The following is a 72,089-nucleotide window of genomic DNA, read 5'->3' on the forward strand; positions in this document are numbered from 1 at the left end:
ATGGCTTAGTGAGTAATGTTTAAATATGTAAATATCTGTATCAGTCTCTCACTTTGTGTATCAGTGGCTGCATGGGTTGGTGAGTAGCTACATGGGTGTCTATATAGGTTATTAGTTGGCTTTTTGAGTATCATTCTGAGTGTCTGCATGGTTCGGTGGGGGGTATTACGTAGTGCATAGTTGCATGAATGAGTGACTCACTGTTTGTATGTCTTGAAGACAGCATGTGTGCAGGACTGTATGGGCGGATGAGTGTGTGTATGGGTGTGTTAGTGAGTGAATGACTGTCTCAATAGTGTCTTTATGAGTAACTACATATGTTTTAAACTAGTATATGTGACTATTGGTGTATATAAGTGAGTATATGTGAGAGTGAGAGATTGAAAGAGTTCCTGTATGAATAAGTATGTGTTTCTATAAGTGATTGTTTAAAAGACTAAGTATGTGTAAGTTTCCGTAGAAGTAAGTGAGGTGGTGTGTGTATAACTGTATATGCAAGTAAATGTATGTTTGATTCTTTATTAGCATGAGTGACTATGTGTGTGAGTAACTCTCTGGATGAGTGGCATTGTGTAACAGGATGTATAGGTGTATGAGTACATATGATGAGTGAGTACATGTATGAGTGACTGTATAGGACTGTTGGTGAATGAGTGGATGTGTATGTGGATCTTAGAATTACTGAAGAGGTTGTTTTAACTGGTATTGGTATGTCCATTGTTTTGAAAATTGTAGTCTCTATTTTTGAATGTGTGTATCAAAGGTTATATTAGGGTGAGAGGAGGTCTGCCACTCTATCACAAGGATGATGTCATCAGTGATGTCATCAGTGATGTCATTTGAGATGTCATCAGTGATGTCATGAGTGATGTCACTGACCATGTCATGAGTGATGTAATATGTGACGTCATCAGCAGTGCATTGCGGGCGCGCGAGTTATAGTTAGCTGAACTAACTATAACGGGGGAATTTCAATGGTTTTGTACAAGTGAAAAGTCCAGCTAACTATAACACCCCTGAAACCTATGGTTTTTTCAGTGAATTTCTGAGGTTTTTTAAATGCTAATTCCTAACTATAACGTGCCTGAAACCTATGGTTTTTTCTGTGAATTTCAAAGGTTTTTTAAATGCTAATTTCTAACTATGCCTACAGAGATAGGACATGTGAAGAAAGAAGAAAAAATGCACAGAAAGAAAAAAAAGAAGTGCAGAAAGAAGCAACAGAAGTCGTCAAAGACGAAGAAAAGTGCAGGAAGAAGGATAACGTGCAGAAAGAACAAAAAGAAGAGCAGAAAGAAGCCTTGTTGCAAAATCATCCTGTACCCTCAACTTTTTCAGACGGATACTGGTGGTAACTGAGTCTGACTAACCAGTCCTAGAGCCAGTGCTATGTTAAAAGACACTTAGAATACAGTGAAAAGACCTACATACACTAGGGAACATTATGCGTTGGGGTCCCCCTGTGATTAGCATGACCTCCTCTGTAAGCCCCTAGTATATAATAGGACAGGGGGATTAAAACTACCTCTTAAAACAGGCCACAGAGCGTTTTTGCACACGTTAACTCAGGCCCCGTCCCCTCCCTTCACCACTGTGTAAACACGCCCTGAGTCCGTTTTTAGTTGGGAGATTAAGTTCATTTGAATCCTGAGGGTCCCTAGGGTCCAACTAGCCCACTAGGCACCTCCAGTAAGTGCAACAGAGCTGTGTTGCAGAGAGGTGTAAAAAGTGGCACGGCCTGGACCACCTCTCTGCAATGCAGCTCAGTAGCGCTTACTGGGAGCACTTGGTGGGCTAGTTAGCCCCCAGGGGCCCTCAGTATTGAAGGGAAATTATATCCCCAATTTAAAATGTGCCATAGTGCGTGTTTGCACACGTCACCTCAGGCCCCGTCCCCTCCCTTCAACACTGTGTAAAAGCGCCCTGTGGCTGTTCTAAGTTGAGAGATTAAGTCCCCTTGAATCCTAAGGGTCCCTAGGGTCAAACTAGACCACTAGGTACCTCCAGTAAGCACCACAGAGCTGCGTTGCAGAGAGGTGTAAAAAGGGGCTAGGCCTCAGAGCACCTGTTTGCAGCGCAGCTCCCTGGCGCATACTGGAGATGCCTGTTGGGCTATTTGGCCCTCAGGGACCCTCAGTATTGAAGAGGAATTAATTCCCCAACTTACAACTCGCCAGGGGGCGCGTTTGCAGAGTGCTGCAAGGAGGGGGCGTCGCCTCCGGCACGATGCCAGTCTTTTATTTATTTTAATTTTTTAAGAAGGGGGGCTGTGTGGTTCCCCTTCTTATTCTAATTTATTGGCCCTGATGACCCCATCCCCCAGGGCCTGTCTCCTAATTATATTTTTTTGACCCCAATCCCCAGGGCCGGCCGCTGTTTTTTATTATTTTTTAAAAATATATATTTATAGACACACCTAGGACATGCTGGACAAACCGTACGTACCTATCACCATGACGATATGCGTGATATTCATTAAAGGGCGACTATGCATACAATGAATCCACGTGGAATGTATTTACACCACTAGTGAAGCTCTGACATGTCTGATGCCCTACCGTGCCTAATCCCGGTAGACACCCTTGTTGTTTATTTATACAAACATGGGTAGCTATTGACGGGCACATTTAATACACATGCACACCAAGCCATTCAAAGGGGATTCGACAAAAATTCGACCAAAACTATGCAAGAAACCCCCCTCACGATTAATAAAACACACATCCACTGCCGGATGTGTAATACTTTTTATTTTACTCTCTGGAAAGGGGACGAACATCACTTGAGAGTCACAGCGTGCTCCTGGCAGAGCCCAATGCTGTGTTACACCCACCATTGCCTGCTGAGTGCCACACACCTCTGTGTTGTATTCCACTAGCTAGTGCATATGCTATGACACTCTCTAGCCCATGTGCACTGTAACACCACCCCGTGAATATGTCATGCCACACTTGTCTTCGCACGGGTTATATTGCCCCATCTAACGTGCCTTCCTCGATGCCTATGTTATAACGCACAGTGCTATGCCATACATATTACAATCTGGGATCCATATCTTTGTCACAGTGCATATGCAACGTTACACTCCCCAGCACATATTTTATATTACAACTTTAGAGACTAGTTAGGTTACACAACACTGCCCTGTGCATATTACACTCCAAGGCGCATATCGCATAGCACGCGCTAGTGCCTGTGCTATCTCGCGCTCTCCAATGAATCTGTCATTGCCCACAATGTATTGCATATTATATTTCATGCCCGGTTCATCTTACATCACACTTTTTGGTGCATAGTTTATACCATACACTATATCTAGTTTTCATTTTCAATCGTGCTCTCAGGACCATGTTCTATATAACACTGTGTTCACCTACCCTTTTCACGGGCATTACATTTTGCGATAGGGGGTGGAGGGTCAGGGGGTGTTTCTGCCAAGTGAGCCCGGAGTCACAGTCACAAACATCCTCTTCTTCCTGAATAAAAGTGAGATTATGCTGCATACTTGTTCATATTTTAAGTAGTTCGCACAGACACACGTTTTAAAAACAATAAAGTTCCTAATACCCGCCTTCTCTGAACAGTTAGCTTGCTGCCCCATCCCCCTCCTCCCTATCCTCTGTTGTGTGAATCCATGGACTAGCCTCCTCCCTCCTGCACTGCATGGTCTGATGTGCTGCCACTGCCCTCAATTTAGTATGATGTACCAGTCCACTCCTCCTGCCCTCCATTGCCCAATTCTATGTCCCATCATTGACCTCCTGCTTAAACTCCGTGCTTAGCTTGCTGCCCCTATTCTCCTTCCCCCTGCCCTCTGATGTCTTTGTGCATGCCCCTGCTCCATCCTTTTTGCCCACCATGTTCCATGGACCTGCCACTCCTATCTACTCTGAGTGTTCAGTTGAGCTGCCACTCCCCTACCACCTGCCTAGCATTGTCAGATGACTGTAACCTGTCCCTTCCACCTCCACCCTGCCTGTCCACATGCCATGCCCCTATCCTCTTCCTCCTGTCCACATGGTCCATTGTACTGCCACACCCTTCTGCCCTCCCTGGTCTGTTGTGCTGCAACTGCTCCTCCTGCCTGCCCCGTGCGGTCTGTTGTGAGGCCCCTTCCCCTGAACGTTCTTGTCTGTGCACAGGTCCTGACCCTCCCTTCTATCCTCCATCGTCCTTTGTGCATGCCCCTGCACCCTCCTTCTTGCCCATCATAGCCATTGTGCTGCCACTAACCCTCCCACTTGCCATGCATGGTCTTCTGTGATGCCATGGCCCTCCCACCTTCCCTGTGTGGTCAGTTAGCTGCCCCTGACCCCCTCCCACCTTCCCTCCATGGTCTGTGTGTATGCCATCACAGTCTCACTGTTGCTCTTCATGGTGTGTCTTGCTTCTAGTGCCCATCCTGCCTGACCTCCATGGCTATCTTGCTGCTCCTGCCCTGCCCCCTTGCCCCCAGCCCTCTGTTTACATGTGCAGACCCCTACTCCCTCCCTCCTGGCTTGTCTGTTCCATTGTAATGCCCCTGATCCGTCCCTCCTGCCCTTTATGGTCTGTTATGCTGCAGCTTTCTCTCCTGTCTGTCCATTATGGTCACCTCTTAAAACCTGTTGGCTGTTGGGAACGGGGTCTATTCTTCAGGCTAAGGACCGACACCATGAAATACTTACTGTCTTTTCCAACTGGCTATTCTCTGAACCTTGATCACACCCCCTGTCCATGTACCCACAATCTGAAACAATCAATGTTACATTTCTCATTCTTTTGTTCCTTCTATTTACCGCTCACGAAAAAATTTCTGATTCCGTACTTTAAATCCCGATGCGTAACTGATTATAAAATAGCCTATGAGTTGATGCTTGCAATTGATAATGATGAATTATGTTTCCGAGTTGGATCCTTTTTAAAAATGGCTGTACGTTTTCGTAATTCTATGATTTCGGACTAATTTCTTCTATGTCCAACTGTAAATAATGTTTTTTAACTGCACTTTTATGGATATGTTGTTTTTATCCGAATAAAGTTCATATTGATTGATTGATTGATTATGGTCAGCTAGCTACCATTGCCTCTTGCCCCTCTGTTCTCTGTTGTCCATGTGCATGGTCCTGTCCCCTCCCTCTTGCTTTCTATGGATTGTTGTACTGCACTCCCGTCCCGCATGCCCTGTGTGGTGTATTGTGCTGCTGCAAACCCTGATGCCTGCCCTGCAGGGTCAGTTTGGTGCACCTCTCCATGTCCCTCCTGTCCTCTGTTATCCAAGTCCATGTCCCTACCCCATTTCCTTCCATGATCCAATGTACCACACTTGCGAACATTTTGAACTTGGTAAGAGGGAGATTTTGAAAAAAAACTGGGGTATTGATTTTCCCCTTTGAGTTACATTGAAAAAGAGGAGATTGTAGACAGGAGACAGATCAAATAAAGCCCATTTGAGCTTAAAAACATTGGACGTTTCCTGGCTGAATCGGGTCTGTTGGCATGTATGGTTGTACTACCATTGCCTCTTCCTTCTGCGCACAATGGTCTATTACATTGCCACAGCCTCTCTTGCAAGTCCTGTATTGTTGGTTTGTTGCCCCTGCCCCCCTTTCCACTGCCCTCCACAGTCTGTTGTGCTGCCACGGCCCTTCCTGCCTGCTCAGTGTGGTTAAATTGTTGCCTTTGCACCCTCCTACCTGCCTTCAATTTTCAGAGTCCGTGCCCCTGGCCTCTGCCTCTCAACAGTATCCTAATGAACAACTAGATTGCTAACATTCTATATTTATTACAAAAGTGTGGAACGCCTGACGTCATCTTCATGTAATCAAAACTGTAATACCTAGAGCAGTTCCTTTAGAAATTACATATATGAGAGGGTCTTATTGGCATAAAAATTATGGTTAGTGCTCTAAAAGACTAAAATAAGGACATATTTTCTGAGTTTTCAAATAGCGACAAAGCACTTTTAAATTATTTGTTATCTTTATGTTTTTTTATCCAGTTGACCACTTGATGAAATGTTGCACCTTGACGAGAGGATGTGGTGTTACTTCCAGAACTGCAGACTTTGCAACTGGGGACCAGGTTGGAGTTTCTGCTTCAGCTCGACATTCTGTGATTCTGGTCAAATCACTTAGTCTCCCCATGTCTACAACCAAAATGAATTTGTTCTTGTGTGATGTAACCAATGCTCATGTAAAGCACTCCAATACCTGACAAGTCTGCACTATATAACACTGCAAAAACACAAAATAATAAGTGTTTTGCACACTTCTGTCATTGGGCTATATTTGGGCTACATCTGGGTGATTTTGGGCTACATTTGGGCTCTTTTGTCTCCGGTGGCCATTTTGGGAGATTTATTTGTTATGAAGTTTCCTAATTTCCTCATGTACTGCAGTCTCCTCAGTAGGAAATGCTTTCAGTTTTTTACTTTGATTCCATCATGAAGGTATTCAGATATGTCACACATTTGCCATAAATTCTGAATGTTAGCACTCTAGTTGCTCATTAGATCACTGTAGTAAAACTACTGTTCACCATGGAAGTCTGCTCCTGGTATAAAAAGTGCATGTTTCAGTCTGCATGTCAGAATTTTTTAATGAAATAGAAGAGGATTTGAGAAGTCACTCAAAATGTGCCCTCATTTTCTTTCTTCAGCATTAATCATAATTTCTATGGCAAAATGAACCCCCTCATTGTGTTCCTTTTTAAATTAAATGTTTTAAGTGTTACCAGTTTATTCCAATCAAGATGGCTTCAGGTGTGCCATACTTTTGTCATAATGAAGACAGTAAGCGCTATAGTTGTTTTTAAGAACACTCTGGGACATTCTGTCATTGGGCTATACTTGGGCTACATCTGGGTGATATTTGGGCTACATTTGGGCTCTTTTGTCTCTGGTGGCCATCTTGGGAGACTTATTTGTTATGAAGTTTCCTAATTTCCTCATTTACTGCAGTCTCCTCAGTAGGAAATACTTTCAGTTTTTTACTTTGATTCCATCAAGAAGGCATTCAGATGTGTCACACATTTGCCATAAATTCAAAATGTTAGCACTCTTTTTGCTCATTAGATCACTGTAGTAAAGCTACTGCTCACCAGGGAAAACTGCTGCTGGTAATGAAAGTGCATGTTTCAGTCTGCATGTCAGAATTTTTTAATGAAATAGAAGAGGATTTGAGAAGTCACTCAAAATGTGCCCTAATTTTTCTTTCTGCAGCACTAATCATACTTTTTATGGAAAAATGAACCCCCTCATTTTGTTCCTTTTTAAATTAAATGTTTTAAGAGTTACCTCTTTAATCCAAGCAAGATGGCTTCAGGTGTGCCATACGCTTATCATAAGTAGGACTGTTAGCGCTCTAGTTGTTCTTTGGAACACTCTGGGAAGCTGCAGTAGAACACAAAGGAATCAACTGACAGTCTCTGCCCTTGTTGGATGTACATGTTTTACTGAGAATGTCAGACTTCATTCTCACATGACTGAGAAAGATAATGTGTATTTACAGAAAATATGCTCTCAGTTTAGCTTATAGATCACCTTCCAAACCTCTGTGGGAAAAGCATGAGAAAATATTTTTCGCTCAATCATGATATCCCAGCAGAAGGCTTTTTCACATGGTGAAGTCACCTTAGAACATACCACAATTCCTAAAATGAGTATGGTACCATCAACAAATGATTTATAATGTAACTAAAGTCTTAAAACCTTCTATTAACTGCAATGCTTTTTAATGAGGTGCTATCATGTATATTGGTCCCAAGATGGCTGCCAACACTTCTTGGATGAAGTGCTGACAGCCAATCAGATCTCAGGATGAGATGTGTGGTTAGGCTCCGCCCACATATATATATGATTTTACTTTTGATTTTCGCAGGAACTACTGAACAGATTGACACCAGACCTGCAAAAGGCACTTCCCTGACCTGAGGACTACCTCTCTGCCAAATTTCAAGTAATTCTGTTCAGCCGTTCAGGCTGTACCTTGGACTAAAGGTTCCTATGGAAAAATGCATGGGGAAAACGGGTTTTGGGACCCCCCTTTTTTCTCCGCCCCCGCTTGACGAATCACCCCGAGACTTTCAGGGTAGGAGCGGAGCGCCCCACCTATTTTGAAAATTTTGCGAGGATTCGTCAACCGGCACCAAAGTTATTCCAAATAGAATGTTGCGGATTTCCTATGGAAACACGGTCCTAACTATAACTATCTACTGGCGACCGCCAGTAGATAATATATATATATATATATATATATATATATATATATATATATATATATATATATATATATATATATATATATATATATACACATATATATACATTCTTACTCTCAGGATTATTTTATTTCGGACACCCTGCGCTAGTCCTGCCCAGCATTTTACTTCGTCTGGACAGAATCCCTCATGTCCATCCCTGCGCAGCATCCTTCCCGGTAAGGTGGTTTCTGGGAGTCGCAGTGTATTCACACTGCTTCAGATGTGCGATCATGTGACAGGGGCTGGCTGGTACTCTCACCAATCAGAGAGCGCAGGACTATTCTAAAATGCGGGTGTGGCATCATCCTGATCACTACAGTGGCATCCGAAGAAGGCTTCATTAGCCGAAATGCATCATGCCTTTAAGCTGTGAGAAAATAAACGCTCCTGAATCTTTTCCTCGTGTGGCCTCCTCCTTTTCTTGACTGAAGGGGCTTTGTGCATTTCTCACGCCGTCCAGTGGCGTTTTGGGAGGCTCCGTCCTACAAAGTGGCTGAAGTACTGCTAGAGTCTGCTGTTGCAGTTTGTTCACTTTTCCGAGGATTCGGATTACTTCAGCCCACCTTCAAAGTGAGATTTTTCAAGGCTGCTGTGCACTACAGTTCGTGATTTCACGCAGAGCAGGTCACATTGTTTTCCTGCTCACGGCCTGCTGGATTCCCATTTCATAAGGCTTGGACGTTTGGGGAGAGATAAGGAAGCGTTTTGGGACATTCTTACACTCAGGATTATTTTATTTCGGACACCCTGCGCTAGTCCTGCCCAGCATTTTACTTCGTCTGGACAGAATCCATCATGTCCATCCCTGCGCAGCATCCTTCCCGGTAAGGTGGTTTCTGGGAGTCGCAGTGTATTCACACTGCTTCAGATGTGCGATCATGTGACAGGGGCTGGCTGGTACTCTCACCAATCAGAGAGCGCAGGACTATTCTAAAATGCGGGTGTGGCAGCATCCTGATAACTACAGTGGCATCCGAAGAAGGCTTCATTAGCCGAAATGCATCATGCCTTTAAGCTGTGAGAAAATAAACGCTCCTGAATCTTTTCCTCGTGTGGCCTCCTCCTTTTCCTGACTGAAGGGGCTTTGTGCATATATATATATATATATATATATATTTTGGAAAACGTTGTGCCCATGCACAAGAGAGCACTCGAGACCAGCGCTGATGGTGGCACATCTTTATTCAGGTAGAACCGCTGACATCAAAAGGGTGAGTATGGCAGAGTTTGCAGTGTTAAAATACGACGCGTTTCGGGAATGGCTCCCTTCTTCCAGGTACAACACCACAGCTAGCAGTCCATCACACCTGCATTGATTTGACCTAACACGCCCTCCAATGGGCCAATCATCTGTGAGGTCAGTCCCAACTGAATTCTGGGACTTGCAGTGTGACACAATGTCCATGGCCACAATATTAGTTCTGCGATCCTGCATTCGACCCTGAATGGGCCCCTCTGGATGTAGTGGCTCAAAATCAACCCCCACGCTGCTCCATAAGACTCCGCAAATGTGAAACCTCGTGGCCCCCTTTGCAATCCTCGGGGTGGTGCCGCTCTCCGCGGCTGGGCGGCCGCGCTAAATTTTGGAAAACGTTGTGCCCATGCACAAGAGAGCACTCGAGACCAGCGCTGATGGTGGCACATCTTTATTCAGGTAGAACCGCTGACATCAAAAGGGTGAGTATGGCAGAGTTTGCAGTGTTAAAATACGACGCGTTTCGGGAATGGCTCCCTTCTTCCAGGTACAACACCACAGCTAGCAGTCCATCACACCTGCATTGATTTGACCTAACACGCCCTCCAATGGGCCAATCATCTGTGAGGTCAGTCCCAACTGAATTCTGGGACTTGCAGTGTGACACAATGTCCATGGCCACAATATTAGTTCTGCGATCCTGCATTCGACCCTGAATGGGCCCCTCTGGATGTAGTGGCTCAAAATCAACCCCCACGCTGCTCCATAAGACTCCGCAAATGTGAAACCTCGTGGCCCCCTTTGCAATCCTCGGGGTGGTGCCGCTCTCCGCGGCTGGGCGGCCGCGCTAAATTTTGGAAAACGTTGTGCCCATGCACAAGAGAGCACTCGAGACCAGCGCTGATGGTGGCACATCTTTATTCAGGTAGAACTGCTGACATCAAAAGGGTGAGTATGGCAGAGTTTGCAGTGTTAAAATACGACGCGTTTCGGGAATGGCTCCCTTCTTCCAGGTACAACACCACAGCTAGCAGTCCATCACACCTGCATTGATTTGACCTAACACGCCCTCCAATGGGCCAATCATCTGTGAGGTCAGTCCCAACTGAATTCTGGGACTTGCAGTGTGACACAATGTCCATGGCCACAATATTAGTTCTGCGATCCTGCATTCGACCCTGAATGGGCCCCTCTGGATGTAGTGGCTCAAAATCAACCCCCACGCTGCTCCATAAGACTCCGCAAATGTGAAACCTCGTGGCCCCCTTTGCAATCCTCAGGGTGGTGCCGCTCTCCGCGGCTGGGCGGCCGCGCTAAATTTTGGAAAACGTTGTGCCCATGCACAAGAGAGCACTCGAGACCAGCGCTGATGGTGGCACATCTTTATTCAGGTAGAACCGCTGACATCAAAAGGGTGAGTATGGCAGAGTTTGCAGTGTTAAAATACAACGCGTTTCGGGAATGGCTCCCTTCTTCCAGGTACAACACCACAGCTAGCAGTCCATCACACCTGCATTGATTTGACCTAACACGCCCTCCAATGGGCCAATCATCTGTGAGGTCAGTCCCAACTGAATTCTGGGACTTGCAGTGTGACACAATGTCCATGGCCACAATATTAGTTCTGCGATCCTGCATTCGACCCTGAATGGGCCCCTCTGGATGTAGTGGCTCAAAATCAACCCCCACGCTGCTCCATAAGACTCCGCAAATGTGAAACCTCGTGGCCCCCTTTGCAATCCTCGGGGTGGTGCCGCTCTCCGCGGCTGGGCGGCCGCGCTAAATTTTGGAAAACGTTGTGCCCATGCACAAGAGAGCACTCGAGACCAGCGCTGATGGTGGCACATCTTTATTCAGGTAGAACCGCTGACATCAAAAGGGTGAGTATGGCAGAGTTTGCAGTGTTAAAATAAGACGCGTTTCGGGAATGGCTCCCTTCTTCCAGGTACAACACCACAGCTAGCAGTCCATCACACCTGCATTGATTTGACCTAACACGCCCTCCAATGGGCCAATCATCTGTGAGGTCAGTCCCAACTGAATTCTGGGACTTGCAGTGTGACACAATGTCCATGGCCACAATATCAGTTCTGCGATCCTGCATTCGACCCTGAATGGGCCCCTCTGGATGTAGTGGCTCAAAATCAACCTCCACGCTGCTCCATAAGACTCCGCAAATGTGAAACCTCGTGGCCCCCTTTGCAATCCTCGGGGTGGTGCCGCTCTCCGCGGCTGGGCGGCCGCGCTAAATTTTGGAAAACGTTGTGCCCATGCACAAGAGAGCACTCGAGACCATTCAGGTAGAACCGCTGACATCAAAAGGGTGAGTATGGCAGAGTTTGCAGTGTTAAAATACGACGCGTTTCGGGAATGGCTCCCTTCTTCCAGGTACAACACCACAGCTAGCAGTCCATCACACCTGCATTGATTTGACCTAACACGCCCTCCAATGGGCCAATCATCTGTGAGGTCAGTCCCAACTGAATTCTGGGACTTGCAGTGTGACACAATGTCCATGGCCACAATATTAGTTCTGCGATCCTGCATTCGACCCTGAATGGGCCCCTCTGGATGTAGTGGCTCAAAATCAACCCCCACGCTGCTCCATAAGACTCCGCAAATGTGAAACCTCGTGGCCCCCTTTGCAATCCTCGGGGTGGTGCCGCTCTCCGCGGCTGGGCGGCCGCGCTAAATTTTGGAAAACGTTGTGCCCATGCACAAGAGAGCACTCGAGACCAGCGCTGATGGTGGCACATCTTTATTCAGGTAGAACCGCTGACATCAAAAGGGTGAGTATGGCAGAGTTTGCAGTGTTAAAATACGACGCGTTTCGGGAATGGCTCCCTTCTTCCAGGTACAACACCACAGCTAGCAGTCCATCACACCTGCATTGATTTGACCTAACACGCCCTCCAATGGGCCAATCATCTGTGAGGTCAGTCCCAACTGAATTCTGGGACTTGCAGTGTGACACAATGTCCATGGCCACAATATTAGTTCTGCGATCCTGCATTCGACCCTGAATGGGCCCCTCTGGATGTAGTGGCTCAAAATCAACCCCCACGCTGCTCCATAAGACTCCGCAAATGTGAAACCTCGTGGCCCCCTTTGCAATCCTCAGGGTGGTGCCGCTCTCCGCGGCTGGGCGGCCGCGCTAAATTTTGGAAAACGTTGTGCCCATGCACAAGAGAGCACTCGAGACCAGCGCTGATGGTGGCACATCTTTATTCAGGTAGAACCGCTGACATCAAAAGGGTGAGTATGGCAGAGTTTGCAGTGTTAAAATACGACGCGTTTCGGGAATGGCTCCCTTCTTCCAGGTACAACACCACAGCTAGCAGTCCATCACACCTGCATTGATTTGACCTAACACGCCCTCCAATGGGCCAATCATCTGTGAGGTCAGTCCCAACTGAATTCTGGGACTTGCAGTGTGACACAATGTCCATGGCCACAATATTAGTTCTGCGATCCTGCATTCGACCCTGAATGGGCCCCTCTGGATGTAGTGGCTCAAAATCAACCCCCACGCTGCTCCATAAGACTCCGCAAATGTGAAACCTCGTGGCCCCCTTTGCAATCCTCGGGGTGGTGCCGCTCTCCGCCGCTGGGCGGCCGCGCTAAATTTTGGAAAACGTTGTGCCCATGCACAAGAGAGCACTCGAGACCATTCAGGTAGAACCGCTGACATCAAAAGGGTGAGTATGGCAGAGTTTGCAGTGTTAAAATACGACGCGTTTCGGGAATGGCTCCCTTCTTCCAGGTACAACACCACAGCTGGCAGGATCGCAGAACTAATATTGTGGCCATGGACATTGTGTCACACTGCAAGTCCCAGAATTCAGTTGGGACTGACCTCACAGATGATTGGCCCATTGGAGGGCGTGTTAGGTCAAATCAATGCAGGTGTGATGGACTGCTAGCTGTGGTGTTGTACCTGGAAGAAGGGAGCCATTCCCGAAACGCGTCGTATTTTAACACTGCAAACTCTGCCATACTCACCCTTTTGATGTCAGCGGTTCTACCTGAATAAAGATGTGCCACCATCAGCGCTGGTCTCGAGTGCTCTCTTGTGCATGGGCACAACGTTTTCCAAAATATATATATATATATATATATATATATATATATATATATATATATATATTCACTGAAAAAACCATAGGTTTCACACATGTTATAGTTAGCGGAAATTTTACTGATAAAAAACCAATGAAATTCCCCCGTTATAGTTAGTGCAGGAAACTATAACTCACGCGACCGCAATCCTCTGCTGATGCTAATACTGTATTTAGACACTTATTTGCCCATGTCTTCTTCCATAAATTTTTAGCTATACATATATTACAAATATTTTTTTTTCATAAAGACACATATGTCATCAGCAGAAGATTGCGGTCGCGTGAGTTATAGTTTCCTGCACTAACTATAACGGGGGAATTTCATTGGTTTTTTATCAGTAAAATTTCCGCTAACTATAACATGTGTGAAACCTATGGTTTTTTCAGTGAATTTGCAAGGTTTTTTAAATGCTAATTCCTAATTATAACGTGTGTGAAACCTATGGTTTTTTCAGTGAATTTGTACGGTTTTTTAAATGCTAAGTTACTTTACGCCATTCGTGGCTTGCGCGCCCACTTAACGCAGCTTCGCGCACCGTGCGTGCATAGTGAACACGGGGTGCGCTTCGCGCACCGCGCTCCCACTTTACGCAGTTAGTGCCGTGCACGCACGGTGGGCACGCGGTGCGCTACGCGCACCGCGTGCCCACGTTACGCTAGATGGGCCATGTACGCACGATGCGCTTCGCGCACCGTGCGCACATGGAGGACATATTATGCGCTTCCTTGTGATAGGTAATCTGTTGAAATTTTTTGGGGAAATGCTGTGCTCTTATATGCCATGCACAAATGGTGGCCTTCGGCCACCATTTGCACATGGGGTGGAGAGAGTGTGGATTATTTTTTTAAAACATTTTTTACCGTACGCGTACGGTAAGCGTACGGTAAGCGTAATCGGCGAAATTTTCGAAAAATACAAAATTACCGTTTTTTGCCTTGGGGGATCTTTGAAGACTCAACTAACATGGTTATGTGCATGGGCGCTGTCTAAACAGCCCCTTTATATGTTTTTGGCATTTCTTTATCAGCTCCCCCCTCAGAGTGCGAGAGAGAAAATGGCGGCCGCCGCTTCCTGGTTTCGACCGATTCGAATGTTTACTAAGATCTAAGGGCCAATCAGAATCGCGCTCGCGCACGCCACCGTACGCGTACGGTAAGCGCACCGTAAGCGCACCGTAAGCTGGCTCAGATATATATATTGATTTAAAGGCTATTTTCTCAGAATCTACTGAACAGATTTACACCAAACCTACAAAAGGCACTTCCTTGACCTGAGGACTACCTCTCTGCCAAATTTCAAGTAATTCTGTTCAGCCGTTCGGGCTGTAGCTGTGTCTAAAGGTCCTATGGAAAAATGCATGGGAAAAACGCGTTTTGGGACCCCCCTTTTATCTCAGCCCCCGCTTGACGAATCCCCCCGAGACTTTCAGGGTAGGAGCGGAGCGTAGCGCCCCACCTATTTTGAAAAATTCGCAAGGATTCGTCGACCGGCGCAAAAGTTATTCAAAATAGAATGTTGCGGATTTCCTATGGAAACGTGGTCCTAACTATAACTACCTACTGGCGACCGCCAGTAGGTAATATATGGATAAACAAAGTGCCATGTAGCTTTAGGAATGCACTCGACGGTGTTCAGCCATCCGGCTTGCAAATGCAGCCTTCCTTTTAGCCACGCATTACATTTCTCACTGCCAACGCGTTTCAAGGCATTCAGCCTCTTCTTCCTGGGCACAAACAACACACTGGAAGCTCGCATGTTTAACTTTGCTGGCTTTATTTCTTCCCATGCCCCTCCCCTCTGGACGTGTGCATCGTGCCTTGTCCCTCGGTGCATTATGGGGCATGAGGTCCTTCATGCAAGAATTAATTAGCTTTAAGTAAGTTCGAGCGTGCGTTTGAAATTACATTCAAATGTTTAATCCTATAGAAGGTAGCGGGACTTTGAGAAAGGCTTATTAAGCAATAAGAACACTGTGCCATTCATCCTGAAGAGTTCATGATTACGGCCTCATCCAGCTGGCGAGCGTCGTCCTCCCCCTGCTGGCGATGGTGCACTCCCTCACGGCCAGGCTGCCGTGTGTAAATTTGGATAAACAAAGTGCCATGTTGCTTTAGGAATGCACTCGACGGTGTTCAGCCATCCGGCTTGAAAATGCAGCCTCCCTTTTAGCCCCGCATTACATTTCTCACTGCCAACGCGTTTCAAGGCATTCAGCCTCTTCTTCCTGGGCACAAACAACACACTGGAAGCTCGCATGTTTAACTTTGCTGGCTTTATTTCTTCCCATGCCCCTCCCCTCTGGACGTGTGCATCGTGCCTTGTCCCTCGGTGCATTATGGGGCATGAGGTCCTTCATGCAAGAATTAATTAGCTTTAAGTAAGTTCGAGCATGCGTTTGAAATTACATTCAAATATTTATTCCTATAGTAGGTAGCCGGACTTTGAGAAAGGCTTATTAAGCAATAAGAACACTGTGCCATTCGTCCGGAAGAGTTCATGATTACGGCCTCATCCAGCTGGCGAGCGTCGTCCTCCCCCTGCTGCCGATGGTGCACTCCCTCACGGCCAGGCTGCCGTGTGTAAATTTGGATAAACAAAGTGCCATGTAGCTTTAGGAATACACTCGACGGTGTTCAGCCATCCGGCTTGAAAATGCAGCCTTCCTTTTAGCCCCGCATTACATTTCTCACTGCCAACGCGTTTCAAGGCATTCAGCCTCTTCTTCCTGGGCACAAACAACACACTGGAAGCTCGCATGTTTAACTTTGCTGGCTTTATTTCTTCCCATGCCCCTCCCCTCTGGACGTGTGCATCGTGCCTTGTCCCTCGGTGCATTATGGGGCATGAGGTCCTTCATGCAAGAATTAATTAGCTTTAAGTAAGTTCGAGCGTGCGTTTGAAATTACATTCAAATATTTAATCCTATAGTAGGTAGCGGGACTTTGAGAAAGGCTTATTAAGCAATAAGAACACTGTGCCATTCATCCTGAAGAGTTCATGATTACGGCCTCATCCAGCTGGCGAACGTCGTCCTCCCCCTGCTGGCGATGGTGCACTCCCTCACGGCCAGGCTGCCGTGTGTAAATTTGGATAAACAAAGTGCCATGTAGCTTTAGGAATGCACTCGACGGTGTTCAGCCATCCGGCTTGAAAATGCAGCCTTCCTTTTAGCCCCGCATTACATTTCTCACTGCCAACGCGTTTCAAGGCATTCAGCCTCTTCTTCCTGGGCACAAACAACACACTAGAAGCTCGCATGTTTAACTTTGCTGGCTTTATTTCTTCCCATGCCCCTCCCCTCTGGACGTGTGCATCGTGCCTTGTCCCTCGGCGCATTATGGGGCATGAGGTTCTTCATGCAAGAATTAATTAGCTTTAAGTAAGTTCGAGCGTGGGTTTGAAATTACATTCAAATATTTAATCCTATAGTAGGTAGCGGGACTTTGAGAAAGGCTTATTAAGCAATAAGAACACTGTGCCATTCATCCTGAAGAGTTCATGATTACGGCCTCATCCAGCTGGCGAGCGTCGTCCTCCCCCTGCTGGCGATGGTGCACTCCCTCACGGCCAGGCTGCCGTGTGTAAATTTGGATAAACAAAGTGCCATGTAGCTTTAGGAATGCACTCGACGGTGTTCAGCCATCCGGCTTGAAAATGCAGCCTTCCTTTTAGCCCCGCATTACATTTCTCACTGCCAACGCGTTTCAAGGCATTCAGCCTCTTCTTCCTGGGCACAAACAACACACTGGAAGCTCGCATGTTAAACTTTGCTGGCTTTATTTCTTCCCATGCCCCTCCCCTCTGGACGTGTGCATCGTGCCTTGTCCCTCGGTGCATTATGGGGCATGAGGTCCTTCACGCAAGAATTAATTAGCTTTAAGTAAGTTCGAGCGTGCGTTTGAAATTACATTCAAATATTTAATCCTATAGTAGGTAGCGGGACTTTGAGAAAGGCTTATTAAGCAATAAGAACACTGTGCCATTCATCCTGAAGAGTTCATGATTACGGCCTCATCCAGCTGGCGAGCGTCGTCCTCCCCCTGCTGGCGATGGTGCACTCCCTCACGGCCAGGCTGCCATGTGTATATTTGGATAAACAAAGTGCCATGTAGCTTTAGGAATGCACTCGAAGGTGTTCAGCCATCTGGCTTGAAAATGCAGCCTTCCTTTTAGCCCCGCATTACATTTCTCACTGCCAACGCGTTTCAAGGCATTCAGCCTCTTCTTCCTGGGCACAAACAACACACTGGAAGCTCGCATGTTTAACTTTGCTGGCTTTATTTCTTCCCATGCCCCTCCCCTCTGGACGTGTGCATCGTGCCTTGTCCCTCGGTGCATTATGGGGCATGAGGTCCTTCATGCAAGAATTAATTAGCTTTAAGTAAGTTCGAGCGTGCGTTTGAAATTACATTCAAATATTTAATCCTATAGTAGGTAGCGGGACTTTGAGAAAGGCTTATTAAGCAATAAGAACACTGTGCCATTCATCCTGAAGAGTTCATGATTACGGCCTCATCCAGCTGGCGAGCGTCGTCCTCCCCCTGCTGGCGATGGTGCACTCCCTCACGGCCAGGCTGCCGTGTGTAAATTTGGATAAACAAAGTGCCATGTAGCTTTAGGAATGCACTCAACGGTGTTCAGCCATCCGGCTTGAAAATGCAGCCTTCCTTTTAGCCCCGAATTACATTTCTCACTGCCAATGCGTTTCAAGGCATTCAGCCTCTTCTTCCTGGGCACAAACAACACACTGGAAGCTCGCATGTTTAACTTTGCTGGCTTTATTTCTTCCCATGCCCCTCCCCTCTGGACGTGTGCATCGTGCCTTGTCCCTCGGCGCATTATGGGGCATGAGGTTCTTCATGCAAGAATTAATTAGCTTTAAGTAAGTTCGAGCGTGCGTTTGAAATTACATTCAAATATTTAATCCTATAGTAGGTAGCGGGACTTTGAGAAAGGCTTATTAAGCAATAAGAACACTGTGCCATTCATCCTGAAGAGTTCATGATTACGGCCTCATCCAGCTGGCGAGCGTCGTCCTCCCCCTGCTGGCGATGGTGCACTCCCTCACGGCCAGGCTGCCGTGTGTAAATTTGGATAAACAAAGTGCCATGTAGCTTTAGGAATGCACTCGACGGTGTTCAGCCATCCGGCTTGAAAATGCAGCCTTCCTTTTAGCCCCGCATTACATTTCTCACTGCCAACGCATTTCAAGGCATTCAGCCTCTTCTTCCTGGGCACAAACAACACACTGGAAGCTCGCATGTTTAACTTTGCTGGCTTTATTTCTTCCCATGCCCCTCCCCTCTGGACGTGTGCATCGTGCCTTGTCCCTCGGTGCATTATGGGGCATGAGGTCCTTCATGCAAGAATTAATTAGCTTTAAGTAAGTTCGAGCGTGCGTTTGAAATTACATTCAAATATTTAATCCTATAGTAGGTAGCCGGACTTTGAGAAAGGCTTATTAAGCAATAAGAACACTGTGCCATTCGTCCGGAAGAGTTCATGATTACGGCCTCATCCAGCTGGCGAGCGTCGTCCTCCCCCTGCTGCCGATGGTGCACTCCCTCACGGCCAGGCTGCCGTGTGTAAATTTGGATAAACAAAGTGCCATGTAGCTTTAGGAATACACTCGACGGTGTTCAGCCATCCGGCTTGAAAATGCAGCCTTCCTTTTAGCCCCGCATTACATTTCTCACTGCCAACGCGTTTCAAGGCATTCAGCCTCTTCTTCCTGGGCACAAACAACACACTGGAAGCTCGCATGTTTAACTTTGCTGGCTTTATTTCTTCCCATGCCCCTCCCCTCTGGACGTGTGCATCGTGCCTTGTCCCTCGGTGCATTATGGGGCATGAGGTCCTTCATGCAAGAATTAATTAGCTTTAAGTAAGTTCGAGCGTGCGTTTGAAATTACATTCAAATATTTAATCCTATAGTAGGTAGCGGGACTTTGAGAAAGGCTTATTAAGCAATAAGAACACTGTGCCATTCATCCTGAAGAGTTCATGATTACGGCCTCATCCAGCTGGCGAACGTCGTCCTCCCCCTGCTGGCGATGGTGCACTCCCTCACGGCCAGGCTGCCGTGTGTAAATTTGGATAAACAAAGTGCCATGTAGCTTTAGGAATGCACTCGACGGTGTTCAGCCATCCGGCTTGAAAATGCAGCCTTCCTTTTAGCCCCGCATTACATTTCTCACTGCCAACGCGTTTCAAGGCATTCAGCCTCTTCTTCCTGGGCACAAACAACACACTAGAAGCTCGCATGTTTAACTTTGCTGGCTTTATTTCTTCCCATGCCCCTCCCCTCTGGACGTGTGCATCGTGCCTTGTCCCTCGGCGCATTATGGGGCATGAGGTTCTTCATGCAAGAATTAATTAGCTTTAAGTAAGTTCGAGCGTGGGTTTGAAATTACATTCAAATATTTAATCCTATAGTAGGTAGCGGGACTTTGAGAAAGGCTTATTAAGCAATAAGAACACTGTGCCATTCATCCTGAAGAGTTCATGATTACGGCCTCATCCAGCTGGCGAGCGTCGTCCTCCCCCTGCTGGCGATGGTGCACTCCCTCACGGCCAGGCTGCCGTGTGTAAATTTGGATAAACAAAGTGCCATGTAGCTTTAGGAATGCACTCGACGGTGTTCAGCCATCCGGCTTGAAAATGCAGCCTTCCTTTTAGCCCCGCATTACATTTCTCACTGCCAACGCGTTTCAAGGCATTCAGCCTCTTCTTCCTGGGCACAAACAACACACTGGAAGCTCGCATGTTAAACTTTGCTGGCTTTATTTCTTCCCATGCCCCTCCCCTCTGGACGTGTGCATCGTGCCTTGTCCCTCGGTGCATTATGGGGCATGAGGTCCTTCACGCAAGAATTAATTAGCTTTAAGTAAGTTCGAGCGTGCGTTTGAAATTACATTCAAATATTTAATCCTATAGTAGGTAGCGGGACTTTGAGAAAGGCTTATTAAGCAATAAGAACACTGTGCCATTCATCCTGAAGAGTTCATGATTACGGCCTCATCCAGCTGGCGAGCGTCGTCCTCCCCCTGCTGGCGATGGTGCACTCCCTCACGGCCAGGCTGCCATGTGTATATTTGGATAAACAAAGTGCCATGTAGCTTTAGGAATGCACTCGAAGGTGTTCAGCCATCCGGCTTGAAAATGCAGCCTTCCTTTTAGCCCCGCATTACATTTCTCACTGCCAACGCGTTTCAAGGCATTCAGCCTCTTCTTCCTGGGCACAAACAACACACTGGAAGCTCGCATGTTTAACTTTGCTGGCTTTATTTCTTCCCATGCCCCTCCCCTCTGGACGTGTGCATCGTGCCTTGTCCCTCGTTGCATTATGGGGCATGAGGTCCTTCATGCAAGAATTAATTAGCTTTAAGTAAGTTCGAGCGTGCGTTTGAAATTACATTCAAATATTTAATCCTATAGTAGGTAGCGGGACTTTGAGAAAGGCTTATTAAGCAATAAGAACACTGTGCCATTCATCCTGAAGAGTTCATGATTACGGCCTCATCCAGCTGGCGAGCGTCGTCCTCCCCCTGCTGGCGATGGTGCACTCCCTCACGGCCAGGCTGCCGTGTGTAAATTTGGATAAACAAAGTGCCATGTAGCTTTAGGAATGCACTCGACGGTGTTCAGCCATCCGGCTTGAAAATGCAGCCTTCCTTTTAGCCCCGAATTACATTTCTCACTGCCAATGCGTTTCAAGCCATTCAGCCTCTTCTTCCTGGGCACAAACAACACACTGGAAGCTCGCATGTTTAACTTTGCTGGCTTTATTTCTTCCCATGCCCCTCCCCTCTGGACGTGTGCATCGTGCCTTGTCCCTCGGCGCATTATGGGGCATGAGGTTCTTCATGCAAGAATTAATTAGCTTTAAGTAAGTTCGAGCGTGCGTTTGAAATTACATTCAAATATTTAATCCTATAGTAGGTAGCGGGACTTTGAGAAAGGCTTATTAAGCAATAAGAACACTGTGCCATTCATCCTGAAGAGTTCATGATTACGGCCTCATCCAGCTGGCGAGCGTCGTCCTCCCCCTGCTGGCGATGGTGCACTCCCTCACGGCCAGGCTGCCGTGTGTAAATTTGGATAAACAAAGTGCCATGTAGCTTTAGGAATGCACTCGACGGTGTTCAGCCATCCGGCTTGAAAATGCAGCCTTCCTTTTAGCCCCGCATTACATTTCTCACTGCCAACGCATTTCAAGGCATTCAGCCTCTTCTTCCTGGGCACAAACAACACACTGGAAGCTCGCATGTTTAACTTTGCTGGCTTTATTTCTTCCCATGCCCCTCCCCTCTGGACGTGTGCATCGTGCCTTGTCCCTCGGTGCATTATGGGGCATGAGGTCCTTCATGCAAGAATTAATTAGCTTTAAGTAAGTTCGAGCGTGCGTTTGAAATTACATTCAAATATTTAATCCTATAGTAGGTAGCGGGACTTTGAGAAAGGCTTATTAAGCAATTAGAACACTGTGCCATTCATCCTGAAGAGTTCACGATGCACATGTCCAGAGGGGAGGGGCATGGGAAGAAATAAAGCCAGCAAAGTTAAACATGTGAGCTTCCAGTGTGTTGTTTGTGCCCAGGAAGAAGAGGCTGAATGCCTTGAAACGCGTTGGCAGTGAGAAATGTAATGCGGGGCTAAAAGGAAGGCTGCATTTTCATGCCGGATGGCTGAACACCGTCGAGTGCATTCCTAAAGCTACATGGCACTTTGTTTATCCAAATTTACACACGGCAGCCTGGCCGTGAGGGAGTGCACCATCGCCAGCAGGGGGAGGACGACGCTCGCCAGCTGGATGAGGCCGTAATCATGAACTCTTCAGGATGAATGGCACAGTGTTCTTATGGCTTAATAAGCCTTTCTCAAAGTCTGGCTACCTACTATAGGATTAAATATTTGAATGTAATTTCAAACGCACGCTCGAACTTACTTAAAGCTAATTAATTCTTGCATGAAGGACCTCATGCCCTATTATGCACCGAGGGACAAGGCACGATGCACACGTCCAGAGGGGAGGGGCATGGGAAGAAATAAAGCCAGCAAAGTTAAACATGCGAGCTTCCAGTGTGTTGTTTGTGCCCAGGAAGAAGAGGCTGAATGCCTTGAAACGCGTTGGCAGTGAGAAATGTAATGCGGGGCTAAAAGGAAGGCTGCATTTTCAAGCCGGATGGCTGAACACCGTCGAGTGCATTCCTAAAGCTACATGGCACTTTGTTTATCCAAATTTACACACGGCAGCCTGGCCGTGAGGGAGTGCACCATCGCCAGCAGGGGGAGGACGACGCTCGCCAGCTGGATGAGGCCGTAATCATGAACTCTTCAGGATAAATGGCACAGTGTTCTTATTGCTTAATAAGCCCATCTCAAAGTCCCGCTACCTACTATAGGATTAAATATTTGAATGTAATTTCAAACGCACGCTCGAACTTACTTAAAGCTAATTAATTCTTGCATGAAGGACCTCATGCCCCATAATGCACCGAGGGACAAGGCACGATGCACACGTCCAGAGGGGAGGGGCATGGGAAGAAATAAAGCCAGCAAAGTTAAACATGCGAGCTTCCAGTGTGTTGTTTGTGCCCAGGAAGAAGAGGCTGAATGCCTTGAAACGCGTTGGCAGTGAGAAATGTAATGCGGGGCTAAAAGGAAGGCTGCATTTTCAAGCCAGATGGCTGAACACCGTCGAGTGCATTCCTAAAGCTACATGGCACTTTGTTTATCCAAATTTACACACGGCAGCCTGGCCGTGAGGGAGTGCACCATCGCCAGCAGGGGGAGGACGACGCTCGCCAGCTGGATGAGGCCGTAATCATGAACTCTTCAGGATGAATGGCACAGTGTTCTTATTGCTTAATAAGCCTTTCTCAAAGTCCCGCTACCTACTATAGGATTAAATATTTGAATGTAATTTCAAACGCACGCTCGAACTTACTTAAAGCTAATTAACTCTTGCATGAAGGACCTCATGCCCCATAATGCACCGAGGGACAAGGCACGATGCACACGTCCAGAGGGGAGGGGCATGGGAAGAAATAAAGCCAGCAAAGTTAAACATGCGAGCTTCCAGTGTGTTGTTTGTGCCCAGGAAGAAGAGGCTGAATGCCTTGAAACGCGTTGGCAGTGAGAAATGTAATGCGGGGCTAAAAGGAAGGCTGCATTTTCAAGCCGGATGGCTGAACACCGTCGAGTGCATTCCTAAAGCTACATGGCACTTTGTTTATCCAAATTTACACTCGGCAGCCTGGCCGTGAGGGAGTGCACCATCGCCAGCAGGGGGAGGACGACGCTCGCCAGCTGGATGAGGCCGTAATTATGAACTCTTCAGGATGAATGGCACAGTGTTCTTATTGCTTAATAAGCCTTTCTCAAAGTCCCGCTACCTACTATAGGATTAAATATTTGAATGTAATTTCAAACGCACGCTCGAACTTACTTAAAGCTAATTAATTCTTGCATGAAGGACCTCATGCCCCATAATGCACCGAGGGACAAGGCACGATGCACACGTCCAGAGGGGAGGGGCATGGGAAGAAATAAAGCCAGCAAAGTTAAACATGCGAGCTTCCAGTGTGTTGTTTGTGTCCAGGAAGAAGAGGCTGAATGCCTTGAAACGCGTTGGCAGTGAGAAATGTAATGCGGGGCTAAAAGGAAGGCTGCATTTTCAAGCCGGATGGCTGAACACCGTCGAGTGCATTCCTAAAGCTACATGGCACTTTGTTTATCCATATATATATATATATATATATATATATATATTCAAACCGAATCCTCCCAAAAGAAGAAGCAGGTCGCACTCCAACAGCTTTTCAAGTATTTTCCTTTATTTCAAGCTTCCGTTCTTTTGCGCAAAACCAATGAATAGACCGACGCGTTTCGGTATAATCCAATACCTTGCTCACGGTCGTCGTTTTTACAAATGTTAACCAAATACAATTTAAATAAAGATAAATGAAGGAAGTCCCCTGACAGCAATGTCCTGTTGCCGCCCATTTCGGAGTCCCATAGATTTATGGGTCTTGTAGTTCCAATGCGTTCATTAAGCTCTGTTGCTTTTAGGTTTTTTTTATTTAGAGTTTTGTTTTTATTGACCTTCTGTTCCTGTTGTTATTTTTACCGGTTCACATATGTTATCATGCTACTAGGTTCAATTTTGCCCTTTGTTGGGCTTTAATCTCCATCCAATTGGTTAGTGAAGACCGGTGAATGTTTTACAAACTTTTACGTGCTCGGTTACTTTTTTGTACACGTGCTACATGTTTTGAATAACGCCCTCCAGTGGGCCGACGCCTACTTATCTATCCCTTCATTTGGGAGAATGTTGTTTCATAAGTGTATGTACAGTTCTTCTGATTGATTTAATCCATATGGAGTCATGGAACGCAAATTTAAAATATGACACGATTCTTTCTGACGTAGTGTTTTTTCCCTGTTTCCACCACGAGAGCTCATCGGTACTGCTTCAATGCCATAAAATCTCAAAAGTTTCCAATTGGCATTATGGCATGCTTCCATGTGTTTAGCTATGGCATTGTTCCTGTCTTTGTTTTTGGTCGCTCGTACATGCTCTAAGATGCGTTTTTTTAGTTCGCAAATGGTTGATCCTACATATCTTAGAGGGCATGGACATTCTACCACATATACTATGTATTGACTTTTGCAAGTTATTAAGTTCGTGATTTGCCAATACTTGTTGTTTGCCATTTTCACATCTTTTGTTGGCTTTGCTATTTCGCAGACTTTGCAATTGTAGCATTTAGTAAACCCTGTTGTTTTTAACCAGGATTCCTTATGTTGTATAGCTGTGAAGTGGCTATGTGTTAAGCGATCCTTCAAACTTCTTGCCCTTCTGAATGTTATGACTGGGTGGCCACCCATTTTTTCACCGATCATGTTATCCATTTTGAGGATTTTCCAATTCTTTTTTAGAATGCAAGTGATGTCTTTTGCTTCATGGCTGTAATCTATGATCAATCTTATAGGCTCTTCCTTGTTTTGAGCTTCTTGTTGTTTAGGAATGAGGCATTCTGCCCTTGTCTTTTGATTTGCTCTCTTCCAACTTGTGATTAGACTTTTTTTAGGATATTTTCTCTGGATGAATCTTTGTACCGTGTTGCCACTGTGTTTTAACCACTCTTCCTCTTCACTGCAGATTCTCCGCAGTCGAAGGAATTCTCCATATGGTATGCTGGATATGGTTGTTAGCTGGTGAAAACTGGTTGCTTCCAATGTTGTGTTGGTCGCAGTACTTTTGCGATGTAACGTTGTTTCCAAGTGATTATCTTTGACATAAATTTCCATATCCAGGAAGACAACTCGTTCTTTGCTGAGATTGTGTGTAAATCTCAAATTAGGTGTACTGTTGTTTAGAAGTGTGTAGTACTCTTCAAACTTTTCTTCCTTGCCATTCCACACGATTAAAAGGTCATCTATAAAGCGGACCCATGTGACAATGTGTTTGGTGTATCGATGGTGTTTAGTGTTCCAGGCAATTTCTTGTTCCCACCACCCCATTACCAAACAGGCATAACTGGGGCTGAAGGAAAAACCCATTGCTGCTCTGTTGCGTTGGCGGTACAATTTATCACCAAACGTAAACACATTGTTTTGTAGGCAACAATCCATCAAATCCAATAACATTTTGTTATGTTCTTTGTAATGAATATTCCTATTTTTTAAAAACCATTCACAAGCATTCAATCCTTGGGTGTTGTCAATAGTGGTGTATAAAGCAACCACATCCATGGTGATAAGGTAATAATTGTCAGACCACAATATATTTTGCAGAATTCTCAAACAATCTGAGGTATCTTTGATATATGATTTGAGATTTTGTACGTATGGCATGATAAAGTGATCAATGAAGTTGGCCACTGGTTCCATGAGCGAACCCTTCGCCGACAAGATCGGTCTCCCTGGTGGTTTTTTTGGGTCCTTATGTATTTTGGGAAGAAAATACATGGTTGCAGTGACAGGAAAGTCAACCGTGAGGTATTTATATTCGTCTTCATGAAGACGAATATAAATACCTCACGGTTGACTTTCCTGTCACTGCAACCATGTATTTTCTTCCCAAAATACATAAGGACCCAAAAAAACCACCAGGGAGACCGATCTTGTCGGCGAAGGGTTCGCTCATGGAACCAGTGGCCAACTTCATTGATCACTTTATCATGCCATACGTACAAAATCTCAAATCATATATCAAAGATACCTCAGATTGTTTGAGAATTCTGCAAAATATATTGTGGTCTGACAATTATTACCTTATCACCATGGATGTGGTTGCTTTATACACCACTATTGACAACACCCAAGGATTGAATGCTTGTGAATGTTTTTTAAAAAATAGGAATATTCATTACAAAGAACATAACAAAATGTTATTGGATTTGATGGATTGTTGCCTACAAAACAATGTGTTTACGTTTGGTGATAAGTTGTACCGCCAACGCAACGGAGCAGCAATGGGTTTTTCCTTCAGCCCCAGTTATGCCTGTTTGGTAATGGGGTGGTGGGAACAAGAAATTGCCTGGAACACTAAACACCATCGATACACCAAACACATTGTCACATGGGTCCGCTCTATAGATGACCTTTTAATCGTGTGGAATGGCAAGGAAGAAAAGTTTGAAGAGTACTACACACTTCTAAACAACAGTACACCTAATTTGAGATTTACACACAATCTCAGCAAAGATCGAGTTGTCTTCCTGGATATGGAAATTTATGTCAAAGATAATCACTTGGAAACAACGTTACATCGCAAAAGTACTGCGACCAACACAACATTGGAAGCAACCAGTTTTCACCAGCTAACAACCATATCCAGCATACCATATGGAGAATTCCTTCGACTGCGGAGAATCTGCAGTGAAGAGGAAGAGTGGTTAAAACACAGTGGCAACACGGTACAAAGATTCATCCAGAGAAAATATCCTAAAAAAAGTCTAATCACAAGTTGGAAGAGAGCAAATCAAAAGACAAGGGCAGAATGCCTCATTCCTAAACAACAAGAAGCTCAAAACAAGGAAGAGCCTATAAGATTGATCATAGATTACAGCCATGAAGCAAAAGACATCACTTGCATTCTAAAAAAGAATTGGAAATTCCTCAAAATGGATAACATGATCGGTGAAAAAATGGGTGGCCACCCAGTCATAACATTCAGAAGGGCAAGAAGTTTGAAGGATCGCTTAACACATAGCCACTTCACAGCTGTACAACATAAGGAATCCTGGTTAAAAACAACAGGGTTTACTAAATGCTACAATTGCAAAGTCTGCGAAATAGCAAAGCCAACAAAAGATGTGAAAATGGCAAACAACAAGTATTGGCAAATCACGAACTTAATAACTTGCAAAAGTCAATACATAGTATATGTGGTAGAATGTCCATGCCCTCTAAGATATGTAGGATCAACCATTTGCGAACTAAAAAAACGCATCTTAGAGCATGTACGAGCGACCAAAAACAAAGACAGGAACAATGCCATAGCTAAACACATGGAAGCATGCCATAATGCCAATTGGAAACTTTTGAGATTTTATGGCATTGAAGCAGTACCGATGAGCTCTCGTGGTGGAAACAGGGAAAAAACACTACGTCAGAAAGAATCGTGTCATATTTTAAATTTGCGTTCCATGACTCCATATGGATTAAATCAATCAGAAGAACTGTACATACACTTATGAAACAACATTCTCCCAAATGAAGGGATAGATAAGTAGGCGTCGGCCCACTGGAGGGCGTTATTGAAAACATGTAGCACGTGTACAAAAAAGTAACCGAGCACGTAAAAGTTTGTAAAACATTCACCGGTCTTCACTAACCAATTGGATGGAGATTAAAGCCCAACAAAGGGCAAAATTGAACCTAGTAGCATGATAACATATGTGAACCGGTAAAAATAACAACAGGAACAGAAGGTCAATAAAAACAAAACTCTAAATTAAAAAAACCTAAAAGCAACAGAGCTTAATGAACGCATTGGAACTACAAGACCCATAAATCTATGGGACTCCGAAATGTGTGGCAACAGGACATTGCTGTCAGGGGACTTCCTTCATTTATCTTTATTTAAATTGTATTTGGTTAACATTTGTAAAAACGACGACCGTGAGCAAGGTATTGGATTATACCGAAACGCGTCGGTCTATTCATTGGTTTTGCGCAAAAGAACGGAAGCATGAAATAAAGGAAAATACTTGAAAAGCTGTTGGAGTGCGACCTGCTTCTTCTTTGGGGAGGATTCGGTTTGAATATTGGCGGTTTGGTTCAACCGCGAGGCTACGCACCCGCCGAGTAGCGCCTGGAGCAGAGAAAAACTGAACCACCTGGGACGATATATATATATATATATATATATATATACACACCCTCCCTTATCCTGTTGCACCACTTGGGACACATAACTTCGTCGCTTCGTACCTACAGGCACGGAACTACTGCCAAAGACATTCCCCCCTAGTTCCGGATAACCCTAATAAATGCTGGATTTGGGACAAAGATACCAAAGAAACTATGTAAAGGGGCCTTCCAGTGTGTGTGAACCCATGTCCTTGCGATTACTAACTGTTGCTCTGTTTGAGCTAAAAAACATGCAACTTTATTCATTTAATCATTTAATCCGCAAAGCATGCTGGAGATGAAGGAATATGTGGCCGGCACAAGGATATACAAAATGAGCCACGGCATTGCAGGGTTCCAGGGACATGGCTGGGTGAAGCGGCCTCACGACTTTCGTGACCGTACAGTGCAGGTACGACTGCCCCTCAATTTAATTTAAGTGACAACACAAAGATGAAGCCCCACATGTGTACATATGAAAAGCTGCGTATTGCCAGTGGCGCAGGAGTCTCATGTAGGTATTAGACTGGTTGCTGCGTTCTGCATAAAGGGGGTTGCCCATAAAAGTCTCTCAAAATTATCATCATCATGACTTGAAGTTGTATAAAAACCACTAGCCCTCAAACGACACTGCATAAGGACATAAGAAATGTGGGTTTTTATTCCTATTAAGTGCGTGCCTATGCACGATGATGCCGGGCCGATACCGAAGGCAATTGGCACTGGTGCACCACCATGCAACGCTTGCCTGTATCACAAGAAAACCTTCCCCAACTTGGACATACACACAACCGCCTCAAGTGTCCTGCAATATCAGCTATTCCGAATTTGGCTAACGAAAACTACCATTGGCCAAAAGCTAAAACTAGTAAAAACTAGACCCATTGTGCTTCCCATTGCTTGTCATGATTAAATTGCAACAGCAGAGGTTAGAAATCGGACGCCAGGCACTGTATAATTATGCGCGAGCCCACCACATTTTCTGAATATTCACGGTCGCCCCACAAGGATGAATTGCACAGGAGATGCACATTGGAAATGCTCCGGGACGAAGGAACGCTGTCTGCCTGCAGCCCTAGCTAGCCATATGTTTCTCAAAACGCTTACCATAAACCGTAATGAGTACAGACTCATCAGAGATCACCCTGGCCCCCCAAACCTTCACAGGGAACTGGAGAGAAATGAACTCATTTGCGCAGGGCAAGAAATACCAAAAGTTAATACTGACCAAGTTGAACATTGTATCTCACACAAAAAATTCGCCGAGCCAATCAATCATATGCATGTGAATCAGTGTATAGGAAATGTTACCTGAGCCAAAGGACTCAAAGTGAAGGAGACTCATGTCCTCCCTACTGGCAGGCAGTATAGTTTAAGGTTGCTTGGTGCGGAGAAGCACAAGCTCAGTCGCTTTCTAGCCAAAATAACCCTCTTTGTAACATTAATCAATGTTCTAACAATGTATGTTTTGCGGGTGTATGCAGCTCTAGGATGAGCGTTTGTAGCTCACTGTTGACTCTTAGGGCTTTAAGATATACATTGCAGGTAACAAAAGGATGCCTCTTTTGAACACAGTAACCTGCTGACCTATTTACATCATACGCACTCTGCAATCTACTTGGCACACGTTCTTTGCAGCGGGCATATTAACCCTCTGCACTAACTACACCGAAGTCAAAAACTCCACTATACACAATCCTGATCTCTCTCCATGAAGATAACGAATCACACGAGTTGTCTTGACATTTATGTGAGGCCTGGAATTGCCGCGGACAGAAACGCCGCATCCGGTGCTTCTAAGCATGATAAACTTCCAAACCCGGCAGGGAACCGCGACAGAGGACAAGACAACCGCGTCGTCCAGCATAACCTTCACTTGTGTAACCTTCGCGACCTGTAGGCCCGAACCTAATATCCCCCAACCGCGTCCCGCTCGCAGGATGATCCGCCCGCAATTCTAACCCCGCTCCGCTCATCCCCCCCCACGACAACGCACACGCTGGCCGTGAGCACGCAGCCCAATGCACTCCCATCCTTGTAGTGCTGGCGGGGGGTTGGTGGGGGGAAGCCCAGGCCCACGCACGAGCCTAACGGCTCTCATCGCACAATCGCTGCGATAGCTCCGTGGCGAACCTCACCAGTAGGTATGTCCTGATGCTAGACATTACACATGAGTAGTCCCTTTATATAATCAAATGAGTTTACACTCATGAAGAGTTGTTCTATGTAGTGTGACAACTCAGAATCTCAATCTAATACGTATAGGCTTCTATATAGTTTACACTATTGTTATCATCAGGCTGTCGCCTAACATAATTACAAGTTAATTTTTTGACACTAATATAGACAATTGCTAGCCCAGCAGTCTATTGCGTGGCACAGGGACCCAATCGGGGCAGAATCTGTTTTGTGGGCACGGGGAGATAGGGTGCTTTACCCGGAGACAAAAGATGGCGGGATGCCCGGGCTCAAAACTCCCAAATCAACCGCACCGACCCGTATGCTTCCAACAAAGTGCTCCGACCGCCCGTACACATGTACCCATCCCCTCATTTCGGACGGCCCCATTGTGTACGCTGTCAGGCATAGGGGACCACGTGACCTACCACGGAAGAGGGTGTTGCGAACACCACGACGGGGGACCCTTGCTCATCAGCCTTAAAGGCAGCAACTCAAGGATCCCCATGCCAATTGCCCAAAACTCGAATGTAGAACCGTACGTTCTCGCGTGGCAGTCATTATACAAACAAAAGTGTGGCGTTAAAGCCAATTAGCGGACTTAAACACCCCCTCTTCTGGCAAAGGGACACTTCCCGAACCGAGGAGAGCACACAGAACCGTCCAGAACGCGGCGCGAAGGCTGGCTCGCTCATCATCAACTAACAAACAGGTAGCACGAGCCTCCCCAGGTCACAGATGGCACAGGAGCGGACACAGGAAGCAGAGGGCGATCTGCGGGGGCAGAAGGCTTAAAAAGGGCCTAGCCCCGCCCAGCCCCAGCAGCCCGCCTCCCCCAATATCTACCTATTGGAGCCTCCCCTCCCCAAGGCGCGGTCTCTCGCGAGATGGAACAGGGGGGGAGGAGGAGGCTACAACGGGTGGCCACTAGAGGGCTGCCCTGCTGATGTCCCCCTGCGTGGGACGCGGGCAGCGGCATTCCTGGAGCACAGGGCGCGTGGCTGCCCCTTGAAGCTGCGCGTGCACAGGTTCACCGGCCGTAGTTAAGGCGGAAGAGGAAGTGGCTTGCTTCCTGGCCCACAAATGCTCATTTCCTATTATCTTTTGCTGTGTTAGCTTTTGCTAAAAACATCCTTTTGTTGTTTGTTAAGCTACAAAACGGGCAAACAATACTGATTCGAAGCCATGCGAGGAGGCAGAACACATTCTGATTACACCAACACAGCCCGTGCTTCCATTGTGCAGCCGCCCTTCCATTACTTACCTTCAGCCGAGCCTGGATATATGTCTGTTAGTTGTTGACTGTGTTACGCAATTAAGGAAACAAAGAAAAGATGCATAAAGCGCATAGTACATAGATTTGAGATATTTTATTGTAACAAGTCATATACGGCCTTTTTTCACGCCTGTTCCAGAAAGGAGTGAACTGTATTTACCCTCTAAAACAGGCAGCTGTCCGACTAGAGGTCTTCATTGTTTCTACTATTTCTGGGAATTTCTTGGCTAGTTCATAGTAGCACGTTTAACGTTTTTCCCGGATTTCTATTGGCTCCAATTTATGAAACTGTGGTGGAGATGCGATTTTGCTGTAGAGCGGTCAAGGGGTTCAGTCTTCTCTTTTGTTGACGTGCTTGCATGGTACTCACCAGTAGCATAATAATCTTCCAACAACAGTACCCATTAAGATAGTTATTTAGTTTACTTGTTCCCTTTATGTAGCGATTATGTTCCAAGGTGGTTGCTTTGCAGCACTCTCGCAAGGGAAGGAAGTGGAGGGTGGAGCAGGAATGGGTGATTGTCCACCAGATATGTTAACTCTTCACTAGCTGGAACGTCTTTGGCGTCGTCATCACTCCCTTGCAGCCAAACCTAAATGGCAAATGTTTAATCCTAACTATAAATGCACAACTACATCTGCCAAATCAATTTGTTTTGCTCAGAAAATCTTCTCGGCCCCTAATATCTGCTACAAGAGCGGCCCCTCAAGGCTTGGCAGAACCTTGTGTCGCAAGTTTGAATTATTCAGTGGATAGATCTCCATTGAAAATATCTCACAACAGCTAAAAAATGTAAAGGAGGTCAAATCACATGCCCGCTGTGCCCTGGATGCAAAAGCCAGACAGGTGACCTCATCATGCCCAAAATTTGGGACTGTTGTAAATTTGAGCCCTTTAGGGAGGCGATCTTTTTTGGACTCTGAAAATTTATCATTACACACCAATCTCCCAACTACAGCATTTGCTAAGCTAACAGAGCAAGTTATGTTCAATCTGCTCTACAGCTTTGTAGAAAACAGCAAACACTTGTATGCCATGCAGGATGGGTTTGGTGCCGGTTGCAGTACCAAGTCAGTGGTGCTTGCTGCTTTAGATGAGTTGCACCTTTGTGCTAATGAAGATGTGTCTGCTGGTTTGATCTTCCCAGATCTTTCTGCTGCCTTTGACACCATAGCTGCAACAGCAATACCTCACAAAAATATGTGTCCTGCCCAACACGGCGACTCACTGGAGGAATATTATTGCACTTCAAAGACCAGCGGGCCACGGGGGTGGCCACGCCCGCTTGGGTGGGTGAAAATGTTTAAAACAGAGTGCAATCAAACTGCTGTGATCTCTTCTTCGCAGAAAGCCCACTGCCCCTGAGGAAGTGTTTATCACAAAACACGTTGGGCAGGACACTTATTTTTGTGAGGCACTGCTGTTGCGGCTTGAATACTGTTTTCCTGCAATAAATTATAACGGAATCTCAACGTACCTGTGTCGGGCCTTCTGTCAGCAGGCAACTTGTTGTTTTGATGTGTTGTGGCCCCGCCTGAGCAACAAGAGGTGCCCCGCTGTACCTGGTGCAGTCCCTTCGCAGTGCCAATCGACGTTGTGGTTTAAAGGACAGGTATGCCATTGGAGGAATGTATGGGCATGACAAGCGCCGGCATTGCACCACAACACACTTGGGATTAATAGCATTAAAATGAAGAAAGCACACGGCGACTCACTGGAGGAATACTATTGCACTTCAAAGACCAGCGGGCCACGGGGGTGGCCATGCCCTCTTGGGCTGGTGAAAATGTTTAAAACAGAGTGCAATCAAACTGCTGTGATCTCTTCTTCACAGAAAGCCCACTGCCCCTGAGGAAGTGTTTATCACGAAACGCATTGGGCAGGACACTTATTTTTGTGAGGCACTGCTGTTGCGGCTTGAATACTGTTTTCCTGCAATAAATTATGGCGGAATCTCAACTTACCTGTGTCGGGCCTTCTCTCAGCAGGCAACTTGTTGTTAGGCACGTTATAGTTAGAAATTAGCATTTTAAAAACCTTAGAAATTCACTGAAAAAAACATAGGTTTCAGGGACTTTGTAGTTAGTTGGACATTTCACTCATACAAAACCATAGAAATTCCCCCGTTATAGTTAGTTCAGCTAACTATAACTCGCACCCCCGCAATGCGCTGCTGATGACGTCACATATTGCATCATTCATGACATGGTCAGTGACATCACTGATGACATCTCAAATGACATCACTGATGACATCACTGATGACATCATCCAGTGACTGTGTGTTTCTGTAAAGTTTAAATATGTTTTATGTATATGCCAAGGTGTATTGAAAAATAAGTGGGTGTATAAGTGTCTACATGAAGGGTTTAGTAGGTGCGTGACTGACTGTATAAGTGAGTGATTAAATGTGTCTTACTAAATGCATGGGTTAGTGACGAAACTGTCTGAAAGTCTGTATCAGTATGTCTGTTGTTGTGTAAGCTGCTGCATGTGTTGGTCAGGAGCTACATGAGTGTCTATATGGGTTATTGATTGGTTGCCTGAGTATTTGTATGGGAGACTGAGTAGTGTGTGTGGGTGGGAGGTTGTGACTCTGTGCATAGAGTGGTTGATTCACTGGGTGTATGGTTTTAAGAGTGCATGTGGAAACAGCTGTATGGGTTGGTGAGTGTGTGTATGGGTGTGTTGGTGAGAGATTGGATGCCTCAGTGGCACAAATCCAAGTAACTACAGTATGTGTATGTGAGAGTTGGAGTATATAAATGACTATATGTGAGAGTCAGTGATTGTGAGAGTGGCTGTATGGATGAGTGTGCACTTGCATCAGTGATTGTATAAGACAGTAAATATGTATTAGTATATGTTTGAATAAGTGAGGTCGTGTGTGTATAACTGTATGGGTGAGGAAATGGGAGTGTGATTGATTCTTTGCATGACTAACTAGGTGTGTGAGTAACTCCATGGATGAGTGGTGGTGTGTGAGTGTCTGTATGAGTGTTTGTATGAGTGCATATGATAGTGTTGTATTGATGAGTGACTGTATGTATGAGTGATTGTATGGGTGAATGAGTGGATGTGTGTGTAGACCTAGGAATCAGTGAGTACGTATGTAGTAACTGCTATTGGTGTGTCGATGGTTTCGAAAATGGTAGTCTGTATTTTACAGTGGGTGTATCAAGGGTTATATTAGACTGTGAAGAGGTGCATCAGATTTTCACGTGGATGATGTAATCAGTGTTGTCATCAGTTATGTCATTTGTGATGTCATCATTGATGTCATCAGTGATGTCACTGACCATGTCATGAATTATTTAATATGTGACGTCATCAGCAGTGGATTGCGGGGGCGCGAGTTATAGTTAGCTGAACGGGGGAATTTCTATGGTTTTGTAAATGCTAATTTCTAACTATGCCTAGAAAGGTAGGACATGTGAAGAAAGAGGAATGAAAGCGCAGAAAGAAGCAAGACAAATGCAGAAAGAGGCAACAGAAGTCCAGAAAGACGAAGAAAAGTGCAGGAAGAAGCAAGAGATGTGCAGAAAGAACCAACAGAGGAGCAGAAAGTCCTCCTGTGCCCCCAACATTTTACTGATGGGTACTGGTGGTAACTGACTGACTAACCAGGACCGGAGCTAGTGCTATGCTAAAAGACACTTAGAATGCAGTGAAAACACCTACATACACTAGGGAACACTATGCGTTGGGGTACCCCTGTGATTAGCATGACCTCCTCTGTATTTGCAATGAGTTAGTGCCTGGGTCATTGCATGAGTACATAGGTACTGACTGGAAGATTAGAGTACTGCAAGTAGAGTGCATGGTGAATTTATAAGTGCTTGGGTTTTGGCGGAGTGATTGGATAAGTACATGGTGCTGTCTGGGTGATTGGAGGAGTGCATGGGTAGTGACAAGGAGATGGCTGGACTGCATCAGTAGTGCTTCGGGGATTGTAGCAGTGCATGTGTTAGTGCTTCGGTCATTGCATGAGTACATGGGTAGTGACTGGATGATTAGAGTGCTGCAAGGACAGTGCATGGTGAATTTATAAGTGCTTGGGTTTTGGCAGAGTGATTGGATAAGTACATGGTGCTGGATGGGTGATTTGAGCAGTGGATGGGTAGTGACAGGGATTTCTGGAGTACATGGGTACAACCTGGGTAATTGGAGGAGTGAATCAGTACTGTGTAAGTGGTTAGAGATCTGCATGGGTAGGGCACAGGGGGTTGTAGAAGTGCATGTGTTAGTGCCTGGGTCATTCCATGAGTGCATGGGTACTGACTGGATGATTAGAGTACAGCAAGTAGAGTGCATGGTGAATTTGTATGTGCTTGGGGTTTGGTGGAGTGATTTGATAAGTACTTGGCACTGGCTGGGTCATTGAAAGAGTGCATGGGTACTGACAGGGCGAGGGCTGGACTGCATGGGCAGTGTTCAAAGGATGGTAGCAGTGCATGTGTTAGTGCCTGGGTCATTGCATAAGTACATGGGTACTGATTGTATGATTAAAGTACTGCAAGGACCGTGCATGGTGAATTTATAAGTACCTGGGTTTTGGCGGAGTGATTGGATAAGTACATGGTGCGCGCTGGGTGATTGGAGGAGTGCATGGGTAGTGACAGGGTGATGGCTGGACTGCATGGGTACTTCTCAGGTTTTTGTAGCAGTGCATGAGTTAGTGCCTGGGTCATTTCATGAGTGCATTTCATGGGACCTTATGATTGCTCTTGCGGTAGTTTTTCCCTAGCCACTCCCATTGGGGTACGATCTGCTGAAGGGACTGCCCGTAGCATTCACACGGATTGCACCGAGCAGAAACTCAACATATGGAGCTTGAATGTTAGATCTTTGGTCAAGCACTATCAGTCATTACGGGACATGATAGATATGGACCTTCCTGACATCATCTTACTTACCGAAACTTGGTTACAGGACGCTGACACTGCCATTATAAATCTGGCTTTCCCCTCTACCTACACGGTGTTTACTTTGAACCGCTCGACTAGGGGAGGTGGTATAGCTATGGCGACTAAATCCTGCTTCCCAGCTGAGTGGAAGGCTTTGGATCTTCCAATGTGTGAGAGCGCCTTGTTTAAGGTAAGGATCAGTCATCAATTTACCTTCAGTGGTGTGCTTATCTATCGTCCACCTGGGAACGACACTGTTTTTAAGGCCGCCCTTGCGGATGTGGTTGGCTCGCTGGCTCCTAGGTGTGCTAACTTTAGCATAGTAGGTGACTTAAATATACATCTTGATCAGACGTCATCTCCATCCATCAGCTCCTTGTTAGCGGACCTGGAAGCGATGCAATTTAACCAACTAGTCACCTCCCCCACCCATATAGGAGGTCATATACTTGACCCCTTTTTTACCACCTTAGTTCGGGCTAGATCATCTGACCCGATGGTGGTGGGTTGGACTGACCATCTGCTGGTTAAGGTGTCATGTCCCCTAGAAAATCCGCAATTTAAACCTGTGGATAAACAGATCTTAAAGCGCAACTGGCGTAAACTCAAGTTGGAGGAGTTTGTCAGGATATTGGAGGCACAACCTCTGGGCAAACTGCAGAATGTGGAACAGGGATATGAACAGTATTGTAACTGGGTCCTTACTGCCCTCGACTCTCTTATACCTCTGCGCTGGGCTAAATGTCACGTTAAAAATCGCAGCCCTTGGTATAATGAGACTCTTGCCGAACTCAAGAGAACTTGCAGGCAAGCTGAGAGGGCCTGGCGAAAATTTTTTGATCCCACGTTAAAATCACTGTACTTTGCCCAGCTTAAGACCTATCACAGAGCTATCTGTCAAACCCGGGCTGCCTATTATGCAGCTGAGTTTTCCAACAGCCCTAACCCTTCTAAGTTAATCTTCAAGGTACTCAAAGACCTGATGGGGAAACGGGCCACCTCGCAAGAAATCTGCACGGACTCTCACTGTGAAAGTCTGGCATCCTTTTTCGTGGGGAAGGTGCAGACAATCTATCGAGGATTTATACCTTCTGTTTCCGGGGATGCTCTTAGTGATATGAAGGTCTCGGTGTCCGAAACTCTGTCCATCCTGCCGGCCATGTCTAACGTGGCATTTGACACTCTGAGCCTTAAAATTAAATCTGGCTCCCCCTTAGACCCACTGAAGCCGGAGTTCCTTATCCGTCTCCCGCCTCTCTGTCGTGAACCCATTCTGGACGTGATTAATCTTTCTCTCAGTGAGGGCGTGGTCCCGCCATCCTGGAAGCAAGCTGTGGTCAGCCCCATTCTGAAGAAACCCAACGCTGACCCCTTGCTCCCGGAGAATTACCGGCCCATCTCCCTCCTGCCTTGGACCGCCAAGTTCACTGAGGCACACGTGAATTCTATCCTGTCTGCCCATCTCTCTCGTAATAACATTCTTGACGAGAGCCAAAATGGTTTCCGCGCCCAACACAGCACCGAAACTGCTTTGCTCTTCATGACCGAGCATTTGCGGTCAGTGCTGGATGCGGGGCAGACTGCGGCGCTCCTACTATTAGACCTGAGCGCCGCGTTTGACAAGGTGTCACATGACATTTTGATGCGGCGTTTGGAGGAAGTGGGTATTGAGGGGAAGGCTCTTCAGTGGTTCCGCTCCTTCCTCTCGGACCGGTTTTTCAAAGTGGCCATTCCACCTGGCCAGTCCTCTTTCCAGTCTTTGGAACTGGGAGTCCCTCAGGGCTCTGCTTTAAGCCCCACATTGTTCAACTTGTATGTGAAACCGTTGGCCGCTGTCGTCAGGCAATGTGGCCTTACTATGACATCGTATGCCGACGACACGCAGCTGGCGGTGACACTCAGTGGGGACCCTGAGGTGACTGCGCCCAGGTTCCGTGCAGGACTTATAGCTGTGGCTAGTTGGATGCGTAGCAACTGCCTACAGCTTAATGCTAAGAAAACCGAGGTCCTGGTTGTGGGGAAGCAGGCGGAACTTTGGGGAGACCAGTGGTGGCCTTCTGATCTGGGGGTGTCCCCCATCCCAGCGGCCGAAGTTAAAAATCTGGGGGTTTGGCTGGATTCCAATCTTTCTTATACCAGCCATACAAAGAAGATAGCAGCTACCTGTTTTGGTATTCTGCGAGGGCTGAGGCCAGTCCTCAAATACTTTGACCCCCCCACTCGGCAACTGGTGGTTCAGGCCTCTATTCTTTCCCGGCTGGATTACGGGAGTGCCTTGCTACTTGGAGTCAACCAGGCTGAGGCGACTAGGCTTCAGAGGGTGCAGAACGCTGCTGCACGGGCCATTGTTGGCCTTCCAAGTCGAGGCTCTGTCTCTGCTGTTCTGACCTCCCTGCACTGGCTTCCGGTCAGACAGAGAATCAAATTTAAGGCTCTCTGTCTGACATTCAAGATCCTGAAGCTTTCCTCTCCCCCTGCTTTGGCGGGCCTTATTTCTACATACGTCCCCACGCGGTCTCTCAGGTCTGAATCTTACCATCTGGCGACCAAGCCTAGGTTCAGGCTGAGTAGGATGGGAGGTCGCTCTTTTCGTGTCCTGGCGGCTGATCTATGGAATTCCCTTCCTTTACACATTCGCGCCCTAAATAGCTTGACTCTTTTTAGACGCGCCATTAAAACACATCTGTTTGCCTCTGCTATTTGATCTTTCTCTTTCTTAGCCTTGACCTGTTGTGTTGTGTACCTGATCAGGCGCCAGGACGCCCCTTTGCTGGGGCAGCTGTGCGCCTAATAAAAGTTATTAACATAACATAACATAACATAGGTACTGACCGGATGATTAGAGTACAGCAAGTAGAGTGCATGGTAGATTTATAAGTGCTTGGGTTTTGGTGGAGTGATTGGATAAGTACATCGTGCTGGCTGGGTGATTGAAAGAGTGCATGGATGCTAACAGGGTGATGGCTGGACTGCATGGGTAGTGCTCAAAGGATTGTAGCAGTGCATGTGTTAGTGCCTGGGTCATTGCATAAGTATGGGTACTGATTAGATGATTAGAGTACTGCAAGGACCGTGCATGGTGAATTTATAAGTGTATGGGTTTTGGAGGAGTGATTGATTAAGTAACTGGTGCACACTGGATGATTGGAGGAGTGCATGGGTAGTGACAGTGTGATGCCTATACTGCATGGGTACTTCTCAGGGTATTGTAGCAGTGCATGAGTTAGTGCATGGGTCATTGCATGAGTGCATGGGTAGTGACTGAATGATTAGAGTGCTGCAAGGAGAGTGCATGGTGAATTTATAAGTGCTTGGGTTTTGGCGGAGTGATTGCGTAAGTACACACATGTCACATCAGGCCCCGCCCCTTCCGTTCACCACTGTGCAATCGCGCCCCCTGGCGGGTTTTAAGTTGGGGGATTAATTCCCCTTGAATCCTTTGGGTCACTGGGGCCAACTAGCCCACCAGGTACCTCCAGTAAGCGCCACAGAGCTGCGTTGCAGACAGGTGGTCTGAGGCCACGCCTCTTTCACACCTCTCTGCAACGCAACTCTGTGGCGCTTACTGGACGTACCTGGTGGGCTAGTTGGCCCCCAGGGACCCTCAGGATTCAAGGGGACTTAATTCCCCAACTTTAAACGTGCCACAGGTCGCGTTTGAACACTTGTCACATCAGGCCACGCCCCCCTCCCAGCACCACTGTGCAAATTTGTCGAGTGGAGAGTTGTAAATTGGGGCATTAATTCCCCTTGAGCCATGAAGGTCCCCGGGGGCCAACTAGCCCACCAGCTACCTCCAGTAATCACCACAAAGCTGCGTTGCAGAGAGGTGTAAAAAGGGGTGTGGCCTCTGAACACCTCTCTGCAACACAGCTCCCTGATGCATACTGGAGGTACCTGGTGGGCTAGTTCGCCCCCAGGCACCCTCAATATTGAAGGGGATTTAATCCCCCAATTTACAATGTGCCAGGGGGTGCCTTTGCATGTGCTTTGTCAAGCTCCGCCCCCTCCCTGCACCACTGTGCAAACGCGCCCCCTGGCACGTTGTAAATTGGTGTATTAATTCCGATTGACTCCTGAGGGCCAACTAGCCCACCAGCTACCTCCAGTAAGCACCACAGAGCTGCATTGCAGAGTGGTGTAAAAAGGGGTGTGGCCTCTGAAAACCTCTCTGCAACACAGCTCCATGGTGCATACTGGAGGTACCTGGTGGGCTAGTTTGCTCCCAGGGACCCTCAGGATTGAAGGGGACGTAATCCCCCAATTTACAATGTGCCAGGGGTTGCGTTTGCACACTTGCTATGTCAGGCCCCGCCCCCTCCCTGCACCACTATGCAAGCGCGCCCCCTGGCACGTTGTAAATTGGGGGATTAATTCCCATTGAATCCTGAGGGTCCCTGAGGGCCAGCTAGCCCATCTGGTACCTCCAGTAAGCTCCACAGAGCTGCGTTGCAGAGAGGTGTCAAAAGGGGCGTGGCCTCTAAACACCTCTCTGCAACGCAGCTCCCTGGCGCATACTGGAGGTACCTGGTGGGCTAGTTGGCCCCCAGGGACCCGCAGGACTCAATGGGAATACTGAGTCACAAGATGGCTGCCAACACTTCCTGGTTTGGATTGTTGACAGCCGATTAGAAGAATAAAGCTTGTGGTCGGGAGGGTCCACGGATCCACCGCACCTCTAAATATCGAAACTTTTATTTTTTGATTTTCTCAGCAACTACTGAACGGATTTACACCATTTAAAAAAAGGGCACTCTCTGAACCAAGCACAACCCTTTTGCCAAATTTGGCGTAAATCCATTCAGCAGTTCGAGCTGTAGCCGTGTCTAAAGTTTCCTATGGGAAATTCATTTTCCGACCTCTTTTTTTTTTAAATTCTCTGGAACTACTGAACGGATTTACAGCATTTAACAAAAAGAGTTCTTTCTGAAACAAGGGCTACCTTTTTGCCAAATTTGGTGTAATTCCGTTCAGCAGTTCGGGCTGCAGCCGTGTCTAAAGTTTCCTAAGGCAAATAACATCGGGAAACATGTTTTGGGACCCCCCTTTTTTTTCGGCCCCTGCTTACCGAATCACCCCAAAACTTTCAGGATAGGAGCTGACCGGAACGCCCCACTAGTTTTGAAAATTTCGCGAAGATTCGTCAACCGGCGCCATTTTTTATAAAGTGCAAGTGCGTTACTATTTAAAAGCACAAATCCAGATACACATATACATGAATCATTTAAAACTTCTAGCCTACTTTTGATCTTATTATGCCAACATTGAACAGGTACCTACTAACACTAAAAACAATTTTTTGGGAAGTGTTAGTTTCCAATATTCTTTTTGCCTCCAAGCAAGACCTAATGCTCATATTTCTACAAATGGGTTTAATCAATTTCTTCCTAGGGTTGGCATAAACAGGGCAAAATAATATATATGTAGGTCGTCTTCTGAAGTATCAGTTTGGCATAATATACAGTGCTCACTATTGTTCTCCCCTTGTTTACTGACCCATTTCGATGTGTTCGAGTTGGTTTGTAGAACACCATATCGGAATTTCATGTATAGTGATTTTGCTAACTGTGGCTGCACTTCCTCCAAAAATAGCTCAAAGCTTGCTATTGGCTTCATTAGTAGAAATTGAGATGTTAGTGTGCCAGTGGCAGAATTGTGGGACACATTATTTTGGATATACGACCAAAAGGTGGACTTTAATAGTTTCTTAGAAGCCAGTGTCACATGTGATGGTTCTTCCCAGAAGTGCTTCAGACCTAATTTGTCAAACCAATGAAAAACATGCTTAATCCACTCAAGGCTCATACTGTGATCGAACTTTAAAATTTCTTTTAGGCCATCTTTGCAGTGGGCAAGATCTATTGTGGACCACAGTCACACCCAAAGTAATAGCGGTCTCAATATGGTTTGATGGTCTATACGTTCGATATTTAGATCCATAACAATAGGGATTAACTGGAAGGCATAATAACTTTCTAAAAAACGTGTTTTCCCCTACCGCAAAGGTGTTCTTACTTGAGGGTCCCCATAATTCTGCCCCGTATAAGGTTGCTGATTGTACCCTATACTTGTAAACCTCAAGGGCAGGGGACACAGCTTTCGAAGTACTACTCCCATGTTTTCTTACTATCAGTAGGGAGTTTTGGAGCAAGACAGTTTTACTTTTCTCCAATTGCGGTTTCCAGGTCATTTTAGTATCTAAAGTTATGCCTAAATAATTAAAATTATGCACATATTCTAACTTTTGGTTTTTGACCATTAAATTACTTTTAAAAGATCTATGAGGATTGATTGCCATATATTTGGTTTTGCTGGAATTTATTTCTAGGCCCTTAATGTCACAGTATGCACAAAAGCTGTCTAATAAACATTGTAAACCTTTAGGAGTTTGAGATATTAAAATGGTATCATCTGCGAATAAGAGTGACTGGTACTGGTCCCCCTCCCCCCCCTAATTAGGGCGAGTCATGTGCACAACCCATTAAATACTCTGGAATTTCATTAACATACAATGAAAATAGGGTGGGAGCAAGCACACATTCTTGCCTTACACCTCTTTTTACTGGGATTGCCTCAGTAAGTTTGTCCCTCGGACCCCATCTAACTTTTGCATAGTTGTCCTTGTGCAACCTTATTATTTGCGCGAGGAGTTCACCTGGTACCCCTTGGTTTTTCAGTGATTTCCATATTAAGTTTCGGGGATAAGGTCAAATGCGGCCTTTAGGTCGACAAAGGCAATATACAGGTGGCCTTTTTTTTAAATTATATATTTCCAGCTCATTCAAAGAAATCTAAAAACCTGGTTGATTGTACTGGTTCTTGCTCTAAATCCAGCCTGAAATTTTGAGACAATGCAGTTATCCTCAATCCAGTCATTTAATTTTGTTAAAATTTGCCTTGCAATTTTTTTTTGTAAATGTCAATTAGACTGATCGGTTGATAATTTGAAGGGTCATGACGAATGCCTTTTTTAAAATAGTAGTGATTTCTGCCCCTTTCCATGATTCAGGGATCGATGCACCCACTGCTATTGTATTACAAAGAAAGTTAATGTAAGGGCCCCAGACAGTTTTATTATGCCTCAGTAAATTTCCTGGTATCTTGTTGGGGCCTGACGCTTTCCCCAGTTTTACTGCATCAATTGCTGCCAATGTATCTTCCAAACTAAAGTGCAGCTGAGCAGCACTAGGGACCGATACACAGTCTTGCTGGTTTCAATTGTAGATGTAGAGTAGAGACGGGAAAAGTGATTGACCCATGTATTAGCATCTAAAAAAGGTCTTACTGTTTTGTTACCTTTTGCTATCAATCGCCAAAAGCCAGCGTGATCTCTAATTTTTGCTGCACTCATTAATTCCAGATGTTATCATCCAAGTTTTTCTTAGTTTGTACCAGTAGTCTCTTGTATTTAGTCCTTTTCTCCCTTAGGGCCGTAACATTGTTATTTTTTGTTGCCAATATAAGCTCTTTTTTTACCTCACGGCACTCCTTGTTGTACCAGGGATTTACTAAGCTACATGTTTCGGTTTTCCCTCCGCTCGCTTTGGGGATTCTGCTCAAAATAGGTTTTAGTGCTTCTACCAATTCTTGGTGTACAATAAATATTGGGAACTCTGCATTAGGCAAATCAATGTGTGCAGGAATGACGCCTGTAAAAGTGTCATAAATTTGCGTCATAGCCTCATTATTCCCCACTTTATGTGGCCATTTTAAGGCTCTACGGTTATTGCTCACTGGCGGTTCATTCAGGATAATATTTATATCTTCCTTGCTCCCCGGAGTTATTTTAAATAAATATGCTGCTAGTGTCAGGTGTAGAGGATAATGGTCACTTTCAATTCTGGCATCAACTACTAAATCTTGTATATTTGACAAAAAACCCATTGGATGTCAAAATGTAGTCAATGCTACTCTTACAATTAGCCCTATTAAATGTGGTGACATTTGGACTATCTGAGGGTACTCGACCATTACAAGCTCTAAGTCCATATCCTGACACCAGTCTCATAATTTGGGCAACTGCAACTGAACAGGGTACTGTCGGATCGCTTTCAAAGGGGGGGATATTATTTGCCATGTCTTCATCTTCGAATATTTTTTCGAGACCCACCCCTGGCTCAAATTTACAATTTAGACCATCCCCCACAATTACCATTGCCCTCGAGTCAATCGAGCCTAAAAATTGATCAAGCTGATCTATCACCGAGGATTCCTTGCTAGATGGGCTTGGTCTATTATAGATATGTATTAAATATATTTCAGTTTTATCCCATGTACCAATCTTCACACCAATTATGTCCTGTGATGAGAAGTCCAACTGGGTTATATCAATGCCAAGGGTGATTTTTACCCATATAACAAGGCCACCCGAGGACCTACCTCTAACTGAGGGGGTAGCATTAACACTATATGTTCTATACCCAACCTTGTGGGGGGGTTTCCAGAGCCCAGGTCTCTTGAAATAAGCATATACCACTTTGTTTTATATACTCCTGCTATTCTACATCCCTCAGGTTCCTTTTCAGCCCCGCAATATTCCATGACGTAAGTCGTATTTCCAGTTGCTCTTTTTCCCTTATTCCCAAATTCACTACAGTATCCATCTCAGTTTGGGTCTCATGAACTACATGGGGTTCAATGACCAAATCGGAGGAAACTCTTGCATTTTTATGTAAAACCGGATATAATTCAGATGCTACCACTTGTTCGCTGAGCCCGGGCACAAACAGTATATTTGAGCTCTCTTTAGGCCTGGCTATGCCCTGTAAACGTTCTGAGCTCTCACTCAAAATACTGGGGTCTGTGCCTGCCTTAGTTTTAAATAGGACTAACCGGTCTTCTGGTATAATGATAGCGGAGAGGGGTATGGGAACCCGAAAGTTAGTTAGGATCGCTTTTCCATACGAAAAGCATTTTTTGTGTTGCTAGTAACTTTGGTACATTTGAGAAATATCAACGAAACTTTCCATAAAGGAGCTACCTTTTGACTAGTTTGCGGACGCAAAGTTTCGGGGTGATCCATCAAGCAGGAGTGAGTAATAAGGTGGTCCCAAAACACAAAATATGCTAAATCTCTATGCATTTTTCCGGCTAGGTCTCCTGTGTTTTCATGGGAGTCAATCAATAGTCTTACAGGAAGGTGTAGATGGCTCTTGCTCCACCAGTTCGTTCAGCCCTGGGAACCACACTTTACTTCTCAACCAGCTTTGATCTTTACCATATTTTGGTGCGACTGGCCAGCTAATTGTGGAGCTTGTCGAGTCTGGCTTTAGGGTAGCACGAGCTTCGTTCCTATCATGAGGCACGCTTCTACTGTTAGGGTGAGCTCATGTCTTACTTGGTGTAGGGTTCGCAGTGTTTACTGTGCTTTGTTAGTTCTGTGCTCCACATGCATCGTCAAACCTTTACAGTCACTGGATCCCACTCCAGAGATAGCTAACTGTAGACAGTCCTAATTTTTGGTGGCCAGAAAGATATTGTCTAGTGATAGAGGGAGCGGTCTAGCACTACAACCAGGCACATGTATTCCTCTGTGTCTCATACGATTTCTTCTTCTTTGGTTTCCGTCCTTGCATGCCTTGAGAGATAGTCTGCGGGGTTTTTGGATCCTGGATTGTATTCTATGGTGATTTGATATTCTTTAAGTTGCAGGATCCATTTCTCAATCTGTGGCGGTTGTTTGAAAACAGAGCCACAGAATAGCTGAATGAGTGGTGTGTGGTCCACACACAGTGGCTGTACAGATGCACGTGGATGTATGAACAACCCTAGTGAACTACGATGGCCTTCTTTTCTATATGAGAATACCTCTGCTCTGTGGGTATGAGTGCCCAGTTGGCGTATGCCATGAGAGCCCATTCTCCACAGTCTTGTTTTGGTGACAGCATAGCTCCCAGGAATAATGGACTGGCAGTCATTGAAAGTTCTGATTTCCTCCTGGGGTTAACATTGGTCAGAGTGGTCTCCTCAGATAACACTTTCTTGGTCTTTTCTTGTTCAAGGCACCAGGTCCACGTGGTAGATGTTTTCATGAGGTCAAGTCCTGTATTAGTCTCCCACAATAGGAGACTATCCCTAAGAAGTTCCAGACTTCAGAGACAGTCATTGAGGCTGGTGCGGACTGGATGCCTTTCTCCTTGGCAGGATCGGAGGTGGCTCCTTGTGCAGAGAATTAGTATCTGAAGAAACTGACATCTTGCTTAAGCAATTTGCTTTTTTCTTTCTCGAGAGTCAGAACACTGTCTTGTAGCCTGATGAGTACTGCTCTGAGACAGCTCAGGTTGTCTTCAGGTGTTCTTTCAAGTTTGAGGAGTGTGCCAATATGTCATCGCTAACATTTAGGGCATCAGGTAGGCTCAACAAGACTTCCTTGATGATGTTTTGTACGCCTTCAGTGGTGCTGGAGATGCCGAAGTTAAGCCTTATGTAATGGCATTGACCCATGTGAGTTGAGACAGTTGTGATCTGTTGGGAAGCTGGATCAAGTAGGATCTGGTGGTACCCTGACCTCAAGTCCATCTTTTAAAACCATTGAGACCCTGCTTTCACAATATCATCTCTTTTAATGGCCAGGTTTAGAATGTGCATGTCGACACACAGCCACACCTATCCTGGCTGCTTTGGCTTCTTCGCAACCACTATTGGTGACACCCAGGGGATGGGTTCTTCGACCTCTTTGATGTTATCAGCTTGCTCTGAGTTTCTCAGTTCTTGTTCTACTTTGGCTCAAAGGTAAAATTTGACTCTTCAGTGGTGGAGAGCAATGGGCTTAATCGAGTTGGCCTCCGATGTCTTGAAAGAATGACCAAAACTAATTTACGAGCTCTTCCATCCTTGTCGTGTGGATCTGACTAGTTGTTGCTCTTCTGCCTTGTGACAGCTCAGGAGGAAACCTGACTCTTACATTGTCACATAGATCTTAGCTTTTGCCACTTAGTTCTGATGCTGAATGTCCATTGTGAAAGCACCTACCAATGAAAAGTGCAACTGTTTGCTGAATGCATAAACATAAAGTGGTTTACAGCTTCAGAGGGCCCGGCAGGGATAAGTATAGCTTATGTGACATGAGGTTGATTGAAGCCTCTGGGTCTGTGCACCAGGACTCAGCACTTAACAGGAGCGCCATACTGCCATTCATTTCTTCTGTTTCACGGTGTGTATGACGTGGACGAATTCTTACTATTCATTGTGATCCATTTTGTGTTCTTACTGGGTCATTTGGGGGATGTCCACTGTGTTAACATTTTTGTTTGGAGGCTTCTTTGGGGTTGGGGTTGGGGTGGAGCAGCATACCTTTGTGAAGTGGCTGGATTTGCAGTACACCAAGCACTTTTCCCCCACATGGGGCATTCCCCTGTGGGAGGAGCCTGTCCTCTGCACCATCTGCAGGGGCCGTGAGTTGTGGGCACTTATTTGTCATCTTATTTGGCAGTTTGGGGGCCCTTGAACACAAGGTTGACCTGTTTAGCCTTGACGGTGTGTTGCAAGACTTCCTTCATACGAGACCTCATTGCCTTTGAGAGTTCTTTTGATCATCTAAGAGTCAAAATGTTCTGCATCGACAGTCCGGGGGTCTGTCAGATCTGCTCCCGTAGCTTTGCGGATATGCATTCCCTGATGAATTTCACCTTAATTTCGTCTTCTGCATCTGAGTATGTATGTGCTGGCCAACTGTCAGAGGCATGCGTAGAATGCATCTACGGATGCTTCTAGAGCTTGGCATGCTTGCCATAGCTGGAGCCTCCCGTAGTCGGGGTTGGCGAGGTGTTCAAAGTGGGCCATGAGAGCAGCATTCAGAATGTCGTAGGTGTATGGCGGGCCTGCTTCAGTGATGGATTTTGACTGTTGGACAATACATCACTTCGCCTGCGAAATGGAGGAGCAGCGGGTATTTCTCATCATAACCAATCTCCATCGTAATGAAGTAGGTTAAAAGGTGCTCCACTCAAAATTTCCATCAAAGACACTGATTGTGGGGTCCTCTGGAGGGACAAAAGTGTTCAATAGGAGGGATTGAGACCATCATGTGGGTGGAGGTGCCAACGACTGGTCACAGGCAGCGGCGAGCTGGCAGCATGCAGGCAGAAAGGCAAGCCTGAATAGTTGGACAGTGTCGTAAAATGCACCAAGGGATGGCCTCCAGGGCAGTTTGCAGAGTGGAAGGGCCACAGGATATGATGCTGTCGCGTGCCAGTAGCCCGTGCCCATTCAGCATGCAAGCTGGGGCAACAAGAAGAAATCAGACCAGTCTGGGGTGGCGTTCAGGTGCTCAAAGGATGGCCACCATGAGGCCAGGAGTACCTGTTGTCATGGGGCATGCATGTGAGGAAGGGCGCATTCTGAGTGCCGTCGGCTTCAGGCCTGAACAGCAGCAGGCAGAGAGTCTTGCGTGCCAAGCATTAGTGACCTGGCCACAGGTGGCTGCTTCATCGCGAAGTACAGGTGCATGTCAGCCCAACTGAAGCTTCACCCACGGGACCCGGGTCAGACTAAAGCTGGAGCAGCATCCGGGGCACCGCTACTACTCAGGGCACAGCAGGGGCAATGTGCGCTTGCATTGCACAAGGGCAGGGTCCGAGTGACACACCCGCCTCATCATCATTGTAGTGTCTTGATGCGAGGCTAGGGGGCAAAAAGACACTGGATGCTTTTCTGGCTTTATGGCTGAGGCTAACTTCAACCTTGAAGCCTTTATTTCCCTCACCCACGTGATGCGGGCCATACCATCTGGCCTCACTGTTGAGGTGAGCTCCTCAGAACCACCTGAGCCAGCGGACTCACAACATTAGAGAATGAGGGGGATATTAACAATGATCTATATCCGATTTAACTGCACTTTAGCGCAGCCAAAGTTGTGATAAACTTACTTCCCCATTCACAAGCCCGTGCAAACAGCCCACATCACCAGTTTACCCGTGATAGTGGCCGCAAAAAACATTGCCACTGATGACTCCTGCAACTATCGCTAATGAGATGCAGAGTAGGCGTTACCGTGCTAAAAGCCATGACAACAACATTCACAATGACCAGACAGAACTGCAATAAGAACACAAAACAGTCGCTAAGGTGCATTAGCAGCAGGAAAATAACACCTGCTCTGACCTGGTGCAAAGTCGGACCACAGCCTGCACCACAAAAGGGAGCACAGCCCACAGCCACATCAGAAGGGCAACAGATGCACCCGGGCAACTGAACATGCAGCCTGGAGGCCCGAAAGGGCAACAACACCCGCGACCACCACCCCCAGGACTCCCCCTCCCCAGCACCCCCCGATAAAAGACATGCCACATCAGCTACACCTAAACACGTCCAAAATAATCTGCTTGATGCCGCACAATCACAACTGGTGACACATATGTGTCATCACAAAAATGAGCATCACACATTCACTTTCGAAGCAACAAATGACATTTTATTAACATGAACACTGGAATGAAATGAAGACACATGACGGCTCCGTAGGTCACGCCTGCAAGACAAAAATCATGATGAGAAGGTGTGTCCTGTGCACATCAAAGGTTAGAGAGAGAGTGAAGGAGAGAGAATGGAAGAGAAGGAGAGAGCGAGATAAGAAGAGAGGGGGAGAGAGAGGGAGAGAGAAGAAGAGAGGGGGAGAGAGAGAGAGGGGGAGTAGAGGGGAGAGAGAGAGAGGAGAAGAGAGGGGGAGAGAGAGAGAGAGAGAGAGAGAGAGAGAGAGAGAGAAAGAAGAAGAGGGGTTGAGAGAGAGAAGAAGAGAGGGGGAGAGAGAGAGAGAAGAAGAAGGGGAGAGAGAGAGAAGAAGAAAGGGCGAGAGAAGCAGAGGGGGAGAGAGAGAGAAGAAGAGAGGGGGAGAGAGAGAGAGAGAGAGAGAGATAGAAGAAGAGGGGGAGAGAGAGAGAAGAAGAGGGGGAATGAGAGAGAAGAAGAAAGGGGGAGAGAGAGAGAGAGAAGAAGAGGTGCAAAGAGAGAGAAGAAGAAAGGGAGAGAGAGAGAGAGGAGCAGAGGGGGAGAAAGAGAGAAGAAGAGAGGGAATGAGAGAGAAGAAGAAAGGGGGAGAGAGAGAGAGAGAAGCAGAGGGGGAGAGAGAGAGAAGAAGAGAGGGGGAGAGAGAGAGAAGAGGGGGAGAGAGAGAAGAAGAGAGGGGGCGAGAGAGAGAGAAGAAGAGGGAGAGAGAGAGAAGAAGAGAGGGAGAGAGAGAGATAGAGATGAAGAGGGGGAGAGAGAGAGAAGAAGAGAGGGGGAGAGAGAGAGAGAGAGAGAGAGAGAGAGAGAAGAAGAGGGGGAGAGAGAGAGAGAGAGTGCCGCCCCTGCGCACCCAGGCCACACTGCTCACCTGTTGCCACCGGTGTGTCTCCAACCACTTGCCGGTATGTATAGCAGTACACCAGGTCACACATCTGAGACAGACCTATCATCTAAAACAGAGTCCAGATACACGATTGGCACAGTACACACAATTGCACAAGACAAAATCGCCTGCCTGCCGATACACACCCAGGCAGAGGCACCCCAGCCCCTCCCGCCGCCTATCGGAGCATGCCCTCCCATGCACACCCAGGCCTCACTGCTCACTTTCCACCACCGGCGTGTAGACAGGAGGTCCCACCATGTGCTGCTGCAAGCCACGAGCCCGGGGCCCGCGGACATGGCACCCTCAACACCATGCAGCCCCGCTCTGCAGGCCACCAGGGATGATGCACCCGGCATCATCGCAGGCTGCACACCCGCTCAGCAGCTTAAGGTGCCACTGACTCAGTGCACCCAAAGTCACTGTCCCGTGGCGGGGTGCCTGTGCCGACCGCAATGCTCCAGGTGCCAATAACCCTGTGCAACACCAGTCAGCGCCACGTGGTGGTAGGCCCATGCCGGCAGCAAGGCCTTGGTGCCACTAACCCTGTGCAACGCCAGTCAGCGCCACGTGATGGTAGGCTCATGCCGGCCGCAAGGCCTCCAGTGCCACTAACCCTGTGCGCAACAGCTCATGTGGCCTTTGTGATTGAGAACCGTGGAGAGTCTGTCATCCAGTCAACACTGGCAGAGGGGAATGTGACGTCGTCGGCCCCTTATGTTGGCGGAGTCACATGGCCTGTGAGGCCTGTGCCGGATGGGTGTGGTGTGCGTGCAAACCTGCCCTCAGGGAGTGGCTGTGACATGCGGACAAGTAGACCAGTGACCTGCACACCACCAGCGTGTACACCTGCGACAAGTTGCAATGAGGGCCCCCCCTCAGAGCGTAAGTGGAATGGTCTGGCCTGCCGTATGCCGGACCAGTGCAGGGCCTGCAAAAATGACTCGGGGCTCTGGGCGTGGTTCAGTCCATGTCCGGACATGGAAGTGACTGATGCGTGCGTCCCCATTGTTGTGTTCACGGGTCCCGGTACACAATATGCAATGTGGCAACCTCTGACTGGCATTCCACAGGATGAGCATCATTGACGCAAGGGAAATCACTGTCCCTACATTCATCCACACATTCATACGTGAATGATGAAAGACATGACACAGCAGTGCGTCACTGGATGTTTATTGCACATCCAGTGCAGTTTTGCAGCTGGAGCGGTACATGGCAATGCCGAGCAAACTACACAATAGGGCCCGTGGAGGGCCAGCCAGAGTCCATCCAGGGATGACAAGTACTGCGGAAGAGGGAGGGCACAGTCCGTTGTCTGGTCGCCGTGTCATTGGTCATCAAACAGGATATGGCAGTCCATGTCGCTGTCCAAGGTGAGTGCATCGGAGTGTATCGGGGGTCAGTGGACGGTCATGAGGCCATGTGCGGCACCAAGCAGAAACAAGCCAGGTGGCGTAAATGAATGCTAGTGCCTCCTGATCACAAACCCATCAACGTCCTTGTCCCCGGATGTGTGCTCTGCCCCACCTGTGGGTGTTGCAGAACCGGCTGAGGCACTGTGAGCCACTGACGCATCAGGTGCCGGACTGTATAGGTCTGCTGCACTGTGAGGCAATGGCACACCAGGGGGCGGAGATGTGGATGGTGTGGGGGCAGCAGCATTCATCTGCGCCACGCCTTGTGGCAGCAATGCCATGATGATGATCTGCAGGGCACGGTAGATCCCAGCTATATTTTGCTGATGTACAGCGGTGGCTGCCATCCTTTCCTCCTCCATCCGCACCATGTCCTCCATGAGCCTCCGCATGTGTGCCAGCTCACGGCTGGTATCACTGGTGCCCCTCTGAGTGGACAGGTGTTCTTCTCTCCGTGTCAGGACTCCAGAGATGTCAGTGTGGGCTCGTTGGAGACCATGGAGCGGGCCTGGACACCCATGGATGGCGTCCAGTTTGGTGGCCATGAGGTCGAACCCCACCCGCACCTGCTCAGCCGTCTCCCTCTTGGCCTCCAGCACCGGGTGTTGGAAGGCCGTGTGTTGTTCCTGGGGGTCTTGGGAGACTGCATGGACCGTGGGTGCCTCCTTCTGGGTGGTTTGGGTAGTGGGTGGGGTCTCCTCGATTCAGCTGGTCAGCCCTGATCCTGGAGGTGAGTCGCGGATTATGTCAATGATGTCTAGGAGGGCTTGTGCGTCGATGCTGGGGCTGTCTTTCTCGTCATCAGTGAAGAGTGGCTGGGACTGCTCTGCAGGGGGTATTGACGGTGGCCCTGCAATGTGAAGGGGAGATGGTGTATTGCAATGTGTCCGCATGTATGTAGCCGCATGGTGCATGTTGACATTCAGACAGCATGGCATTGTACATTGTGACAGTCTATAGATCTGGACGATGACCCAGAGTCATTGAGGGTGTGCACTGTGCTGTGCTTGATTGGGTATGTGTGCAATCATGGCCATCTCCACCTGTCTCCCCAGTACCTGGTGGTCACTCACCCTGTTGCGGTTGTGTTGTGTCCTGTCGAGCAGTGTCCGGTCGCCAAACTCCGGCCACAGTATCCACACTGATGACTGTCGACACCAGCTCCTCCATGTCATCCAGCACAAGCTGTGACGCTGGGCCTCAACCTCCAGTCTGCATTGCTGTCTTCTGGTTGGCTGCGAGTTTCTCCTTGGTCTTTCTCTTGATATCAATCCATCGCCTCTTGCCCTCGTCCATTGTCCTCTTGTGCTCTCAGACGGCATTCACCTTGTCCACGATGTCCCACCATATTCCAGTTTTGGTGCCCAATGACACGTTGGAGGTGACGAACAGTTGTTGATGGTGTTCCATCACATCCGTGACTATAATCCTGTTCTCCTGCAGACTGAACTTCGTCTTCCTCTTCTTCTTGTCCTTGCCCTTCCCTGTCCCCGAGGTCCCGGGCTTGTCGTCCGGGGTGCTTGTGGTGTTGCGCTCGTCCTCTGTGCCTGCTCCTGCTGCCTCCATGGTGCTTGGGTGTTGGTCAGTTTGTGTTTGGGTGCTTTTTCTACTTTTATGGTGAATTTTCCCGCCTGCCAGGTGTGTGTTGCAGGCCTGGTGCTGCTTATCGCTGATTTCCTCATCACGCTTTGGCCCATCGCAGGTTTTTTGGCTTTGGGGTTTGTGTTTTTATCTCCGTCGAGGTGGTTGTATCGCGGGCATTGGCCGCGGTTTCGGAAAACTATCTCATGGGGCTGCCTTGTTGTGAATTATACGTTGACACGGGGTTGTTTTCCTGCAATAGGCTGTGATGTTGAGAGTTGCGTTACACTACTCTTGCGGTAGTTATCACACGTTCTTGTGAATATCCCCCTGAATGTACAGTTCTACAGCACATCTTTGCCTGAAGGCATCCTTGACTTGATGAGAAAGGCCAAGGAAGCAAAGGTACCTGGGAGACCAGGGTTAATCAGCAGAACAAATGAGTTTTGAAGAATTTTAAGAACACGGCATGAGGGATATTCGAAGTAAAAAGCAGGAACTGTTTCTTGATTGAACTTTATATAAATGAAATTATTTTTGTGTATCGAAATCAGAACCTCCAAGTAAAAGTGCCTTTATATCCTTAATCTCCCCTATACAATTATTAAACCAAGAAACAAAACCGTCTTTAACCCCTTCGATGCGCATGACGGAGCGGTTCCGTCATGCGGATCGGTTGCGCTGTGCGGATGACGGAACCGCTCCGTCATGGCCCCGCCCGCGCACGAACCCTTCAGCACAGCGCGGTAATCCGCGCCGCGCTGAAGGGGTTAAACCAAGTGTCCTGAAGCAAAGTTATTTTACTGAAACATCCAGTCCCAGCAGAAATCTGCCTGTGGGAATCAGGAGGGCAAAAGGATGTCCTGCGCGTTCATCAAATCCTGTTCTTTTCTCTTTTGTGGTGCGGGAAGATAATCATGTGCTGTGTCATTGTACAGATAGCAGGCCGCCTCTACGGGGTCATTAATATCTGTCTTGGAATGTGCCCTCACCCTTGCATTTGTTTCCTAATTTCTGCTTATGATATTTCCGCCGGTGTGTTCATGGGGATTGTCCCACAGACAGAGAACTGTGGAACACTTAACAAAACAGGAACACAGAGTACCGTTGTTGTTCATGAGTGCTTAAGCTGTTCAGCATCGCCATTACAAAGCACATAAAGGTAGCATGAAGTTGAAATAAAACAATTACAGCTATTGATATTTCAGTGGTTATTTATAAATAAAACAGACTTTACAACCACTTCAAGGTACCATTTTATTAGGACGTTTTCTCTAGAATAACATATAAATCAGCATTTCCGCAAAAAGCACCAGTACTGAACTTCAACTTGGTGATCCAAGGCTGGTGAACACGACATTTTTGTAGTACCAATATGAGCAAACCTTTCCTGCAAAACAAATTGGCAGGGGTAGGGCTAGTAGGATAGAGGTTGTAGGGCAAAAATAGGGGAACTGTGTTATAGGCAGGGACAGAGGTAGGTTTTGGAGGGTAGATGTAGGGCACTGGTAGAGGTACTGTGTTATAGGTGTGGTGGTGCAACACGTGCGTGCTTAAGTGAGGGGCCAGACGCAGAGATTGAGGAGGGCACACTCCGGTCCGTTAGTGCGCCATCTCGTCCGACTCCTTAATAAAACCCCTGGCACAGCTCCCAGTGTCAGGATGACAACATGAGTGCATGTGTGTGTGTGTCACATGACACACTACCTCCTCTTCAAGTTTCCTTTGCTCCTAACCGAAAAATATGATACAAACAAGTAACTGTCCCATTTGAGCCATACATAGGCCTTCACAAGTAAAGTCTTGCAGCCTTCTGAGCTGTTTGATGTGCGGCCTCAGGCGGCATGGGAAGCCCCTGGTCTTGATAAGCTATCCGGGATGCATTCCATCAGCCTGGCAGGGCCAAGGGATTCCTCGGCTCTTGGTGGGCCTTGTTCCTGACCAGTGGCTGTCCGTGGCACCCTTACAGGGGAGGTTGACTATTATTCTTGCCATAGCTCCCCCTATCCACACAATTTGGACTTTCAAGCCTACCTGAACAGTCACCATGACACTTCTTGAAAGGGGACATATTATGAGCAACCTGGTGATTCCCTTTTCGTGCCATGACCATAGTTCCTTGTCTTTGTATAACATGGAATAGAGTCTTCTCAACCAGAAGGCCGAATTTGCCTCCACATGCATTAGCACCTAGTCACCCACAGATATGTCAGGCTCTTTGGAGTTCCTGGCATTGGTGGCTTGGGTGTTACTATGTCTCCGTCTCTGCAGGCTGGCTTGATCATCTAATAGTAAAGGTACCCACGATGGAGCATGGGGAAATTACATAGAACACCGCCCTACCAACCATGAAATTGAGTGGGGAGCAGTGTGTGTTACTGCGAGACGTCTGTCAATATATTCCAAGTAAGTTGGTGACTCCTTCTCGATATCCTCTTGCTGTTCAACCCAATTCTGATGGCTTTGTTTGGGGTTCTCACGAGTCTCTCATATTCTCCATTTGCCTGAGGCCATCTGCGTGTGAATTTCCTGTGAGTAATGTTGAGTCCTGACAGGTAGCTCCTGAAGTCGATTCCTTGAAAAGGAGGGCCATTATCATATTTTAGTGTCTTTTGTATTCCAAACATTGCAAATGTGGTCTCTAACTTGTTTTTAGTTTAGTCAAAGTTAGTGATCTTGAGTGACTCCACTATCAGGAACTTTAAGAGTCTAGCAAGTGGTGTCCATCTGGGAGCAAGCCAAAGTCTACACTGATGTCTTGCCACAGCTGAATACTCGGTTCTTCCATTATGAGAGGAGCACGCCTGCCTGGCAGGCTATTGGCTTGTCAACATGGGCACCTACTTGCTACACTTCTCTACACTTTTGTTCGTTGCAGGAAAGCACACTTCACTTCTGAGCCTGGCTTTTGTCTTTTTTGCCCCCTGAAGTCCACAATGCAGAAAAAGTAGAGTTCTCTGTCAGAGGGTTTGGGGAATGACAATTCAATGCCCTCATTCATTACACTCTTTTTATCTTGCATCTGCCAGATGGCTCTGAGTTTATTGATGCTGATGCTGATGCCGTCGCAGTTGCTCACACCCCAGAAAGGGCCGGGCCCATTAATTCTAGACTTTTTCTAGAGGCACACTCCAATGGTTCTTTTTCGCAGCATGAAAGTATAAAGGGGAGAAAAGTAATTAACCAGCAAATAATTTGTGAACAATTCTGCTTTGTTACATAATAACCCAAGGAAATATATTTAAGGTTAGATAGTTTATTACAAAGCCAAAAATAACTGGACATGAGACACCTCAATACAGGGGTATAGAAATACAAAGGAATTAGCATGAAGCCAAATCTGCGCATCCAATTTAGATGGAGTAGTATAAACAAAGCTATTAATTCAAGAAGTAGGATACAGAAAATCAGAAAGCATGAATCCAAATGTCCCTCCATCAAGGATTGATGAGTGAAAAGCATTACATCTATCCCTACTCTAAACTAAGATGAAATCCCTACGTTATTAGGTAAGCAATGTAAGTCAAGAGGAAAGTAAGGTGTCAGTCGTGGAGTCTTCCTAAGAAGTCACTCCTCTGTCAGGATGGGACAGGCAGCATAACACAACCATCGCAAAGAAAGAGTGTGTTCTATTATGCTATTTGATGTACATTGACTGGTCTCAAGAACACGTTTCCCATTTTCACAATTTGGGAACTGTTGGTTAGGAAAGACGAGACACAATTGAGGACTGTTACTCCACAGCCCATGCGTTGTTCAGGAGTGAGAAGTGGGTCGAGGTGGTTGACAGTGTCCAATGCAGCCGATAAGTGCTGGCTGACCAAGAGGCAGGAGTTCCCGGAGTCGAAGATTCTAAGGGAGTAATCGACTATCTGTAGAATCGCAGTTTCTGTACGGTGTCCCTGGCATAAACCAGATTGGAGAAAGCCTAGGAGGTTGTTTGTTCGAATGTGTGAAGTGAGCTTGGAAGCAACACAACTTTTAATAATTTTGCCTAAAAATAGAAGTGTGGAGACTGGGCAGTAGTTGTTCATGTTCTCTGGGTCGAGAGATTGTTTTTTCAAGAGAGGAGAAACTTGATCCACTTTCACTCATTCTGGAAATGGTCCCTGTTCAAGAGAGTAGTTGACCATGTTGGTCTACAGGGGAAGTAGGTGTGTGGCAATATATTTGCTGATAGCCCTGGAATAGCATCCTGAAGGTGGTTCAAGGGTTTAACTTTGTTGATTGTTTGCTGTAAGTCTTATTCAGAAATGGGGGAGAAAGAGGACCACGAATGAAGTGCCTTGCACCGCAGAATCTCAGTTTCCGTTGGTTCTTTGGTGTGTAACGAGGTATGGATGTCTCTGAGTTTTCTGTCAAAGAAATCTATAATGTTGTTGCAGCGGGCCACTGATGGCCCAAGAACTGAAGTGGTGGAGGGATTTGTAGCTTGCGCTAGATCCTTGAACTAGACCTTTGGTCTGTTCTTTGGAGAATTCACAAGTGCTCTGAAGTGAGAGGATTTGGCTCTAAAGATGTAGTCTTTGTACTTTTTTTGCACTATGCGAAACTTATTCAAACTCAGGTGAGAGGACGCTAATCTTCATTCGTTGTATCTCTTTCTCATAAGCTTTCTCTCTCCGTAAAGTTATTTTGAGAACCAGAGGTTGGAGGAATTTGGTCTAGATAATTTTCACTTCAGGGGTGCAAATTTGTTGATAAGGGATTCCATGCAGGAGTTGTATTTGTTGGTGGCCTCGTTAATATCAAGGTGGGGGGGTGTAATCAAGACTAGGGAAGGAAGGGCCATGGTGACAATGGCTTCTGTGTCAATGGTGGATGTGTCCCTGAACCATATTTTCTCTTTCTTGGGCTGCCCGGAAGGTTTGGTGTAAGAGCCAGTGAGGGAGAATGGGATCTGCATGTGGTCAGACAAGTCGACTGGAATGGGGTTGTATGACTGTAGATTGTGGGAAATGGAGATTATCAGGTCAAGGAGAGTGCCTTTGTGGTGCGTGGATTTAAGGCAGTGTTGTTGGAGATCGTTGTGTTTGAGAAAGGCTTTAAGGGTATCCACCGGCCATGTTGCCCCGATTTCCCAGTGGATGTTGATGTCTCCAAGGAAGATCATGTAATCTGAGCTGATCAGTTGAGAGGTGAAGAGATCCATACATTCCTCGATGAAGGAATTGTTTTTATCTGGTGAATGGTAAATCACATTCAGTCTGATGTTAGATGTAGTGGATGTAGGCATTTCCACCAACATGCATTCGAAAGACTGAAACTGAGGCCAATGAGTGCAAGACTATCTTCCCAGTCTCTACATAAGATGGAGTAATTGGAAGGAAGTAGAAGCTCTAGAGTGTGGTTAGACTAGTTGTTGAGCCATGTTTCGGTGAGGATCAGGATATCAAGATTATGGTCCAGGATCAAGGCAGAAGTCTCTAGACAGTGTTTGACTGCAAACCGACAACTGTGTAGCATGCAGTTCAGGGAGAAGCTGTTAACTTGCTGGCTAGGCCGGTTAGGGAGGGAGGTTGGGATTTGTATCAAGTTAAGAGGGGGTGAACATACATCGGGATGGGGTGTGTTATATTGCCTGTGGTGTGAAATAATGGTGTGGATCGGGTTGCCCACTGTGGGAACAGAGGGTGGGAGGTGGAACTGGAATCTGAATAACTTTCTAGGAGATAGAATAGATGGGAGATTGTTTCCTTTTGGATCTGGGCAGACAGCTGACTCTTGGTATGGCTTCCCCAAGAACTCTGCATCCTGATTGGTTTGTGGCAGAAGAAGCCTGCTACAATGTCTTTTGACATGTTTCCTTGAATTTTATATTAGTGTGTGTTCCTAGGTGGGAGCACAGATTATTTTCCCAGACCCAGACCCTTGAAGGGTGTGGCTACTGCTGCTACTGTTTCCCTTCTTTTTTTTTAAAATTCTTTTTTATTTGCAAATCACAAACAAACAGTATGGTCATCGTTAGGCATCTACATCACTGTGGCCCCGGTACCCCCACGGACAGTAAAAGCAATGAACCAGATACAGCACCCTGAAGGCAGAGAACTCTTAGTCCATAATCGCCATGTCAGATCGGCGGGCCTGCGGGGGCTCACATACCTCCCCTCTGTATTCAACTGCTTCCCTTCTTTGTCTTACTTTGCTATTTGATTTGACAGTTTGCTACTTCAACTCTATGCTTATCTATTTGGATTTATAGAGACTTGGCTGAGTCTATGAACTACTCTTTATCGGGAGTTCTGCTACTTTAATTCGACTTTGAAGTTTGATGCTCCTTTGATTTTGCTCTATTCTATTGAATTCGAACTCCTCATGGATTTTTAAAAACTAAAGCACTGACCCTGATTTATAGAATAGGGAACTTATTCCTTTATGAAACGTGCTGAATGCAATTTTATCATTTGATGCTTTGTTCAAACCATTCTTGTTGATGAAATTTCTTAAACTTATTTGATTGATGGACTAATTAACATTTCATTATTGATCATTAATAGCTCTGCTGTGCTGTTTCTGGATATGATTGACTGTCATTTCTACTTTTTAACTGTTTTTTCTGTTTAATTTTATCTAATTTGTGTGAGCTATTGTGGTTTTTATTCTAAGTATTGCTTTATTTATACTTTTCTGGCATGATCTCTGAAATAAAGTTATATGAACTGAACTAACTAAATAAAGATCAAAAATAAAGAAAATAACTTTACTAATCTCTTAATGAGAAATAAAGTTAGAAACAACAATACAACTCTCTTCATTGAATGAACTCAAACTGCTAATGAAATGTAAGTCTGAGATGCTTCATCTCCTCCTTGACTCCTAATCCACATTCCAAGGTCAATCACTGAGAAGAAGGAGTTAGCATGAAAGAGAGGGCTCAACCCTGACTGATCTCAAAATAATTGTTTGTTTCATTTTTATATTTTTTTTAGCACAGTCCGCGCTATCAAAGTACATCGGATTTATACTTGCGTATTTCAAAAACATCTTGGAAAAAACAAAGCTACGATCTTAGGTCTCCAAATGCTCATCGGTCTCTAGATATCAATAGCACGCTACCGCTCAAAATTATTGCAATGGGAGTTCAATTTATGCAGTTAAATATACTGACCTCTTGTGTTGCAGCAAGAAGTCAAATCTTCAAAAGGTTCTGTTGTGTTCAGCTATCGTATTGCCAAAGGTAGCACTCAGCCTAAAGTAGTACCCACCAAAATAAAGCAAACATATACAGGAAATGTGTTTTAAAAAGATTTAATCTGGCAACATGTTCTTTGTTTTCCATAGTCTGAAGTCTTATCTGGTGATTGGTAGCTCAGAATTAAAATATTTTGTTGCATGTGACCATCTTTGTCATATTGTCGTTACCCACTGAAAAAACCTACCTGAATCACACATTACCCAGTCGTATTCAGGCCAATACATCAGAATGTTGTGTCTGCACTCAGTCACGTCAGCCACAGAGACTTCACACTGCGCCATTATCAGGAGCAGAAGCTGCATTTCCTGCATCTTTTGCAGTTGTGCATGACGTTTCTTTGGCCAGACACCACTTCTCTGTAGACCAGTGGTCTTCAAACTTCTTAATGCTGCGCCTCCCATCCCCCCCGTAAAAACAAAACCCTCGGGTCACTGTCAAATTTTTCACAATTATTATGCCAAATTGGCAAATGTTCAAATATGTCTAACATATTTAAACATTGCAGTTAAGCTCTGTTGCCACTTTTTATACATACTCCCACTCAGGATATAAATGACAATAGTTGTTAGCGATGGCCCATTATAGGGTGACTTACTGCCGCTCTATGTATTCAGCACTTAAAACAAAGCATGATGCTTCTTCTCTTGACCAGAGACTGGCACCTCCCCCCGCCCCCCCCCCCGAATCACTTAAGGCCACCCAGGGGGCACTCCCCCCCAGTTTGAAGACCTCTGATGTACACTATTGCCATTGCAGTCCCCCACCTGAGGCCCTAGCATATCGCCAGGCAAGCTCACTGCAGGGACATGCAGAGCCTTAAGTAGCTAACTGTGAATATCACTTTGGCCGTATGAAATGGCTAAATGTAGAAGTATTGCATTTTGATCTACTGATCGCCCCATTGGCGTGCTAGCATGACCCCGCCACTAGAACAAAACATGAAAGTCTGCTGTCACACCAAGCCTGCTAGGCATACCCCATGAGATGAGAAGCAGAGCATATCTTTGTTTTAATCACAAAATTCCAAATAGTTACCATCATCCCAATTTGCTGCCATCTTAGTTGCAAGGTGTGCCATTCAAGCGTGAAAGGCCCACAGCTAAAGCCCCTCTAATATTGATACTAACTCCATCAAAGTACTTTATGTGCTTAGAAACTTTAAAAGTTACAAAGGGAATGATCAAGCCAAAGCAGTTTATGACTAAATCATATGCTTCATATAGAAAAAAAACAAATTGATTACAAGACTGATTGGTGTGTACTTCAACACACTTCTAAATTAGCTCACACCTTTAATGAACAGAATGGAGCGCATGGGTAGTCGCAAACATTTGTGGTCATTGATGTGACCAAGGGCCGCATTGATGCCAGCGGGGCGTGGCGGGAAGGTGGGTGTAGGCGAAGCAAAGCATATACATCTAGTTGCTTAATTGCACAATGTGAAACCAGAACACCTGGGATGAATTCCTGCTTGCCCACTTTAATTGTGTGAGACTTGCAGTTGCCAGTGGGTCCTGGACCAGTCTACTCACCCCTTCCTGTTTACAAATGTGTTAGGTTACCATCTTAACTCGATAGTTGATAACTTTTCAATATTTTGCAAATGGATTTCAGTTGCAAAACATTGATGCTTAATAAAATGAATCACTAGAAGTTGCGCTCTAAACATGTCCCTGCCAGATAATGATTCATTATGCTTTTCTAAACCCATTTCTCATAAATGGGGTTTAGTACATAGTAAACAGCCATATAACGGCTGCAAGCCCTGTGATTTAGCGAATCACCGTCTTTGCAATTGCTAAATGGCTTCGTAATTCCTGCCCAAATGGCTTAACGAACCTTGAGGGGGCCTCCCTGCATGGCACCTGGGGGGGTGGTGGGGGCCTCCGGGCTCAATCAGGAACCCTGCAGCCAGAGTGCTGTGCTGAGAGGGCCCCCTGGAGCTTGGGGGCCACCCTCACTGCAGGGGCTGAGGGGGCCTGTGTTACGCCCTGTATTCTGATGCAGAGCACACAAAGGGCCATATGTAGGTAGCCTAACATTTACCACTTCATAAATACCGAATTTTACCGATTCGGCATTTATGAAGTGGTAAATGATATGTAGGTAATCAATCGGTAATATTTACCGAATTGGAATGGGTCGGTAATTTAGAATCGGTATTTACCGATTCGGTAATGGTAACAGGCTTCCCATTGATTCCTATGGGCCAGGAGGCCCATAGGAATCAATGGGAAGCCAGTTACCATTACCGAATCGGTAAATACCGATTCGGTTATGGGGGGAGCACAATCAAGGGTGGCAGGGTGTCACAGTGACACCCTGTTGCACCCCTGATTCCTGCATGTGTGCACATGTGGCACACATACATGCCCTAAGGACATGTATGTCTGCCACATTGCACACTTCAAAGTGCAAATAAATGCTTTTTTACAGCTATTCGTCATTTACCACCAACTTTTAGTTGGTGGTAAATAACGAATCCCCACAACAATCACACACTCCCCCTACATATCATTTCAGGATTCGGTATTTACCGAATCGGTAAAATTACCGAATCGGTAATTTTACCGATTCGGTAAATTACCGAATCCTGAAATGTGCCCCCTACATACCAAAAGCCTGAATACCGGTCGGTAACGGGATATTTACCGAAAATCGGCCGTTACCGACCGGTATTGGGCTTCCTACATATGGCCCAAAGTCTTTCAGAACTTACTAGTCAAGGGGTTCTAGCATGCAGAGCTAGGAATATGCAGTCCTACTTCCTCCTTGTCCTTCTGAGAGCCAACACACATTCATTCACTCACAAAGCACCGCCTGACTCTAACTTGCATTGGTGATGAGGTGATGGAGACTGGGAATTGTAGTTGGACCAAGCACAAAGGAATACAGAGGATGTCCAGGGGTTAAGAATATCCCTCATCCTCGAGCATGCTTTGTTCCCAGCATCCATATTAGGCCTCCGTATTTGAGAGTTCCCTTCTTGTGCCTGAGGTTAAATATGTGGTGAACAGGCACAAAGAAAGTTACCGCATGAGGAAACAGAGAGAGACTCCTGCAGTGGACAGTAGGATCACCCCAGTGGAGTCTATAGTAATAAAAAAACAAGCTTTGGCATAGCCAATAGGTCACGCCTTTGGGACCTTATAAGTGTTTAGCCATGCAACAGTTGATGTTGTTGCACCAAGAATATTGTGCTGCATAACTAAATACTAATAAGGTCCCAAAAGGGAGACCTATTGGCTATCCAATGCTTGTTAACACTTGCGGCAACGGGTCTCAGGCGACTACCCTATCCTTCCTATTGTTACTTGGTCCTCATTTTATTGTACCCCATGCCCACAGTTTGATTAAGTAACGCACCATGACTAATATGGCTAAGATGTATTATACCACAATGCCTAACATGGTATTGCCTCAGTCATTGCAAGGACATTCTTCCAGGAACTATTACCAATAATTTGTTCGCTAGCTAACCTGTTAATAACACAGTTTGTATGCTGAACTGCATAACTTTGTCATTGCCACACAAGGTGCCGATGCACTGTTTATGTTGTATGAAAATATGAAAATGTCAATAAAAAGATTTAAACTAAAAAAAAAAGGAGTCGGCTAGGAGATAGATGTGATGCTTAGAGAGCTCTAGATTTGGGAAGCCCATTAGTATTGATGCCTAAAAGCCAAGCTAATAAATGCTTGTGGTGGGATTGCCGTACTGAACCTATGAATTAGACACTATGGTGTAAATGGCTTGAATGGGAGGAGTTGTTGGTGTGAATGAACCTGCAAATGACTACGCAATGATAACGTAGAAATACAGTACAGACGTACTTGTAGTGTAGCGGGCCGCTGTGCAAAGAGTAAGGAGAACAAGAAAGGAGTACAATGGACAAATGCCATCGACAGAAGTAGGTAGATAGGTGGCCAAGTACCTCTTGGATAAGGTCATAGTGCAACGCAGGCTTTATCACCTAACGATTTACCATGTAAATTGCTAAATGGGGGTGAAGGACCATGAGAGTATGGAGTTCTGGATTAGAAACTCTTAATGTGGTAAACCGTATGCTCTGTATAGATTGAGCGTGAAGGGTTCTAAATCCGAAGAGTGAGTATCCCTGAACGTAGAGCATTCTAAGAATATCATAAAAGTATCCCATCTCCATTTAATCTTACCAGCAGAAAAAGTGGTGCTGAGACACCGTCACCCCAGCCGCTGCAGCCGCCTCCGTCATGTTCTCCCTCCTGCGAGCCGACCACCTAAGGTTGGTGTCCCTGCGTGACATCACAACTCGGAAGGAAACCCTACCGGGCTCGGACAGACTGCGGCTCTGCCTGACTGTGTGACGTCAGAACTTCGAAACTATAGAGGGAAGGGAGGGGATGGAACAGAACTGTCTCAGTTCTCTATGGCTGTATTCGAGGAAGCGCCACACAGAAATATTTCCTAGTCTACGATGCGCATGGGCAAAGCACTGTCCCAGCGCTGGCCATATTAAGATCAGGCTAAAGATCACGCCTCCATGATGTACTCCATAATAACAGCTGTCCTGAATTGCTTTTCCGCTGCCTTTCAGTTTCTGCACAATAAGCATGACAAAGCCCTGTCAACAATGGAATTTATAGACTCTTGCTACTCCAAAACTGATCCGAACTATTAGTTATTTAAACGATAGCAACATCGAATAATATGCATACACGGGATTAAATGTAGATTTCATTACCTTAATATGTTTACTTCTATAATAAAATGTGTTTCCGAGTAACAATTGCTTTTGTTAATCTTGAAAGATAATTTTATGTTGTAATGTACTATATAGTTATTGCATTTAAGAACGGGATTTAGGAACTTTAAAGATGGACGCTCTATTTGCCGCCTACCAAACATCACAGCCATATTTGAAGGTTGGTGTGTTTCTAACGGTGGTTTAACTCTGCGTTCCAAGTCTCAGCAAGGCAAGAGAGTGAACGCAGAGTTGCACAATATCTTTCCTCGTTTGTTCTTCAAAAGAGCGAATTTTCTTCACCTGGTGAGAAGACCTCCTTCCCGAGTTTTCTGGAGTGGTATTCTGGTGGTAAACCGGGAGGAAGTGTAAGTGTGAGTGCATGGGAACAAGTGAAATACTGCAATCGATGGTTCTTTACCAACTCATTTTAATGTGTGCTTCTAGACAGGAAGGTTTTATTAGAAATCTATCATCCTGTTTACAACAAGCGCGCGCTTGCGCTGTAAGTTAAAAAAAAACGAGACGCGGCTGGGGAGGAGCGGAGGAGCGTTCAGAGAGCAAGCGAGAGGAAAAACAGATGGTGCCTGATCGGGCGCTGAAAGCTGGTGGTTGCGCATGTGCACGCTCGCATGAACGCAAGCGCTAGGCCAGCCAAAGCGTGGGGTAGCACTTTGAAAACCCACCTACTAAATGTCTCGCAGTGCAGCGCATGTGCTGGATCAGGCGAGACCTAAACATAGAGGGTACATCATAACGTACCCATTATATGAGGGAAGGATAATACTGATTGTGGTATTACATTTACCACCAAGTATTCCTGCCTTCTACCAACTAATTAACAGTTTGAATCCTGGAATAGAAAATAACATGCTGGTCCAGGAATTACTAGGCCGTTTACATCATATTTTTCCAGAATTGTGAGTGCTTTCTGCTCACTTTTGTAAGCTGGAATATGTGAGCAGACATGCAGGTGTTATTATTGGGTGCCGTTCTGCACATGTTAAAACTTAAAATCTTATGGAATCTTATTTTTATTCGAAATCTACCTGCTAGCACAACTTGCAATCTGCCCAATAAAGGTGATTTATTAGGTTGGAAACAATGCATTTCGTAAACCTTGACAAAATACAGTTGAACATGTAGTAAAACACATTGAAGAAATGTGGTAGAACAACTTGGGATGGGATACAAGGAGGGAATGAATGTTATTAAACAAGCATTGGCAAAGCCAATAAGTCTGTGTGGTCTGCCAGCCTTTCGGCTTTGCCAATGCTTATTTTGTTTGGTCATTGCTTTTGGAAAACTTTACTGTCGAGGGAGATGGTGGGCCCTCAGCAATATGTATATATATAATGCTTGCTTTGTCATGTTTTTTAACAACTTTATTGTTGGGGGAGCTGCTGAGGCTTTGTTAAAATAAATATTAATAGCAAAAATCAAAAATATTTTTGTCTCAAAATGCACACATTGACTAGCATACCCTGGCAAATAAGTTAACTCCTTTATGTGAGGATGCGGTCGCTAGGAAACCGCAGAAAGCTGTTACTCAATGTGAAGATATAATACAGTAGACGTTGGCAGTTCTACTACCCTATGCTGTAGTATGTTAAAGAAAAATTCAGACCTGCCAACTAAATAAAACATTTCACTGTGTAAGGAGGGGTCGTGGCTTTGAAAGGAGCGGAGCCTTGTGTTGAGAACTGCTTCTCTAAGAGGCACTTCTGCCCCCTCTACACTTGATTGCCCCCTGCTCTAAAAACAAACAAACAGAAAAAGAACTAAGGCTTGCCAAGGCTGCTGCCACTGATGTCCTGGGTTGTTTTCCCCATCCTTAATTGACATCAGCTGCTCAGAGCCTCCTAAACAGCTCAATGCAGTATGCAGTGATTTCCAGCTGTTTTCCCTCCTACCATGTTATATCGGCTCCTCACCGGAACACCGTGTCAGGGATGCTGATATTGTGTGACACACAGTGGCACCGCGTGACTTGGCAGTTCTCTAAATGTGAACGGCACAACAACAGACCACAGGATCAAGAGGACGTGAAGGACAGACCAAAAGCCCCTGTAAGATATAGAAAAAAAATAACTCTGTGTTTCCTGGGGTCTATAGAATATGACTCCAAGAAAATTTACTAGCCATTTTTAGGCATTCTCAGAGCTGGGGATGTTGTCCCTTTAGCTTAAGAATTCAGGGATCCATTGGGTTTGGTTTTATGCCCGCATATGTGGCCTGAGGAGTGCCAAAAAAAAGACTGATATGTTTAATGTTGTTTTGACTATAAATTCTTTATTGAAATGTTTAGTGATGAAATCAGTAGGTTTACCTTTATATATTGAGTGAAACATACTTTAAAAAATCTAGAAATTCACTGAAAAAGCAAAGGTTAAAGAGAGTTATAGTTAGGCGAAAATGTGAGTGAAACATACCATTTTAAACTAAAAAAACACTGAAATTCACCGGTTATAGTTATCTCAAGTAACTATAACTTGTGACAATAAAGTAATTGAGTAAGTAATTGTTTTTATTATGTTTATTAAGAACCATCTAAAATACAGAAAACATATTTTGTAACTGACATTTTCACTTAACCACAACCCTGCTTTAACCTTTGCTTTTTTCAGTGAATATATATATCACCTACCAGCATTCACCAGTAGGTAGTTATAGTTAGGGCCTCGTTTCCATAGGGGGAGCGTTTTTTGATTTTCTAATAACTTTACGGCCGTTTGACGAATTTTCACAACATTTTTAAAAATTAAATTGACAGTCACTTTAGCTGCTGTTTGAAAAGTTTTAGGTTGATCCATCAAGCGGGGATCGCGAAAAAGGGGGGTCCCAAAGCGTGTTTTGCCCATGCAATTTCCCAAAGGGATTCTAGACAGAACTACAACCCGAACCGCTGAATGGAATCACACCAAATTTGGCAGAAAGCAAGATCTTGTTCCCCAAAAAAGTTTTTTTAGTAATTTGGTTTAAATCTGTTCAGTAGTTTTGGAGTTATTAAAGTAAAAAGATGTATGTATATCTAGAGCCGTGGATCCACCACAGCAGATTCACAGAGCAACACACCAACAGCAATGCTGAGATTAGCTGGCCGCAACCTGGGAGGAAAGCTGTGGCTGCCATTTTGTGTATCAAAACTCGTTTCGCTGGTGGGAAAATAAAATGTAAAAGTGACAGAAGTAGTCAGGATAGTGGTATGCTGACCACATAGGACTCATGAAGGTGTCTGTTATGGTCCCCTCATGGGTCCAAAATGTGTTTTTTAGCTCGCTATGGTCCGTGGACACACCATGGCGCTCAGCGCGACCCCCTGTGTGCTCCATGGTGGAAATGCGGCTCCAGGCACCAAGTACAAAAAACACTTACACCCACTCACAAACCCACCCACCTACTCACACACTTACTGACAAACCCACTCACACACCCACATTACCACTCACACACCCACTCACAAACCCACAAAACCACTCACACACCTTTTCACAGACCGACAAAACTATTCACACACCCACTCAGACCCACACAGCCACTCACACACCCAGTCAGACAATTACAAAACCATTCAGACACCCACTAATAGACCCACACAGCTACTCATACATGCACTCACAAAGCCACTCGCACTACCACTCACATAGCCTCTCACAGATGCCCTCACTGACTCACACAGCCACTCACACAACCACTCACACAGCCACTCACACAACCACTCACACAACACCTCACAGACCCACAAAACCACTCATGCATCCACTCAGAGACCCACTCAGCCACTCTCACACTTACACACCCACACCACCCCTCACACACCCACTCACACACTCACTCACAGACCAATAAAACCACTCACACACCCACTAACAGACCCAAACAGCCACTCATACATGCACACACACACTCACACAGCAACTCACAGATCCACTCACAGACCCACAAAACCACTCACAGACCCACGCAGCCACTCATACATGCACTTATACAACAACTCACACACCCACATACCCATGCAGCCTCATGCACACCCACTCACAGACCCACAAAACCATGCACACACCCACTTACACACCCACTCACACTGCCTCTCACACACCCCACAGGCACTCAGACACCCACTCACATGCCCACAAACCTGATCACACACCCATTCACAGTCCCACACAGCCACTTACACACCCACTCACAGACCCATAAAACCACTCAGACACCCACTCATAGACCAACACCGCCATTCACACACCCACTCACACACTTACACAACCACACACTATCACTCTCACACCCACTCAGACCCACACAGCCACTCACATGCCCACACATTCACTCACACACTTATACAGCCACTCACACACCCACTCACAGACCAACAAAACCACTCACACACCCACACAGCCATTCACTCACATGCACAGCCACTCATTCACACATTTGCACAGCCACTCACACACCTATTTAGCCAATCACACAGTCACTCACACAGCCACTCACACACAGGCACTGATACACTTCTAGAAATTGCAATAGCATATGTTTGTATTAAATGTGTTTCTGTTTTAGCATTGAATGCGTGCTTCTGGTTGGGAACGGATCAGCGGATCCATAAAATGAATTTAAAAAAAGAAAGACTTGATGTATTGCATTTGCAGAAAAACTACATGTTACCTTACCTTAATTATTTAATTGTTAGTATAAAAATATATATTAAGAATGAATGTGTGAATAAAATGCACTTATAAACTTGTGAAAAGTTATATTAGTAAATTGAACTTATGAGTCAAATTGTAGCAACATTTATATTTAAAAAACAAAACTGTGAAATTCACCAAAAACCAAAGGTTGCAGGGATGTCATAATTAGGAAATAGCATTAAAAACATAGCAATTCACTGAAAAATACAAAAGTTACAGGGACGTTATAGTTAGGATCAGTGAAGTAATTTAAGATATCATCAGTGATGTCACTGACCATGTCATGAGTGATTTAATATGTGAGGTCATAAGCAGTGCATTCCAGGGGGCTGTAAGTTATAGTTAGTTAGCTCAGGTAACTATATCTGCTGAATTTCTATATTTTTGTGTGTGTAAAATCTGAACCTAACAATAACGTCCCTGGACCCTTTGCTTTTTCAGTGAATATATATATATATATATATATATATATACATAATCACACACATTTATATTTAGTTACATCAAAAGGTCTTGGCTAACGCCAGACCTAAAATAGAATGAAGAGGATTGCACTGTGCAGCCCATCCGAGTCAAAACACGCGTACGATCCTTACTTAGGCTGAGTCATAATGATGCAATGGAGGCACAAAGATAAAAATAAAACTGTACGCCTCTGTCTTCGCACAATCAACTTTGTAATGATGTTTGCAAGTCACAGATAATGGTGCTCAGATCACTTTCAGCGCCACTTCACAGAAATAACCTCTCTGCTGCCCCAGCTGATAACTCTGTGGTAACAGAAGGTGACACTGTCTGCAATCTGTCAGGCATCATCAGCAACGTATGTCAATTAGCAACTTTTCCAAAAGTGTGTCATGTGGCAGTCT

The sequence above is a fragment of the Triturus cristatus genome, chromosome 4_1 (assembly GCF_964204655.1).
Source record: "Triturus cristatus chromosome 4_1, aTriCri1.1, whole genome shotgun sequence".
NCBI lineage: Eukaryota > Metazoa > Chordata > Amphibia > Caudata > Salamandridae > Triturus > Triturus cristatus.